The sequence below is a fragment of the Lichenostomus cassidix genome, chromosome 8 (assembly GCF_008360975.1).
Source record: "Lichenostomus cassidix isolate B80296 chromosome 8, HeHo_3.0, whole genome shotgun sequence".
Classification (NCBI taxonomy): domain Eukaryota; kingdom Metazoa; phylum Chordata; class Aves; order Passeriformes; family Meliphagidae; genus Lichenostomus; species Lichenostomus cassidix.
Window position 1 is genome coordinate 17,210,109 of NC_139489.1, and position 72,089 is coordinate 17,282,197.

The 72,089-nt window shown below is 37.0% G+C and overlaps 1 protein-coding gene across 7 annotated transcripts; it reads left to right on the forward strand.

Annotated features, from left to right (window-relative positions):
- The first annotated feature begins 5,306 nt into the window (after window positions 1-5,306).
- On the forward strand, window positions 5,307-50,961 carry PTBP2 (polypyrimidine tract binding protein 2). 7 transcript variants are annotated; one of them, XM_085068138.1, is made up of 14 exons: window positions 5,307-5,479; window positions 7,048-7,078; window positions 19,070-19,145; window positions 30,195-30,367; window positions 30,771-30,914; window positions 34,274-34,438; window positions 34,515-34,625; window positions 41,435-41,630; window positions 45,148-45,302; window positions 46,753-46,786; window positions 47,233-47,325; window positions 47,706-47,922; window positions 48,025-48,102; window positions 48,239-50,961. In XM_085068138.1, the coding sequence occupies exons 1-14, from the start codon at window positions 5,322-5,324 to the stop codon at window positions 48,369-48,371; spliced, it is 1,764 nt and encodes a 587-aa protein (XP_084924264.1). In that variant the 5' UTR covers window positions 5,307-5,321; the 3' UTR covers window positions 48,372-50,961. The 7 variants fall into 7 exon arrangements, with proteins under 7 accessions (XP_084924264.1, XP_084924265.1, XP_084924266.1 ...); XM_085068139.1 differs by having other exon boundaries at window positions 48,242-50,961; XM_085068140.1 differs by having other exon boundaries at window positions 45,163-45,302.
- Window positions 50,962-72,089: the final 21,128 nt, after the last annotated feature.

The following is a 72,089-nucleotide window of genomic DNA, read 5'->3' on the forward strand; positions in this document are numbered from 1 at the left end:
GACTAAATTGCTTCACTAATGCACTTGGAGAACAGTTATAGTTTTGGCATCAGAATATATCACCTGTGTCTTGTAGAGAGCCAGCACTTAGACACCTGTTTGTGACAACAGAAAGATCTTTACATTGTTTTAGATCAAGAAGCAGAGAACTTCTACCCTTTGTTTTATAACATCATCAGACACCTTTGCATTAAAAAAAAAAAAGAAAAATATTCATTTCACTTTCGCCTGACAGAAAACAGCTGCAGCCATGGCTGTACATGACCCAGAACATGATCTTTACTCCACCACAACTTAAAGACAAAAACGAAGAAACCCTATGCAATGAAAGAAGTTTGCAATCACCACTGGCATATATTGCTTGTAATAAAAAGTAAAACCGGTCTCCAGTCCTGAAGAAAGTAAATGTACATGGTTTTTAATCACAGTGATGGAAAATGGTGAAATTTGCTGTGGAAAATAAATTTCCAGGTGGATATAGGAGAAGCGAGAGAGGGAAAGTGAGCAGAGAGATACTAATCTGGTAGTCAAGAACAGACACTTGGACCCATACGAATGTTCAGTGAAGTACAGGATGAGCTATGTCACATGTTTCAGTGTTTGAAATGGTAGAGAGCAGTAACACTCCCAGCCTGCCCAAGATAAGATGTCTTTCTAGCAAGGATGCTAGAAATAAAATTTGTAGCATGGGATTCAGGCCAGCAAGACGAGTTCTGACCTGAACTTGAAAAAAAGACATTTATTTAGGGCACTGTGCTTGTAAGAGCTGCACAATAGCTTCAAAACTTAGTTTAAGAAAACAAAGTAAATCAACATAGACTGCTGGAAAGAAATGTTGATTAAGGACATTGTTTACAGGAGCACAGAAAGATGAATAGCTACTAATAAATGTTGGGACTTGCTCAAAGGCATCTGGGGAATTTATGAAGATGATAAGGACTGGCTTAAGATAGAATAATGTGGTTTAATATAACAAAGACTGGTGAACCAAATGATCAACCTTTCCCATAATATCCCGAGGATCTGTTGTTCTAAGCAACACCATTTAATGACACTATTGAGGAAATAGGACAACAATTTGAGGAAACTAGAGGGATGGAGCTGTTTGGACATAAGGACAAATGAAGAGCTGTTACTCTGTAAGTGTATCTAATAGCAAAAAGCATCATATTCTTTGAAGGAGTCACTAAGTTTGAGTTTTAGCATAGTCTGATTGAAACAACATGATAAAATTTTAAAAAAAGGATTTGATTTGTTGAAATTCTCTGCCCTAAGCTCTTGTGAGAAACTAATTTGACATAGGATTAATAGGTACATTCTTTGATATGTTAATAAATTGTTCATTATTAGTTATTAATACTAGATTAATAAAAGATACTAAATGAAGGGCAAGTAAAAGGGTCTATTTTTCTACAGTACAGGGAGGTTAATGGTAGTGTACCACAGGGACCTGCGTTGTTCAGCATATTCTTAAATGATCTGGAAAAAAGAGTGATTATCGAGGTGACCAAGTTTGCTGATGATGCTGAATTATTCATGGTAATAAAAACAAAAGCTGACCGTGAAGTATTGTGGAAAGCTCTCATGATACTGTGCAACTGAATGATAAAATGGCAAGTTAAATTCTGTGCTGATAAATGGAAGTAATATGTGTGAGAGAAAATAAGCCAAAATATACGTGCAAAATCCTGGAAATCCAAATAAATGGCATTCACACAGGAAAGCGTGCTTGAGCTGTGGGGGCTCTGTGAAAACACCAGCTCATGGCTCAGTAGGATTCAAACATGCAAATGAGATTGGTATTATAAGAAAAGAAAAATAATATAAAACCAGAAAGCATTTATTATGCCACCTATATAAAGCCATTGGATGTGTAACTTGAATAATGAAGACCATTATGGTCTTCTAGAATAGGATTATGAAAGGTGTAAAAAAAGCGAAACAAATTACTGAAAACAGGGAATGACTTCTAATAGAGGAAACATTAAATTTACTAGAACTCCTGAAAGAGAACTGAAGACAATATGATGGAGGTATATGCATTCAAGAACAGCATGTGTAAGTACCCAGGGAAAATGACCCACCTATATATATATTTTATTTTTTTAAAGATCTAATGGACATCAAAGGAAATTATCACACGGTGAGTTTGACACAAGCAAAAGAAAATATTTTCCACACAGTGATTTCCTCAATTGCAAGACTTATCCTAGAAAGCTGCGGATGTCAAAAAGTGCTCAGGCAAATTCTTGGACAAGCTGTTCTCTGACAGTGTGGCTGCTGTTTTTTCCCCAGCCACTCCAGAGACTGACTCTGGGAAAATGTACAGCAGAAAACATCTTTATGTGCTTTCTAATTCCTACAATATTTCACCAAGCAAACATCATTAACTACTCATATTGCTACTGAACTACACAGATGATTATTTATTAGCTATTCTTGCAATAAAATGGAAATAACAAATTGAAGTGAAACATCTAAGTGTATCAATGATCAAAAGAAATTATTTTGGAAAAAAATATTGCTGCAGCAGTAAGATTACTATGCTTTTAAAAGTATGGAACTTTTGAACAGCTAAATTTTGTTTAGAATAAAATGGATAGAGGATATAAGCCCTTGTGTTTTGTAATTTAACAACTGAATGCGGAGGGCTTTGCTCAAGGAATTTTACTTAATGGTTGTCTCTTACTGGATGCTCCAGCTGCCTTCTGAAACATATGATGCAGGACTTCAGCAAAAAGCTGACAGGTCCTAAGGACAAGAGGGTGTTTCTTGGCAACAATTTTTTTTTCTGACCTTCTGAAACACGAGAAAGACAAAGCAAAGACGTACACTAGGAACAGAGAAAACAATGACCAGATAAACAGATGATGCTACCACAGTGTTCCAAATATGGCAGACTTTTCACAAGGCATCCAAAAGTATACTAAAAATGATCTAATAGTATAAAATGCAAAGCTACGTGAAGGGGAAAGGTGGAACACCGCACTGCATGAACAACTGATCAAGAGAGTGCTATGGTATTTTCCTAGAAACACACTGAATGCTGGTATCTTTTTTTTTTTCCCCTTCTAAAATTAAATGCTCTAGGTAAAATCCTGATTGATTATCACTTTTCTTGATGGTTTTTGGGGGACCAGAGTTTTGCTCTATAAAGTCACATCCCTTATTTCAACCAGGTTTGCAAATTCAGTTCCAGTGTCTTTTCTACTATAAATACTCAACAGGTGCTTCTCAGCCTCCCTCATATGGAAGAACAGCTAACTCAGAGGATAAACTGAATGAGTATAAGCTCACTTAACTAGATAGATTTTGGTAGGTGTCATGAAAGAAGGAGAAAAAAAAAATATTGCAGAAGAGAAAAACGGGTTTGGAGATGGCATTACTATAAATGCAAAGAAGGTAAGTCAGGCAGTGAGACAGAGAAATCAGATGGAAATCAGATTTTCTACTAATTGCTAAGAAGTAGTAGGATTAGTACCTCTACCAACACAAAACTGCATAAGAGGTATTTATTATTTATAAGGGGGGGGAAAGACAAAAAAATCCCCAGTACAATGTGGCAACAAACAGGATTGAAGGCAATGCAAAGTGAGAGAAACCAAGTATAAACCCAACCTCCAATGGCAGAAAGCTTATTAAGCATGCCAGAATCTACAGGAATTATAAATAAATAAATAAATAAATGAGTGTAAATACATAAAAATGCTCTAGATTTATCGAGATTGTTATATGCGCTTCTATGTCTCTGATGTTTTCAATGTTACTTTTGATCTTAGTACTTTATCACATGTAATAAGTAAAGAATGCTACAACTGCAGACTTTTTTTAAAAAACACCCAAACAAAACATAACAATGTGGAAGGCAAAATCCTAAAACATGACATTTGGCACGATGAGCTTTATATACAATTTAAGCAAATGAAATATTTAAGAGGGATTTTCTAAGAAAGTGAACAATAAGTAATTTAGTCTAGTGGTCAGTGATGGGTGCTGAAGACAATTTCTTAAAGAGAAGCAGTTGCAGATAGCCAAGTGATTATGGCATTTAGGAGAAGCATTATCAGTAAACTGCTGCAGAGAATCAGAGTGCCTTTTACAGAACAGAACAACAAGAAGTCAGAGAGTAGAATGAGAATTTGTACATACTCCTAATTGTTAATTCAGTTACTGAGCTCTTTGTAGGGTCAGTTAGAGGAGAAGGATACTGGTGTATTAAAGTATACTGAAAATTTTCTATTTATGGACATATGCATATTGTTTTTGTTCCTAAATTCTTTATCAGGCTTCATTGCAATAGTTTTGGTGGCAGACTCCAAGGAATTTACACTAACCTGAATAAATTAAAGTGCAATCAAGTAATGGGCTACCTACTCTAAACATAGTTTTGAAAACAGTATTGCTAGATGAAAATGTAGAAATCACAGAAGACATTTTGAATACTTTTTAACATTCTTCTGGGTTTGGGATCTTACGGGAACATTTGGATCACGTTTTCAAGTCTTCTCTCATACATATAAAATCTTTAGTTTGACTTTTTGTTTGAATGCAAGCCGGGATTTTCTCATGCACAGCTGTGTCTTTTTGAAAATCTGTTTAAAAAATCTAAAGATGTGTGATGAAATACTGAGATCTGGCCAAAAAAAAAAAAAAAGAAAACGCCACGTATTTTGTACTCTGACGTGATAGTTTACAGAGAACCACGGAGACACTGATTTCTGTGAAGAAACAACCCAAGTCACTGCAGTATTTCCTTCGCACGCTCATCTTTATTATTCCTAAATAGTGTTAGTGACCAGTTATATAGTCAACAGGTTCTTTTCTGGAAGTGACTGAGTAGCCGAGGGCAGCGAGCGATGGGAGCAGGCTGGACCCGGCGGGCGGGCTGAGCAGGGCTGCCCGGGCCCGTCTGAGCGCTCTCCCTGGGGAGAAGGGATGTTCCCGGCGCTGGGAAGCGCTGGCGCCAAGAGCGGAAACTCTCTCCCTTCAACAAGTGGGGTCCGGCGGCTCAGCCGGCGGGGCGGCAGGGAACGCCGGCGGGCTGAGGAGCCCCCGCTGCCGGTGTGCCCCCGCGGTCCCCAGCTGCCCGGGCGCTGCCGTGTGCCCGCCCGCCGCGCAGTCCCGCAGCGGCTCCGGAGCTGGAGGAGCAGAGGGTCGGTATCGCGTATCGGGGATCGGCCCCGGGCCGCGTGTGGGTGAGGCGCCGCCGTTCCCGCCCTCCGCCCCGGGCGGGGCACGCTCGCGCCGCCTCACGAGCCGGCCCGGGCCGGGCAGATGAGGGCAAGAGCTTCACCGGCGCGCGCGGCGCATGCGCACGTGACATGCGCGTGCGCGGTGGCGGAGGGGGACGCGGAGCGGAGCCCGGCACTCGGCAACGCTCGGCGGTTTCCGTGCAGGCCAGGCCGCCATTTTCTCTCAGCGTCCCCGTGCGCGGCTCCTGTCCTGCTGCCCGCGCTCTGTCCTGCTCGGCGATGGACGGGTGAGTGGGCACCGGGGCGCTGGCAGCGAGCGCACCGCCGCGCCCGTGCTGCCGGTCGGTGGTGGGACCCGTCCCGGTGCCGGGCGCTCGCTGGCTGTCGGCGAGCGTCTCCGAGGGTGTGGGGAGCGGTGAGCTTCCCGCCGCAGGACAGCTGAAGCCTGAGGTCCCGCCCGAGCTGGGAGCGGGGCAGGAGGGGGCTCAGGCTCTCTGTAACGCGGGCCCCTCTGTCGGGTTTCCCGTTCAAATCGCCGAGGGCTTTGGGCCGCCCCGTACTCAAGTGTACTGCCCGAGACACCGCGTCTCGATGTGGAGAAGCAGCGCGATCTACCCTCACCTGTCCCCCTCCAGAGCCTCTCGCTCTCCCCTTCTCCCCCGCCTTTGGCATCTCTTCCCCGGCCGTGGGGTGAGGAGGGGCGCGCTGGCAAGAGCTCGGGTTTGTTTTGGAGCTGGCTGGAGGGGAGGAGCGATGCCAGCAGGAGCCAGATGTCGAGCTCTTTTGTTTTCAGAAACTGCCTAATAAGCCCTTCGGCTTCCCCCCTCCCCAGGTGGAAAGATGCCTTTGTAAATGCAGTAGAGTGGCGGTAAAACCCGAAGAAGGGAAGGTTGGAAGGAGTGGGCCATGTGGGACCGTGAGGGCTGGGATGGGCAGGCACTACACGCCAGGCCTGCTTTTTGTTGGACCTGGAAAATGGGGCTGCTGGCTGGGGACTTCGGCAGTGTAAATACAGCAGCTTTCAGCTTCCACATTTCCCATTAGATTGTTTACTCTGCTTTAAACGGAGAAGCCATCTCTTTGGTATGCTTTGAGCATATAACCTTTCAACTGTGAGAGTTCCAAAGGCTTTTTATGGTTCTGATTATAATGGTAGGAGTTGCAAATCCTGTTTGAGAAGTCTTGTCACTAATGAGTACTACATTGTGGAATGCTCTCACACATTCTTTTTTTTTGTATGTGCTTGTGTGGACTAAGGTTTCTTTTCGGATTGTGGTATTACACTGTGATGATGTCACAGCCTCTAAGAAAAAGATGTACCTCGACATACCTGTTGCAGAGTTTTGCATATGTGTACCTCATTAAATTCCATATAGGTGTAGCTGCCAATGCATTGGGGTTTTTTTTTTTCCCCCAGATAATTAAAAAATTTCATTGCTTTCTGCTGTTCAAAGAGTAGGCCATGTTACTGTGTTGCTGAACTAACTGCTTAGTTAACAGAGGTGTGTGAGGAGTTCTGTATTTACTTTTAAATTACTCTGTTTCCAGCGTGTAATCTCGTGTAGTCCAGAAACCCGTGTTTTCCCAAATAAATTTCCTGGCAGTGCTGCATTGGAGTAACATTTACTTGAAACTTTGTACTCTTTTGAAAAGCCTATAAGCTAGGGGAGCTCGGTGGTTTTTTAACGTTTCTTTTGTACTTCAGTCCTGCATGTTCTTTGAACATAGTTTCTTGCTCAGGGAAATTGTTGCCTGTTTGTTTTCTCATTATTTTGTCATTGCAATACATTGAAAAGTTTGGTTTATGAGGATAAATTGGTTGACTTGTGTTTTTGTTTGTTTTCTCTTTTTACAGCATTGTCACTGATGTTGCAGTTGGTGTGAAGGTAGGATGTACACTTAACAAATAAGGGGGTAGACTTCTGAAACAAAATTAACTGCTTTGATCATCAGTAATTGCATGGTGGAAGATTTTAACTGGTCATTGTGAGCTGATACCTAGTCAGCTGTATATACTTTATTAAACAAAAATCCCTAGAGGTAAATTGGAGGCTCTACACAAAAGACTTTTCTAGGCACTGAACTGTAAGCAGTGGTTCTGGATTAATGTGGTGTCAGCTTCTTATTTTAAAACTTGATTTTGCATATTTTTTTCAAAACAACACTCTTGCTTTGTTGCACGGACTGTAAAAGTCATGCTTTCTTCTGTCCCTCCCCCTCCTTTTTTCAAAACAGTTCCCACTGAAAGTTAAAAATAAGTGGCTATCTGTAATAGGACACAAAAAATGGGAGCTAGAGTTTATGTAGACACAGAAGTGGGTGTTTGCTTTGCTGTACTTTTTATTTCTCAAGTTCAGTTATGAATTTATCATATTTTTATTAAAAGGGCTTCCAAATGGCTGTTAATTTACTATTCATTTCACTTTTTTATTCAAATCTGTTACAGGAATAAGATCAGCACTACATAGTAGCAGAGTGAGAAATGCTGTTAATGCAGAGATATATGGGACAAGAGAACTTTAATGAATGCATGTGAGCAATTCTATTTCAGTAGTAGAAACAGAAGCTTTCTGGTGCATACAGTTAACTCTTCACGTTTGTTCAGGGACTTTGTTGCTTGTGCTACATACCTGCCTTTTCACCTGAAGCTGATCTGTGTTAACTGCTTGCTAAGCCCAGCTTTTTCTAGTAAGGCCCAGTTGCTCAGATGTCAATACAATTGGTTCTGCTGGGTTTGGTCTAGTTCTTATATAAAACAGCCAGTCAGTAGATACAGCAGCTGTTCTGTCAGATGTACCTGTATAATGTTTCTGGGTAAGCTTGCTTCTAGGAAGAGTTATAAGAAGTCAGTTACATAGATTCTGGACCCCTCTGGCTCCATATGCTTGTGCAGTATTAGAGACAAGCTTAAAATCATGCTCTGAATTGTGAGTAAAGTGTACTTATCAAAGTATTTTGTGGGAGCTAATCACAAAAAAAAATGAACTGGCATAATTGTTTCTCTGTTGCCTGGGAAGACAAAGTGTTAACTCATTAAAACTTAGCAATGTATCTAGTAGTTTGGAGGAAAACTTAAGGAAGTTCCAAGTCTTTCAGCAGTAAACTCCTCCATGTGCACAGCTTTGGGATAAAAAATAAAATCATAAATTGCCCTTAGTCATGTCTAGCAAAGAAGCAGTTTCAGATAGACATGTATTACCTGGATCTTGAATTCTGACATTAATAGCTTGAAGAGAAGTAAATGGATTAGTTTTTTTTTCCCAGTCTTCAGCTGTGAGCAACTTCAATCTATGAGAATTTGAGTGTTATGAAATGTGTCCTAAGTGTGTAGTGCAGTTTTGGAACCGAATTTTAGGACACAAGACAGACAGTGTAATAAAGATGCTTCAGATAACATAACCACTTCTTTCTGTTGATTGTAGAAGTTACATTTTGAATATAAGAAAGAAGGCAAGACAGGTGTATTGGAGGCAGTGAGTAAAACAAATACAAGAGGCTCAGAAGAATCAAGAAGTTGTGCTCTTTGCCTTGTAAAAATGGGCTTGCTGTCTGGTTTTTAAAAGAAAACAATCTGTGTGTGGAAGTAGTGCAAATAAATAAGGGTGATGATATCCTGAGGAAAGCTGTTAAATATGGCAGAAACAAACTGGATCGTATTCTGGAGCTTCTGTAATTATCTCAAGATACTAGTAAGAATGGAAAACGGGATTTTTCTCTAAATGATACATATAGTGTGGGTAGTAGTGTAATGCCAGCTTCACTTGTGTTTTGTGGAAGGACATTTGTCCTCATGTTCTCTGGTGACTCTTCATTGCTCTTGATGGACTGATGTTTTAAAGTTGAGGAATGCTTTGCTTATGAAGTGTATATAAACAATTGGGATCATTCATATGGCCTTCCCTTGGCTGTCAGCTTTTTCATGGGGTGCTATGGGAATGTGTAGGGAGTAAGTTTTGAATCCAAGGAGTTGCATTAGCAGTTTTAATGCTCTTCCAATGCTGCTTTTGTTGTGACTGGATAGTCATTGGATGTGGGCAGGGATTTACCTGTGAGAAATCACCTTATCCAGGATATTTTTTTTTTACTCTATGCTTTCTTGTGATTTTTCACCCACAGTGTATATGCTGTTCACCTGCAAAACATGTTTGTGATACATTCAAGTATACTTGGAGAAACAGATTGTGAGATATGACTCTTCTGTTTGGAAAATTTGCTTTATTTTATCATCCTCAGTCATGTCAATACAAATTTGAAAGTTACGTTGACTGTTGTCTGTCTGGTTGTTCTCTTAAACAGAAAAATGAACGTGTTGGATTTTTAAACCCATTCATGAAAGAGTAAAAGAAGTTACTGTAGTCTGGGTGTTGTCTTTCAATTAAAAGAGGGCTTTTGAGCTTAAGGACTGCATGTGGTGAAGGCAAGTATAAAGTAAAAGGAATGCTTGCTTATAATGCTTTGTTAGTAGTTTTATCATCTGAGTTACCTGAAAATTAGGGATAAATTTGGAACAATTACCATTTATTTGTATTGTACACATGATTTGATTTAAAACATTTTTTTCATCTGATGTACAGTCTTCATTTTATTTACATGTTGAGTCACCAGAAATTAATACCAGAAACCCATACAAAACATAAAAATTAAAATGGAGGTAGAAAAAAATGACAAATACAATTTGAAAACTTGGTTTACACAGAGTAAATGTGGGGATTTGTGCAACTTAAAATATGCAGTGGGATCACTCTTCCTAGCTAAAATCTGTCAGAGGAGCAGTGTGCTTTAATTTCTGAAAACATTAGAACATGTCACAACCCAATCATCTTGTAAGTACATAAGAAAAATCTCATACTTGATTTGGTCTGTAATGTTGTGTTTTGCTTACCTATGATTCATGGAGGCAGGGAAATGTCACTGCACACAGTTCACCCCTTACATTACAATTTGCAAAATAATGCAGAAAGAATGAGCTTTAGCTCTGTGTATGATGCCAGTTTGTGAACTTGCATTGTATACGAGCAGTTCGTGTAAATTATGCTTGAATAGAAAAGAGTTAAGGAGTCCAGTAATGTTAGTATTTACATAGTTCATCAATTTTTTAAAAAAGTTTCAGTCCCTTGAAGAAATGCTATACATTTTATAGTTTTATTTATATATAGTTTTAAAAAATTGTCATATTGTATAAAATATGTGCTTTTTCATTTCAAAAAATTACATTACAGTTGCTCTGTTCTTATTATATCAGGTCCTTAGTCTCTGGCTATATAGTTTTGCGCATCAGCATCTAATAACTACTTTGAATTGCTCTCTTGTGTTCTCTTTACAATTACAATGCTTTAATCTTAATAACTAATTTGGCACTTGGTGTGATAGAGCCTTTTTCAGCCATTTAAATGTATGAAGTATATAATGTATCTTTTCTCTGGAGTAATTAAAAGAATCTTTGGAGGGATATAAAATGTGATGTAAAGAATATATGTCACACAGGTGTAGGGAATAACTTAGGTGAACTTTGGGTGCATATTGTGGGTGATCTCTCCTACCATATTTCAGTGTGTGCCACTTCAGTCTAATAGATGGTCTTTCCCCTGGATGGGATGGGTAGCTGTGCAGTAAATGGGGCCTGAACAATCGAGTGACTCATTTTGTATCTGTGCCTTGCATGTTTCAGAATGATGAGGTGTACTTCTCTCTGACAGGAGAAAAGAACCAGTCATTTCTTCTTGGATGGATTATTTGGTACATAGCATTTGGGAATTATTGACCTTCATGACAGTGTTTTGGACACTGGCCAAAAACCACGCTTCAGCTGCCACGTGTAGACAGCCCCAGTTATAGCTAGATGGGGAAACTCACACCTCTAAACACAGTTTGTAATGTTTAAAGATGTGGGGATGGCCTTCTTTCCCCTGAAGCCAGGGCTTCAGCCTTTACAGTGCACTTGAAGCGGTGGTGTGTATTTAGTTGGTTATGTGTGGGATGGGTAGGAGGTGCCAAGAAACGCTCTCCTAGTGCTTTCTGTGTTTTCCAAACGATAAAGTATTACAAAGTCCCTCTTTTTCCTGGTTGCTGAAACTTAACATGGAGGAATATAGTAGTATGTGGGAAGGACAGTAGCTAAAAACTGACGGAGATAGGAACTGATGGAGAAAAGGCAGAGAGCACAAAGTAGCAGTCTGTAAGTACTCTTGAGGCATTGTCCACTTTGGTTTTTTAACTCAGGCTCTGGGGAGTAATTTTTCTCGTACAAAATTATAAAACTCTGAACATTTTTTGCTAGTAATAACTGAGAATTTCTTCATGGTGGAAACAAGTAGATACTGTAGATATGCTGTGACTGTTTATTTCAGCTGTACAGTGTATAATGAAAATAGTATTTAAAAGTCAAATTCTAGCAAGTTGTCAGAAGATAAATTTTCCCACTTCTGAAACTTTGTCTAAACTTATTTCTGAAGCCTGTTCCTTTTTTTTTCCTCTCTCAGAATTTTTTTGCCTTCACTGTTGTAATTTTGGGCACTTAAAGAAGGGAGTGGTAGGATAAAGAATTGATTCATACATACAGACAAATGCCATGTGATGGTCTGTTTTATTGTATTTAAAGTGTTAGCATTTGAATTTTGAGCTAACCTTGCATGTCTAATATAATTACTAGTAGGTTAGACAAGGAGGCAGTCATATGAGAAGAATGGGTTGCTTGTGAATTGAAAGTGTTTTAATCTTAGGTTAGCTATGATAATGTTTTTAGACAGCCTTTGTATTCAGTAATAGTTCTGATAGCACCAGTAAACAACAAAAAAATGTGTGGAACATTATAGCAGTGAAGTAAGACTGAAGTAAGATCACGTTCAGAAGTCTAGAGCTGGTGTCTGGATTTGTCTTTTCAGCAGTGGTGTGGGGAACATAGTGACAGAAAATAACTTCTTACAATGAAAGATATCTGCTAACAGTAAGGATATCTGATAACAGTAACTTCTATAAATTGACTCTGTTTGAAATGGCTTTCATACTTATTCTCAGAATAGCTGACTCGAGTTTTTTTCTTTGTACCTTTGGTTTTTTTTTTGTAATGCTCATTCTGCCACTGTAATATATGTGAAAAAGCATGGAAAGATGAAAATTGAACGAAAGGAAGCATGTTGAAAATTAGTTTGCTCTCTGTAGTAAGGAAGCTTTAGTATACCTGTTTGATATGTTTTGATGTGTTTCACTTATTGGAAATCAGCTAGTTTTCATTCATAACAGAGCGCTTAGATTTGCATCTTAATTGAGGGATTGTACAAAGAGAAATGCAATCACCTGCGCCATCTCTGAAAATATGCGCTAATACCAGCATGGAAATACCTTTCCCATTTCCTAGAGCTTTAGGCCATGTTTTCACAAGGAAATCAAGCTGCATTCCATATTTTTCTGTCACTGTAATACTTGTGCAACAGATGTCTAGGTAGCCAATTCACAAACCTCTCTTGGGAACTTAACCAGGATAAAGCTAAGCTGACACAACAGTGAGCTACGTCTTTTTACTCAGATTTGTACCAAAGCATGTGGTTGCGTAAGTGCTTGTAGCAATATAGAATTAGGAAGGACAGAATAGGAACAAGTTGCTGGGGTCAGGGAGAAGGTAGGATTCTTGCTTTTGGTGGTAGTTGATTCAAATGAGGTTGTGGTTTCACAAGCTGTTATTGTGACTGTGATGTTGGATTTAGGGGTTTGGTTTTTTTTTTATAGCTGCAAGTCCACATAGCTGTGTTTGCCTTTTCATAAAATCAGTTTTTCTGTGAATGTGTAACATGAATATTGAGTTACAGACAAAATAGCATTAGCACTTTTAACTTATTAGTTAAAAATAGGAGATAATTGACTAGAAAATACCTTCCATGTGGACTGCATTTCAAGGTGTAGAAACTGCTGCTGAAGGACCAGATCTTTATATTAAGGTACCATGCTTCTCTGGAAGGCAAAGAACACATCCAGGTGGTAGCTTTAGTTAGTTGTTCTCACGTATTTTAATTTTAATAATATACAATAATGTACCAGTAATGTATAGATGTTTGAGAGTAGCACTTTTGTTCCTGGTAAAAGTGGAGTCAAAAGTCTGAAATGCTGGAATAAATTATCTTGTTAATGTACTTCTCTTGGATGTTTGAAGCAATGACATATTAGAAGAGAATCTTGCCTCCAGTCTTTCATTACAATTACAAGTTTGGAAGTTTCCAAATGAGGCTGTGTGACATGGTGTAAATTGAGATTTGATTCTTTACTCTTTGGGTTTTTGGTTTAATAGTCCATCTTGATCTTTTGGTGCTTTGAGAAATTTGTCTCTTTTCAACCTTGTGTTTTGGGAACCTGGAGATTTTTGAGGGAAATTGAGTTTTGTTGCCTGTCAATCTTAAAGACTTTTCAAATTCCCTTGATTGCTCTCTCTCTCACTTTCTACAAAATTTGTGTGTTTTTATTAATGTTCTATTAATTTTCTCCTAGAAGCTTTCTTACTGAAAAATTGGGAGTGTTAAAATGGCAAAGTTAGTTATTAGGCTATATAAGCAATGTATGCATCACTGAGGAGAATATGAAAATAATTGAAGCAAGGTAAAAAAAGAAAATAAAATATGGAAAGGTGCTCATATTGTATACAGTTGACTTGAAACTGAATGAAAAACAAGTGATGTTATAAGTGACTTGTTAAGCACTCATGGAGGTCATGACCTTAATTGATAAACTTTCATGCTAATATAGTTAAATAGTGTATTCTTTGAAAAATTTCAAGTAGGTGTTCTTGCATGTAAGGTTCTGGTGAAGCGATAGCAAGCTTATAGTTAAACTGTATGCTTTGTAAGATGCTTGTGAACCTGCATGGAGTTTGTTCTGGGCTGTATATATGGGCTTGGCTTGTCCTGTCCTGAATGGGTCTTGTGTGATCCTGTACATATGAGAAGTGTAACAAATTCCTCAGGGTAGTTTGGATTATGTGTTTTGACAGTTGAGTGTGTAATCAGAGCGTAAGGCAGATCAAGCGTTTTTTCTTCATGAAAGATTATGTGAGGGTGTATTTGTGCCGTGTTTCATATAATTCATCATGTTAAAAATGAAGCATCCTTTGAATTCTGATCCCTCACCTGTAAACTGAACATAAGTTTATAAATGCTGTGTTTGGGGGTTCAAAGTGTGTTGTTCTGTTGTTTCAAACATGCAGTCCCCAAAGTTACTTCAGATATTGAAGCAGTGTGTTTACGGTGTGTAACTGTTAGAGGGGAATGTTTAATGTCTGGGTTGAAACTGACACATGCTTATTCCTCTCCCATACCATCAGGTTTCTGGCTTTTTCTTTTAAATTGTTCCCAGATGTTGTTAGAAATAAAGTGTTTTACAATGCTGTTGGATTAAATCCAACATTAAATCCAACTGTTAAATCATGAGATCTGTCTCCTGGCTTGTCATACCCCTTGGGAAATTCATGCCTGTAGGCTGAGAATGACTGTGGTAAATGTGCAGTGCAACTGAAGTTCTCTTACTTGTCTTTTATTTGGGGGGAAGGGAGAAGACAGGGAAATGGGGAGGGCAGAAGCATCCTGTTTTTGAGAGAGATTTGTAATATCAGGAAATGTAAATACCACAAATCAGAGGATTTGTAAGAAAATGTATTTTTCAATATCTTTGAGTGTCTTCTTTTTAATTTCTAATGGGAATTTAAGAAATTATTTTAGATGGTGCTGTTGACTTTAACAAAGTACAGTTCTGTCACTGGTTTACTGTTTCTAGGAATATTGTAGTGCTTCTAATAAGCTCTCTGTAACACTTTAGGTTAGTTTTAGCCTTAACTTGTGATCAGTCTCCATAGCCCTGAATTATTGGGAAAAAAGCTGGTGTGTCTCTGATGTAAATAATTGTCAAAAAGTCTTTTGATGCATAAAGGACTGCATCACTTTGGTAACTCTCAAGCCAAAGTTGTTACTGTCTGGTTGTACTGTGGATGTAATAAAAACTGGGGAATGTGTGAAGTATTTAAAGCCTGATTGGGAATGTGAGGACAGTAGTTGGCAAAGACTTCTAAATAGTATATTTTTGATTAGCCTAGAAGGATAGTATGATTGCAATGACTTCCTGAAATTACACAGCTACATAATATAACCTGTGATAGCATGAAGCTTTTTAGTAGTCTCTTATGGGGGGAAAAAAATCTCTGAAATTCTGCTATGTGAATCCAGCTTGTGTAGTGACGGATTTTGAGTTAGCTGTAACTTAAAGCAAGGACCTAGGACGTTAATTTGCTGAGCTAGGGGCTTCTTCTTTCTCTTTATATACTTGTTTTTGTGAATTGTAGAAGTGGCAGTATATGAAATAACTATTCACTTAGGGAAATCAGCTAAAATATCAAAGTGATGTCTTTAAATTACAGTATACAAAATAATTTTTGTATATATAATTCTGACTTTTCACTTAAGTATATATGTTAAATATATATATCTATATATAATATAAATATATGTTAAAAATCTGAGTTGGTATATTTTTTGTCTTTTTTTGAAAGTGGTCCTATATGTCAGTTTTACATAAATCCATTGATTGAAGCTATACATTAAACATGATGTTTTCCCACCATGGATGGAAATGGTCTCATGGGGTCATGGGGGTGATAACACAGGTTTCAGTGAAAGGGTGGTATTGACTCTGTGACAAATCCAAGGTTCACTCACTGCAAGATGCTAGTTTGGCAATTCCCTTGGTTGTTTTGTGTACTGCTATTTTGGCAGATGCTGATTTCATAGATAAATGGTCTAGATAGCTCTGATCTGAGTAGTTAGTTGTTAGTTTTTGTGGAAGATTAATGTAGATTAACTTCTTGACATTGGTAGGAATAGAAATATGGCATTGAAAGCTTGTGCTCTTGAGACCTAGATGTTAAAAGATGACCTATTAATAGAATAACAGCAGTTTGTACTTCTTATTTTATTCTTATTAATCTTCTTGCCTCATGCTAAAACAGATTCAATTAGTCTCTACCATGTTGCTATTACAGTAACTTTCCTTTGTAGTTTATGGTGAAATAAAATCATAGCGGTGGCTTTCTAGTTGTTATTTTAACTTAGATGTGAATGTTTCTGCCATCTCTGTATTTGCAATCTTCAATATTGTTATACAATCTCAAACTGCTTTGATTCTTTAGAACATAGTGATTTGCAAGACCAGGAAAAGAGTTAAGTGAACATTGCTTTTGGGTCTTCCTTTCTTGAGTCTGATTCTCTGTACTCTTCAAAAATCTGAGTTTGGTTTCCTTAGCTGTGAAACACTCAATACAATTACCTCATTTAGGTTAAAGGTTTGTTTTGTACCATTCAACTGGCAGAACTTCTGTGCTTGAGAATAAGGTAAATGAAATATTCAAGATGTTTGGAAAATTGGTTATGATTTTGAAATTCGTGTGTGACACATAGCAGAGTGATAAAAAGCTTTGCTCTTGGAGCAAGATGTCAGTCCTTTTTGGCTTAGCACCCTCTAAAAGAAGATGCACATAAAACCAAAGTCAAGCACCCCAAACCACAAATTGAATAAAGTCTCATCTCTGCTGAATAAATGTAAGTGAAATAAGTATTTATGTCTGTGTAATTCAGGAGTTGGCTGTGTCACACCGTAGTGCCAGCATCTTCAGATAACCCTTTTGAAGTAAATCACAATAACCAGGCAGGTACTGTACTGCTTTTGATTTTGTAATTTAACACTCTGTGTCCAAGTCCATCATGTCTTTTGCTGCATAGGTGGTGTTAAAGTTACATTCTGAATTGAAGTACAGAAGGGTCTAGGCTGCTTGATAACCAGTTAGGAAAAATAATTATGTATGTCTACTAAGATCATTACTCACACGGTAAGAGAGATCTTTGTCTTTGACCAAAAGCTTGGGAAATATATATGGGAGTGAGTTAGTAGAGGTTTGCTATACATTTATGATTTCATGGAGGAATTGGAAAAACATGTCACGCATGAACCTGTACGTCTGTGAATCAGACTTTTGAACACTAATTTATGTGAATAAGACAAGTGTAGAATTTATGATAGAGGCCAGTGTAAGAAATTCACATTTAATTGTTCTTCTGAAGCAAAAATGTTAAAACTTTCAAGTGCAACAACAGAATCTTGACTGACTATGAAGGTATTCATGAAACATAAAATATGTTTGAAAATGAAGCGAGAACTGTTCATGAAACACAAATATAGGAACTGAATATCCGCTCTGAGTAATTTGTGCTTCTTTTGGATTTTTCTGCTGTGGATTAAGAAATTAACAGCTTTTTGAAAGCCTGATTTACTAGGAACCAGGAGTTTATGTAATCACTCTTGTATTCTTTCTCACAGCAGTTGCTGTTGTAAGTAACTTTTTGAAGCTAAAGGCATCTCAAATTTGAGATATTTCAGAATAATAAAGTTCCTGCAGGTTTTGAGAAGAGCATTTATTTGGTACTGGGGTTGCTTCAGCTGTGTATGTAGTAACTGCTGAACCATTGCAAATTGATGCATGTCATATTAATGGGAAAAAAATGCTGCTGAATTATCTTAATCAGTCAGACTATGAACAGATTCAGTCTCTGCTGCTACTTCTGCCTCTTCAGTTGAGCTGTCCAGGCTGCAGATAGGGGCTCTCATGCAAAGCTAAGTGGATAGCTGCAAGCAGAAAACACTGCAGTTATCACTGAGTAACCTAATGCTGCTAGTAATCTTGAGCTTTGCAACGTTCTGCCCTTGTTGATATGATGTTAAAAAAATGTTTTATGTTCCATCTTATACTGAGTACCTGGTATTATATTTATAGTAGAAAGCAATGTAGTTTGAATAACAGAGTTTCTATAACTTGTTTATCTTGTTTTTCAGTTTTATCTAGCTAAATTTTTTCTTAGTTATATCTGATTAGAAATGGCATCCTTACATTGAAAAGGGCAAGACATGATCCTTCTCATGGTCCTACGTAATCTTAGTATTAGGCATAAGGCAGTTTTAAAGGAACTCTGCTGATTTGATAGGCACAGCTTGTTGCTTCCTATGTACCCTTACAAGCTTAGAGCATTCAATAAACTGTATAAAGATTCTTCAGAGCTGATATTGAAAACAAAGTAAACTTTTATGGCTCTATGTGTGCATATGCCTATAAAGTTTATACTTCATTATACTATTCTGTATGTGGACACAGATATAGTGCAGTACGATGAAAAGGTAAAGAAAGAAAGAGCAAGGTATGAAAAGAAGTGTACGTCTCTTCAGCTGCGTCAAATGCCCATCTTACAAATAATTTGTGGAAAGGATTATCTTGTATGTTTTCAATATAAACTCTCTGACTTTTGCTGCCCACTTTTAAGTCATTCATTAAATATTTGTCATGTTTTAGGAATTACGATGAAGATGTAATTCCCTACCCTAAATTGTGTTTTGCAGAATATATGGATGTCCCCAAAATGAAAAATTATAATTTCCTGAGAATGCTAAGTCTTTTTTTTTTTTTAAATAGGGGTGTTAAAATTGAGGTAAACTCTGTACTTCTATTTGCATAGATTTCCCTTGTAGTTTCAGCTAGATATATTAATTTAATGTGTATTAAAATATTAAAACTTAAGGTTAATTTAAATGTTATTGAAATAGAATAACTATATTTAATTATATTTTAATTTGAAATGCTGGACAAAGTTATTGTTCAGCAGTTCTCATTGTGTCCAGAGATGGCTTCATTACAGTGGTGGGTTAAACAACTATGCTTAAGCTGCTCTCATTTCAGATTGCCATGTAAATATACCGCTTTACTTAGATTTCAAGTTGTTGCACTTATCTGAAAAGAGGAAGTATCATCTTTAAAAATCACAAAATAGAGGAAAAAAAATCTCTTACTGTCTCTTTCTTTTTAGAGAGGATCTGACGAACTTCTTTCAGGCAGTGTACTCAATAGCCCGAACTCTAACATGAGCAGCATGGTAGTTACTGGTAAGTGATGCCCTTTAAAAGGAGAAATCTATAATTTATACTTGGACTCATTTCCTGTTTACGAGGGGAGAACACCAGAACAAGAAACTCTTGTGCTATAGAGGGATAAACGGTTGGCTTGTATTAGAGTATAGTGACCTTGTATATACTCACAAACTTTGGGTGTCTGAGAAGAATAATCCCGTAAAACAATAGACAACTTTCAGATATCTGCACACTAAATTGTTGGGTGATGGGATGAAAAATTACAGTTGTCTTGTACAGATACCTTTAAAGTAAACAATCTCAACTGCCAAGCAAAGGTAAACAGCTGAAATCCTGTGTGACATCAACTTTTTTACATATGGACATCTGCAAGTCTGGACAGTACAGGGAAGAACACTGTGCCAGTTTCATCATACAGCATGGATTCAGGAAGACAGAGTTCTGGTTGAGTGGTAAAGCAGGAAGCTTCACTTTGCTCCTTCAGTTTGAGATTGCAGTAGTAGAATCTCAGAATATCAGTGCAAAGTGAGTGTGGTTGTTTTTGAATCAATTTTCTGTTGATGCTAGATAGAAAGATTTTTCATGGCACATACTAAAAGGCTTTCTATTGCAATTATGCATCTATATGTTGAATGTGCATTGAGTTCTCTTGGAAGGCTTATTTCAGAGGTCTTGCTTTTTCTCTTTTCTTTTTTTTCTCTCTACCGTACTTTTTTTTTTTGGTGGGTTTTTTATTTTTTTTTTTCCTTTTGGCTTAGAGTTGTGGAGTAGTTAGTTCATGGCATCAGAGTGTTGCTGGGCTTTCCAGTCTGTTGCCTGGTTCACTATTTTACTGTGCCTGATTTTCTCTATTTATGGGCTGAGCAGTATAATCACTGATATTAGTAGCAAACTCTTTCCATTTTAATTTGTTAGTAAGGGATTGAGATTCAGGGTACAATTTCATGTTACAATTAGGGTGCTATGGTGACAGCTGTTGCCAGAATGTGTAGCTCTGTGCTTTCATCTTTAGCATAAGCAGAAAAAAACTCCAAATCCACGTTTCTGCTACACTCTTCTACTGGAGTGCTCATGCACTTGCAGAATAAGTTAATGCAGCATTAAATGATTCTAACAAAAAAAAATAGTTTTTCTTTGGAGCAACTTACTGATCAGCCGTATGATTGCACAGTTGTAGGCAGAGTGTGGTGTTGAGTGGAGGAGTATAGCAACAGAAGAGAACCACTTCCACTGGCAGTTCTGTAACTAAAGGTGAAGAGGTGGTCATACTTTGGAATAGGTCAGAAATGCAGTGTAGTGCATTCAGAGCCATTTTGGAACCCCAGAACATTTGTTTATCTTCCCTGTTTTTCTTATTTCCTTCTGGTTCTGAAGGAGGTCTCTCTTGGTCTCATTTTCTTGATGTCCTCTTCAGTCCTGAATATTAATTAGTGCTTCATCAGTTTGCTTTACTTAAAGGAGAAACTAGTATGAAAAGGACTTTGAGTGGTGTGCGTGAGGATTTGGGTATGGGCAGTGGACATTAGGACAGGATGAAGTTCTAAATGTTACCAAATTTTCCATGTATTTTTAGATACTTTTATTTTTGGGAAATTAAATGCAAGTTAATTTATCAAAGGAAAAAATAGGTAAAGGAAAAAAAATTGAAATAAGAATTCCAGTTTTGAGTTTTCAGAAGAAAAAATACCGAAGCTTGTCTAAGCAGCCTTTACACAGAAATTCTTCCTGAAAAGTTCTGAAAATGGAAAAACGTGTTCTGATCCCATTAGGTTGATGTATTGGATGGGACTTTGATGTATTTAACAAACAGAGATGCTGCTTCCCATCTTGTTTTTATTTCCACCCTCTTTAATCTGATTAAGGTTTTGGGTTTTACTCTTGGGAGTTTCTTTGTTTTGTGTGTGGGGTTTTTTGGTGTGGGTGGGAGTTTTTTGTTTGTTCTTTTTTAAATTTTTTTTGCAACCAGAACCATAAATGACAACTCAAGAAACTATCTTATTAGCAGTAGTGGTCTGCCTCCTGTACTATCGGTTTCCTTTTATAAAAATTAAATTTAAATTTTAAACTGTGTAATATGTAAAGAAGGTTGGTTGGGAAATAATCCCAAACAAACAGAACCCCACAATCTGAATGCAGTGCTATAATTCAAGTAATTCTCTATAGAAGTCAGGGGAAAGGGGGCTAGTTTGTTTGGAGATTTTATTTTTTAAAGAGTTTTGGGGTACTGTATTCAAATTTCATTATGCCCGCTTTTTTTAAGTAGCACAAACAACCCCTGTAGGGTAGGATAGATCCACTGTTCAGTATTGCTTCTGAATATATTCTCCCATAGCTGTCTTGTTTGCTGTGGACCAGGAAGTACTTTTTCCAGACTTGTACAGTTCAAAAGTTCATATTGTAAATTCAGAAATAATTAGATGTGAAATGGAAGCCTGTGTATTAATTTTTCTGTAACCATCTCCTGAAGCCAAATGTTTTCAAGTATTCTTCATGTCTGAATTGGTGTCCTCCTTTTCTTCAGTTCTGCTTTTGCTTTTTCTCTTCAGAAGAATATAAAACTTCTGTAAACAATTTTTTTTTGCTGTAGCCAAGGCATAGTAGTGATGAATCTTTCCCAAATTTTCTAGAGCTTCAAGGAACCTCTGATCATTTATTAAGTCCCTTGTAAATGAGATGTGATGTAGGAATCTGCCTGTGTAAAGCTAATATTTGTTCTTGCCCTTTCATTCTTAGAGTTGGGAAGTGTCATGATATTATGAGACTTAGCCATTGTTTTCAGGCAAATATAGAAACTTACTGTGGTTTTGACCGTGATATTTCCAATATCTGATCCCGTGATATTTTTCTAAGTAGATAGCTAGGTGAACAGAAGAAAGAGATGGTTTGTCTTTGTAATCCTCTGAGCCTTTTATTGGTGAAAGTGTACACAGTCAAAAAAACAGTTGTCAATAGCAGTGCCTTAGCAGGCCTAAACTTAGAGGAAAACCTTGTCAATCACAGCCTCATTTCTTTCTTTGCTATAGAAATATTAACCTAAACCAAAATGCCTAAGTTGTCAAAAAAACTACTTTTTCTTGGAAGGGGTTGGTTTTGGTAGAAGTGAGGGCTGTGTCGTTATGGGTGAGACTGAAGATGATTTTTTAAAAAATGAACATACTAACTTTTTATCATGGTAACAGTTCCATTTTTTTTTTTGTTTTGTATTCAGCTGCCATTCAGTGAGAATACTGTACTACTTTAATGCTTTTATGAATACTCTTGCTCTAATCTCTCCTAGTGAAAGGCATGAAAGAGGAATGGTTTCTCTGCCCTAAAGGGAGTCTTACAGACTAATCCTTTCCTGGTTTTTTGTGAAAGAAACTTGTGAAATTGGTGAACAAATGTTTGATTTGTAGTAAGATTTGCATTCTTACTGATAATTTGATAATTTGAACCACTGGTAATCCTATAAAAAAGGCTAGCATGTTGGACATGGCTCAAAATACAAGGCCTGATCCTTGGGCATTTTCTAAGCAGTTTTGTCATCCATATCCATCTTCCAGACTGAGGTGAGAGGAAGTTGACAGTGTGGTTACATTAACGTTCACTACAAGTGAAGTTACTGTTTTAGGTATTTTCTGGGTCTTTTACAAAAACAGCAGTCTTAACAGAAAGTTAGACTTGTATAAAGATGTCTTCTACCTCTTAATTCTGAACCCTTGTATCCCCTGTTTTGGACAAATTTAATTACTGTCATTGTTGAGGAACTTAATTTCAGTTAAGCATTTATATTTAAACATACAAGATTTATTTTTCTTCCTGAGCTAGGCTGGACATTATGGCAGAACATCATTCTGTAAATATTGAGGGAAGGATCCCATCCCCTAGATTAGAATTTGTAGCAAGGGAGGACAGCTTGTAAAGTATAAGATCAGCAAATATATAAGCTTTTCTAGGAAGCTTTTTTTTTATGTTACATGTGTAAGTTTCTGACATTTTTAACACCAGCTGTCATGAATATGTTAAAGTTGTGTTATCAGAACCACAAGCCTTTTACTACTGCTTGAGCTATGACTAGTTTTCCTTTAGTTTTTCTGAAAATATTGTCAAAAATCTATTCTTATTTTCTACCATAATCTTGCTTGATTCTGATTTCTTTGGAGAGCATAATCTTCTCATAAAGATCTGGAGATGTTTTTTGTTTTTTTTGTATTGGTGCACAATGACTAGAAAGGCTCTTTAGGTAAGCTAAAATATGATTTGTAACAGGATTCTAAGAATCCAGAGATGAAACCAGGATGTTTAAACAAGTATTTTTGACTCTGGATGTTTCTGAAGACATTAGTAACGCACATTGCAAATGATTGTATGTAAATTTTTTTTTACCTTTCAATGCTGTATGTTTAGTAATTACACAGCTGCAGTTGTTCATTCTGCAGATTCTAAATGCAAGAAAGAAGTCCCTTCTCTTTAAAAACTGGGAAGAGTGTTTCTTGTGTAGGGGGTTACTTCTTGTGAGGCTTTTGCTGTTCAGATGGAAGACTGCTTAATGGAAGTTGTAGGAAGAGTTACCTGTATGAAGATGCTCATGCCGTGAACTGTATTGCTGAAACCCACACCAAAAAAAAAAGTAAAATTAAGGGATGTAGTCAAAAACTGAAAGATGTTGATTAAATTTTTATGGAAGTTGGTTTATCAAAGACAAGGGGTTGAAGCAGAAGAATTGGCAGGTTTTCTTGTTACAGCTGCCATCAATTTCATTGTTCGCATTTATGTGTTTTAGGTAGATCATTAGAAACATTCCAAAATCATTTTGCAGCTGGGCTTACCAAACTCCTGGAGCTTTGAATGATACTGTTAATCTTGATCTTGTTTTTACATAATTAGCAGGGAATGTTAGCAGTGACTTTGATAGGTGATTCATTGTATTAACAGAATACTTAGCACTTAGGCATTCAAGGTAATATTTCAAGTGCTGTGTTTAACTTTGGGAAAAAACATAGATGTGCCATAGATGTGCCATTTTTTGATAGTGCATTAAGTAAAATTGGTTATTAGTTAAAATTAATGATGCCTAAACATAGGCAATTTACTTCTGAAGTTGGCAAATTGATTACAATTAATAATAATTTGAAAGATTTTAAGAAGTACATTACCTGTGATTGGAAAGTATAATAATTTAATAATAAAGTATACTTTACATATTTCTACAGATATGCAGATTAAGAAACTTATAAAAATAAAAATACACAGGATGGGAGAAATAAAATGTGGCTATTATTATTAATTTAGGTAATTTCTTTCTGCATCTCTATGCCATGGTAACTCATTGTTGTTCTACTTCAGTTGGGTTTCACTCTATCTGTGCTATTTTTACTTATTTTTAAGGACTAAATTGAGGTGCATTAATTTTAGAATGTGCAGCATTGAACGGCCATGATACCATATTGTAAATGTGTTATCATAGTTGCTTAGAAAAGTCAGTGCTTGGTGCATTTTGAAACAGAGGTGTAGCCTATGTGCAGATGTGCCAATTAAAAGTCGTGTAGTTAAATTTTTTTGCTTCACCATGTTTACTTATTTAAGGTCAAATTCCTGTTAAGCAATAATCTTTGTACTGTAAGATAGGTTTAATATTGATTGGTCAAGATTTTCATGTGCACATGGCCCATGTCTGAGATAAACAACAAAAAGCCGTATCAACCGAGCAAGCATCATTAACACTGAGCATGTAACCTTTAACATCAGGGTTAACAAATGTGGACTTCAGACAACTTCATATTCTATATGTTTTTATCTTATATTTGAGTGTAATATTTCCTTTATTTGTTCTTTCAAACGTTTTGAATTCCCAGTTTTATCTTTAAGTTGAACTTTGAAGACTTACATACTAAAACAAAAGTCCTGTTTATTTTCTTTTGGGAACCTGTTGGCACTTGTGGAGAAGTCACTGGATCAGACAGAGCTCTCTTCCTGCATTCTGTCAGTTACATCAGGAAAATATATATATAGGGAACATATAGGAAGACTTTCATTGAGGAAAGAACCTTTCAGAAACAAAACCACAATGCTCTCTATTTTATGCTCCCAATTTATGATTGTCTGCAGTTTGGGTAGCTGGTTGTTTGAGGCAGATGATTGTATTCAGTAGCCACTGCAACATTTTAGTGTTTGTCTGGTCATAATCTGTAACCGTAAACTAGGTATCTTCAATTGCATTGCCTTGCTCTTAGTCACTTATTTCCTGTCAGGATATGTGTCCCATGTTCTACTTGTTGATAACATTAAATGACATATATTTAGCCAAGGTAAAACAAGAAGTACTTTCTAAATAGCAACAGCAACGAATACCATTGCTATTGAGCTTCTTGTCTTTAGTGTGTACAAACTGAAAGTTTCTTTTTTTTTTGTTGGTTGTTGGTATGCACTGACAGTTGTGAAACAGAGAGTGATTGCTGCAGAAGGATGTTTATTTATATATTATTTCACTACTGTAGATATGCAGGAATGTATAACCAGTGTCTTGTGGTAATTTTTACTTTTTTTTCCCCTTCTTTCAGGAACTAATGGGTGAAAGCAACTTTTTATTGTATCCAAAATTTTTTGCCTATAGCCGCAGAGTTACATTTGTATATTAAGAGACTGTGTGCTTATGAAAAAAGTTTATCGTACAGGAAAATTATGCATCTAAAATAAAGGCCTCAGAACTCTTAGGTCATATTTATGTATTTCTCAAAAACCAAAAAAAAGTGCAGAAAAAAGCTCCTCTAGGATGAAATTTTATTAAAATATGTTTTCAAAAAGTTATTATCAGGAAGTGAGCTACTCATTCTTTGCTAGGAGTTATGCTGAACTTGAAGATCCATTTTTCTGCAAAAACTACTTGGTTGCATTGAATATTCATAGCTTGAATGGCTTGAATGATTGAATGACTTAGACTTACAATATGCCTTGTGTATATTGCAGATAATTTTGTTGCTTTTTTATATAGGTTCCTATTTCTGTGTTTAATAAAACAGGAGTTTCTAACTGAAAATGGCCATTTAAAGGCTTTGTCAACCTGTAAGCATTCAATTTCAACAAGTTGATTTATGCTGAATTGAAGGAACTCTGTGCAACAGGGATGTGGCTTATGTATGAATTATATTTAAATTGTAGTATCTTACTTAGATGTGAGAATAATGCTTTGAGTAGCATTAGTAAAGATGAGATCCTGTTTAGAAATAGTTGCCTGATATCACATGGAAACTGACTTTTTCATCTCCTTGGTGGAGAGATGCAGAGGCCTTAGATTAGTGCTATGTATGGTTGTTACAGAGCATGAAGTTTTTTGGTAGTCTGGACTGAATATAACCATTGTTGTATTCTGTGGAACTTGGCAGTGCAGGGTTAATGGTTGGACTAGATGATCTTAAAGGTCTTCTCCAACCTAAATGTTTCTATGATGCAGAGCTAGGTTTCTGATTATTTTTGGTTTTATATTTTTAAACTATATATTTAAGGCAATAACTTGATTTGTAAGTGAACTAATACTAACAGTGTTTTAGTTATTTTCCCAGTGTTTTTTAAAACTTTTTTCCCCCGATGTAAATGTACTATGCTGTTTTCAGTGCATTTTGCATCAGGATTTTCAAGTCTAGTGAAAGCCAAACTAGCTCATGAAATAGCTACTTGCCAATAAACCCCCAGTTTAACAGCAGTTTCTGAGCAGTAGTTATTAGTCAGCTTGTGAGGTCTCCTCCTCCAACATCCCTTGACCCCCCCACAGTTTTCAGCAATTTTAAGTGCTATATAGGGAAGGATCTTTCAGGTTGTTGCTGTTGTTCCTCCTCCTTCGTAGGCCACGTAAATAGACTGTTTCTATCAAAAGACCACGTTATTCCTCCAGTACCTTGCTTCCCTTGACTTAGCTTTTAACCCTTATGGACACTGATTCTGCTAATGAAATTTGTTAGAAAATGAAGTAGTTGTTTTACAGTAGTTAAATTCACCTTTCAATGGCTCTGAACAAGTTGTGTTCCCATGTTGTATGTGTGGTTTTCTATTTCCAAGTGCAGTTTAATGATGCGTCTTCAGCTGAGAAGTACCATTTATAATGACAAATAAGAGACTATAGCTGAAGAGAGAGGTTTCATACAGTGCCAAAATCTCTCAATAACTCTTCTAAAATCTAAATCTAATTTGTTCCACAAATGTCTTGAAAAGTTCATTTGTGTATTTGCATGCATATTTAGTGTATGATACACACTTCATTACTGCCATTACTGAAACAGTAAATTAGTGTTAGGCTATGCTGAATGGATAATCAAAAGTAGAAAAAGTACATATTCTCTTTGCTTTCAACATAAGTTCTTAATTTCTTCCATCTTCCAAAATCCACTGTTAAATGTTTTGGCACATATTATAGTTTAAAAAGGTGGGCTTTTTTTAAAACAAATGTTACTAGTTCAGCTTTCATTGTACAAGACATGTTTCTGCCAATAAGTAATAAACAGCTTTTGTAGTGGTCACTTGCCCTAGTGCTAGAAACTTTTTTTGGGCAATTACAGAATTATTGTGAATGCTTCTTGCCAGTCCCCCTATCCTGTCCTTCTTGCCCCCCATTTTTCTGATTGTCATGCATTCTTTGGTGCCTAATTCTGTACTGTAATATATATATATCTGCTTTTTTACATGTTTTTGCACAAGCACTTGCCAACATAGCTTTTTTTTACAGTAAGTAAGAAAGGTTTAATGAATAGTGTAGCAGATATTTAAGACAGTGTAAAAAAACAGAATTGTGTGAGAGACTTGTAAACATGAGTTAACACTGTTAATTGCTCTTCAGGAAAAGATATATATATATTTAGCACAACAAAATATTTCTTTTAAGCTTGTTCTTTAAACCTGCTGCAGCAACAGTTGAAAAACTGTAAAATGCCAATATAAGGTAGCAATGCTAATAGATGCAAAATCAATTGGGTAATACAGTATTATTAAATTATTGTGATTAATAATTTTTAAAGGAGCATTTACTTTCATTTACATATCATTAATCATGTGAGTGATTATATACTGGCCAGTGATACTTTTACTAGAAATGCTCAGATTGCCTAAGGCTAATTCAAACAAGGACTTCAGTTTAAAAAAAAGTAAATTCTTGGACATTATGCTGTGGAAAAGTTAATATGTCAAAATTTTCAGTTGAAAACCACACAAAAGACAAAACAGCTCTGTCAGTACTGATCTGAGCAGTCATGGTGTATATTTTTCTGGTGATAAAACAAGAGGTTTCTTAATCAAATTCAGGAAATTCTTTAGGTTAAAAACTTGATTTTCACTTTCTTGTTTCTTATTGCTAATGTTTCATATTTTTTGAAGCTTGTAATGAAGGGCATTGGACATGTAGTTTCAGTATCACCATAATTCTTTTATCCTTTGCAGGTTTGTTTTGAATATTTTGTTTATGTTGCATTGCCCAGCCTATCACACTTCACCTTGTTTCTTTTTTTTTGTAGAAATTTAAATTGAGAGCTAGGAGAGACTCTTGTGTGATGAGCTTCAGGTGAAAAGTAAAAGTACTTTTTCACAAACTTTGACTGTCTATCTCTTTGTGATAGAATTATATTGTATATTTTGAACAGGAGGAGTCTGGCTACCTGAAAGCTCAATCTCACCATGTTTGCCAAAATGGTACAGGTTAGAGGCCTGTGTAGATTTCAGATCCTAGTTTAAGTGTGTATTTTTAAAATTTTGCTCTTCTATGTTCCACCAAAATTTGTCTTTCTGTGCAGCAGATGGAAATAAAATACATACTATTGCATGGATTCTAGCGTTGTCAGTTGGAGATACTCATAGCTGAGTTTTGACCAGTTTCAAGTGTTGATAGGTTTTTGTTGTTTTCTCTGCTGTAGTAAGGTGGAAAATACAGTGCAAGAAGTTTTAAAAAACTTCGTAGTGGGAATTTTTTTTGGATTAGGGGTGATAGTGGTGGTACTGTGTGTAGGTATCGAATTACTGCATGATGTACTCTAAGGTTTGCTGTTTTTAACTAATAGAATATTTCAAATTTTATATTTAGATAAATCTAAATAACTTGTATTTTTTTATAGAAAAAAGAAAGTCTTATCACTTCTTTCACTAATATCTAAATGCATGCTGATTTGCAGCACTGATTAATTCATTAATACCAATATCTTATGACGCTTGCTTGTTAGCTCTTGTTAACTTGTTCGTAAACTCTAATGTTTACTCCACGGACCAAAGAAAATAACATTTTCTGGACTTCTTTCAAGCACAAGACTTCTTCCATCCAACTGGCTAGCTGCGTATTAAGCAAAAGGAGTTCAAGTTGGAATTTTGCCTGAATTCTGTACAAGAACTCTGGATAATATTCTAAATAGTGGCTTTCTGGTGCTTTGTACTTTGATGTTAATGCTTCCCTGATTCTATTAGGGAAATTTGTGTGGCTCTTCCCCCACCCCCCATCTGTGTTGGCTGCATCATGGTAATTAGTTGGTTTTTCCTTTTCTGTGAGCAAGCTCGTAGTTCATAACGGACATTTTTCTACTTTATCCTTAAATGGTTGGTTTCATCAGCCTTTTGTGATGTCAGTCCTCTGGGTCATCCCGTTTCTCCACTCTGATCTTTCCCAGCATTAATGATGCTTCCTGTCTTGCTTTGTTACTCTTCTACTTTTTGTGTCCAATTCCTTAGTGCAAGCAGTTCTTAAAAAGACTTTGGGATCTATTAAGGGTTCACCACTGTTTTATTTCTTAAAAGAAATTCTGAGTAACCAGTAATTGTTCTTTTTTAAAGTATGTTTGAGTTCTTATGTGAGCCCTTGCTCAACATAATTAATATTCTTACATGGTATTATGTGAGATGCTTCACTGAGGTTTTTGTCAGAGGACAATGTTAGTCTTGAACAGTCCATCTTTCATGAAACTAATATTTGTCTCTGTAGAATTTGTTCTGAACCCTTGAATATGATTTAAACCAAATGAGATGACTCACTTAAAATCATGTTTATAATTAAAAACATTTTTAATAAAGCACTAATAATATCAGTAAACTTTTCAAATAGAGTCTGAATATGTCTTTCAGCCAATGGTAATGACAACAAGAAATTCAAAGGTGATGATAAAATGGATGGGGCTCCTTCTCGTGTTCTTCATATCAGGAAATTGCCTGGGGAAGTGACAGAAACAGAAGTTATTGCTTTAGGTTTACCTTTTGGTAAAGTAACCAACATCCTGATGCTGAAAGGGAAAAACCAGGTAATTTGTTGCTTTCCATTTTTTAATATGCTTACTGTCTGATTTCAAAATATGTTGTTAAAATGCTATTGAAGTAAGTAATAAAGCAGTAAGTAGAAAAGAAAAAAGCTTTTGTTCCTTGATTTTTTAAAAATTAATTAACACCATCTTTTAGTAAATTTTGGGGGAAACGGGATGGTTGGCGGCTACATAATGCAAGAAGTTAGCTGTAGTCCTGCATCTTCACAGATGAATTTTTGGAGATGAAGTAGCTTAGCAAATAAAGTTGGTATGTGTAGAATGACATTTTTTCAAGACTGATATTTGTTAAAATGTGTTATCAAACCCTTTGTTTTTTGTATATGATGCTAAGATCAAGATTATCTGCATTGTAAATACTGAAAATTAACTGTTTTAATTACAGGCGTTTTTGGAACTTGCTACAGAAGAAGCAGCTATCACTATGGTTAATTACTACTCTGCTGTGACACCTCATCTTCGTAACCAACCCATTTATATCCAGTATTCCAATCATAAAGAACTAAAGACTGATAACACACTGAATCAGGTATATTTACTGTTCAGTAGCATTACAAATGCAGACAGTAGAAGATGAGGCATGGCATGTGTTCTTGGCTCATGTGCCATGTGTTTGAATCATTTGGTTTTGTGCACATTCTAACACTACTGTAGTCTTACCTATGATCGTTCCATTTTGTGACTGTGGAAGGGATTGGCTTTCTGTGTGATCTTTCCATTATGGTAAATTTTCTTAATGTTTCCTTAAAGTCAAAAGGAAAAGATTCTGAAGTATGTTTTTAATAGTTATTTAAAAGTTTTAAATAACTTTAAAGTTGTTGTCTTAGTTTATAGACTGTAGGATGATAAAATTAACTTTCTTGTTCTGACACCTGAGATTCCAATTCCGATTTGACTTTTCCTAGTGGTAATAGGTAATGCCAATGCCTATGTTTCAGTACTTTAAATGATCACTCCAGTAGCACTGGTGACCTCAGCTTATGTGATCTGCTTTTTCTGGAGAATAAAACCATAATGATCACTCTAGAGACAAATGTACTTAATAGCAAAAAACCGTCTTGCTCTTCCCTCTCCTGACCTATTTCACAAAAAATACAGATAGCTATGTCTGTTTTTAGTAGAACAGAGTAATTAGCAAAAGTAACATGGTGACCAATTCATACAAACTATAGAGAGATAAGAGACTCAATCTACCTCAAGTCTGATGATTGTTTTAAGACTAATTTCTTACATTGCATTTTTGATGATGCAAAAACCAGCATAAGTGCCAAGTTAATTTCTATTAATTGTGTCCTCTCGTAGGACATGCAAATAGTAACGTTACAGCTGTTGCATTTGAAAGCAATCACAGGGTAATAAGTGTTGTCTTTCATTATCCTCTGGTTTCTCTGCTGATAATGATTTTGTTTCACATGTTCACCTTTTCAACCTATAGGATGTGCTGGCTTTTCAGCAGCTTTTATGCCACTGTCCATATTAATATCCCATCTTAACTGATATTCCAAGTCTTTCAGAACTTAATTTTAATTTAATTTAGAGCTAAATAATATAAGTAGGTACTAGGCAGTAAGTATTCCGTAAATACTGTCCTACGAGGCATGCTATAAAACAAAGATTGTTGGATATTCTTTTTAGTGTAAGAAAAAATAAAGATAGTGCAGGTATTGCTTGTAGTCTGGCATTTTTTTGGATACTCAAAACTTAGTTTTCAAATCAGATTAAAATTTTTTCTCATCATCCCAAATTCATTCGAAATTGTCTTTTTTAGATGTTCAGTCAGGAAGATGTGGAGATATTAAAATGTTACTATGTGTAACTAGAAAGATAGGATAAAAAATTGGAGAAATGTGCAAGTATCTTAGTTATAAGGAAGATGGGAAAAAATTATTTAACCAAGGGGTACTTTCAACAGCCAGGCCTTGGCTGGAAAGGTTCCATTAAGCTGTGTCATTTTGAACTGCTCGGTAATAGTCGCTTCAGAGATTATTTTTACTTATATGCTCGGGACGAGCAGATTGGAAATAGACCATTTTAAAGTTTTCATTTCAGTTTTATAATTCTATGAAAATCCTTTTCCTGTGAGACATGAAAACACTGAGAGGAGCATTTAAACTCTGATATAAAACAAATATCTCTTACTTTGTTTAGAGCATTATCAAGATTCAAGAGATTTGAGAATAGAATGACATCTAACTGTGGTTCTTTTTATTCATCAGCCTGTCATAAATGCATGGGTTTAGTCCTTCTGCGCAGACACCGGAACATTTAGAAATAAAAGTACTTTGGGTGGCATATCTGATCTTTTGAAGTTAGTTTCAATTTTGCAAAAATAAGAAAAGTGTTACATACTACTTAAATGTCTTCAAATTGGGTACTTATATATGATGCTAGATGTTATTTTGAACTTGTTTGACAAAATACTCATAAGAATTTTAATATTTACCATTGTTTAGTCCTGTATTCGTTCATGTATTGACACTAATTTTAATGGAATGAAATATGATATATAAGGATAGATAGATAGTGCTGACAAGGGTCATATGTTAAAATTGACTTCACAAGTCATAGTTCATTGTTTAAACTTTAGTAGCAGTTCATACAGTTTAAACAGTTCATACAGTTTAAACTTTTCCAGTCACTTTAAGGACTGACTTTTAATTGGTATGTGCTTCTTCTGTGCTTATAGAAAGAGTAGGAAATAATTATGCAACTCAGCCAAATATCTGGCCATCTTGAAAGTTGTGTGTTCATGCATTAGGGAAAAGAAGTGTAATCAAAAGACACTTTTACAGAGTTACAGTAGTTAATGTGAAATGTAGAGGTAAATTTTGTTCTCCCAACTGGTGTTCACCAGGTCTTTTTTTTTTCCCCCACTTTCCTTATTTATTGATTCGTTTCAGTATGAGGAGTGTCATGTAAGTTGTGAGACATGAAATTGTGTAGTAGCTCTAATACCTTTAAAATATGAAGTATGCACTAATATGGTGATTATTATTTTTACCTGGCATGCTCACTTGTCTCTCTTGTTTTTGTATTGTTTTGCTTCATAAGGCCACTGTAATGAAAGTATTAAATGGAACCCCTTTTTTCTGCACTTTTTCTTTCTCAGAAAAAGACATCTAATCTTTCTGATACTGTCAGTTTTGGCAGTGGAAGTAGTTACATAGATGTGTGTTCTTGTGGTATTATCATGTGGTTACCTTTGAATTTCTAAAATCCTGCTTGTGTTTAAAAACAGAAAAATCCCCATATATTGAGGGGATTTTGTTTTTCTTTTTACAAAAGAGGGTGGATAACAGACACCAGTTTGATTACCTCTCTGGATACTACTTACTGACATTTGTTAGTCTTGTGTATTTTTTCATTGTATTAAAACTGAGAAGTTTGGAAGTGTTAGTTTAGAATTTTCCCTTCCTATCAGAGCCTTTTACATAATGAAAATGGCAGTGAAATGTTAACTGAGATACAGTCTTACGATCAGTAAAGATAAATACTTCTGGTTTCTGAAGGGTTGGGCATTCTTGTTGGTTGGTTTGTCTGTCTAGTTTTATTTCCTGTAAAGGAAAGAGTCTTGAAACCTACAAAATCCTCACTTTCTTTATCCTTACTAGTAGAACAATAAGCTTGCTACTAGAAAGATTGATATTGGTGCCGTTTGAAGCCCCTCCTTAATGTGACATAAGGATTAATTGATGTTTTCATTTTTGTTGTCTCTTCTCACAGAGTCAGACTGCATTGCACTTAATGTTGTGTTATGTCTGTAGCTCTGAGTTTTAAATAAGTGGACTATTTTGTGTTTCTGGAGTTAACTATATTAATATTTTTAATCAATTTCAAGCCATTATCTTGAAATATTAAGAAAATCCCTCTTCTGTAATTTTTTTTAAGCGGGCCCAAGCTGTTCTTCAGGCAGTGACGGCTGTGCAGGCAACAAACGCTCCCATTAGTGGGACCACTGTTAGTGAGAGTGCAGTGACTCCAGCTCAGAGTCCAGTACTTAGAATAATTATTGACAACATGTACTATCCAGTAACCCTGGATGTTCTTCATCAGGTGAGTGAAATTTCATTTTAACTTGGGCTGTGATTGAGAGAAACAGATGTGTTAAACTTTACAATATTTTTGGCAGATATTCTCTAAATTTGGTGCTGTATTGAAGATAATCACATTCACAAAGAATAACCAGTTCCAAGCTTTACTCCAGTTTGGTGATCCAGTAAACGCACAGCAAGCAAAACAAGTAAGTATAGTTCTCTTTTAAGGTTAGAGATCTTCCTGTATTCTCAACATTTGTAAAATGTTAATCTAACAGAGTATTGCTGTAACAGTGTGTCATACTCCTCCACCACTTGTGTGAATTTCTCAAGATTTAAAAAAAAAAAAAGTGGAAGTTATTATATAATATGTTATGCCATGTGAAATCGGTATTTAATGGTTGTACGTTTACGGATACTGTGTCTAAACTATTTTAGACATTTTTGTATGAACAAATATTATAAGAAGATTGCAGAGAGATGAAATAATATGTAATACTGCAATAGTAAAAATATCAACCAGAAGTAAGAATGTAGGATGTTGTGGTGATGCATAATTAGTTCACCATAAGCAGCAAATTTAGTAACCCTGTTGGATTGTTGTTGGCAGGTACTTTTAAGCATCCATACAAAGATGTGATTTGTGGAGTAGTTACAGATTTGTGAAAGTACCTAATTACAGCATCCTAGAAAAAAACAAAACTAAACTTACTTGTAACTATAAAAGCCCAGAAGAGAGAGTACAGTTTACTCATTTGACCAGACTGTGAAGAAGCTTTGCAGTAGTGATGGGTTAGCAGGATCTTGCTTTTGTCTTGTAGGACACTCTCCTATCCTGGGTAGGAGAGGCAAGAACAGGTAACTGGTTTTATTCATTATAGCAGGAGAAAGCCTATGGATAAATTGTGGCAAAGATCAACAACATGTCATCTAGACCAGATGGTTTGAATTAATTGAATGGGATGTATTCACATTTGTGGCAGTAGGAAAGTTGAACCAAAGGGGAAGGTGAGATTTTTATTATTATTATTATTAATAGTATAATTTTCAAGAGATAAATGGAATTAATTTATATTTTCAAACCTTCACATGCAGTTGGGGTTTGAGGAAGGCTGATTAAACTTGATGTGCTGGTTTAGAGTTGCTTGCAGCATAGAAAGTGCTTATTGCCTGAATATGACAGACTAGCTAAGAACTTCACCAAAGTGAAAAGCTCACACCTCAGCCTATGTTGGCAAATTTTCCTCTTAGTAGAGGAAGGACAAAAATGGGCTTAATTTTCTGTTTTAAAGAATGAGGATTGTATTGAAATAAAGACTTCATTAAGCGGTGGAGGATGGTCATTTTTGTCCTTATCACCAAATGAAATATTGGGCATTGAGTAAAAAACAGTGAGATGATCAAGATGGGCAATCACAAAAAATGAGACATGTTTTCAAAAAGCAGAGTGTAAGTTTTCATGCTGTTGAGGAAAACAAAGAAGAGAGAAGAGAAGAGACAGGATGATTTGCAGCTTGATTTATGGTGGTCCACTTGAAGATAATCTACTCCTGAAAAGCAGTCTGGAAATACTTGTAGACCTGGTGCACAATTTAAATTAGGGATGTTCTTTTTGAAGTTGAATATTTGACACTTGAAACAGTGTCAAATATTAGATTATGCCTCAGAGTAAAGAGAGATGCAGATATATCACTGTATTACATAGGAATTGGTATGGATGGGATGCACCTTTCAGGTTTAAAATAGTAGTACAGAAACTAGATCTTAACCTACAAGTGCTGCAGAAATCAGTTGTAGACATTCTACATTGTAGATTTTTATCTGAAATATTTTATAAATAGTTGGATGCTGAGTGTGGTTGTTACAGAAGATTGTAGTTCAGGCTTGATTTGGGTTCAGAAAGCTATTTTTTTTAGTAATAGATGTTACTGCTACTTTTAAAGTGCATTTCTGACACAAAATATGATATCAAGTGATAAATCTTTTGACCTCATTTTTTAAGTAGTGTATTATTAGAAAACTTAATGGAAAGATGACGTCTGTGAAATGGACTGTAGTTATGTGAAAATTACCAATGTATTTCTAGGAATATTTTATAATGAAGTTACAAATGAAAGGATGAGGTATGTCAAAGTATGAAAGAAGTCCAAGAATCTCTTGCTGTTGTTGACTTCAGACAAACTGATACTAGCTTGTGGGATACTGTATTGGTCTTTAAAAAACACCAACATGTATTTGTTTCTCCAGTTTTGCATGTTTTGATTACAGTGCCTGTTCACTAGTAGTAGCTCTTGTGAGAATGACTAAACTCCATTGAGTGAGTGACTTCTATATATACACTCATTGTCAGAGTGGTCTTGGGGCCTTAATGTCAAATTGAAATGGTCTTAGGTTTATAGTTTCATATTTTTCCCAATCTATGCATAAATACACAAAATGTTAATAGTACCAGCTGTAATTAGTGAAGGTTACTAAATTGGAAGGTTTGATTTCCCCACTATCCTCAGAAACTAAATAGAGTAAAATACAGTTTTTATGGTTGAGTTGCTGTCCTAACACATGAAGTGCCACCAGAACAAAAATACCTGAAGAAGTAGTCAGGTGACAGGAAAAAAACCCCTTCAGTTTAAATGTATCTGGAAGTAGAAGCAAGATGATGTGGTGGCTACAATTAAGTTGCATGGAGTTCAAGATCAAACACATGGTAAAACAGTAACATTTTCAATTTGTTTTCCATCCTTGTTACTGTAGAAGATAATGGGGAAATTTAATTTTCCGGTAGCCCTCTTCACAGGAAATCAGAATGTGTCCTTAATAGAAATTGAAGACTTATTAAGGAAGTTAAAGAGCAATTTGAAAAACTCAAGTGATGTAAGTACCAAGGAGAGATGCTATGCATTTGAAGGTTCTGAGAAAGCAGTGACACTGACAAGAATGTACAATATGAAGCCTCCAGCCCTGTGGGATCACCGTTGCTATTTGAATGAGCAACTAGTGAAAAATCTCATTCCTGCTCCACTTGTTTTGTAAGAAACTCATTTCCTGTAAAAGTAGATAGTGGCTACACCGATACTTGTTTCATCAGCACCCTCAGGTTGGATCATTATAGGTTCCTTATGCTGGCAAGTAAGGGTGAAGAGTGGGAACTTTAGGTTCTGTATAAAGCAGCAGTCTAGCCGAGGTGGAGACAGTAACTGAGAATGGGCAAGAGTGGAGCACATTGAACTGCCATGCTTCTGGTAATGAAGAAGGTTTTGTCTGGAGATACCTGTATGCATATGCACATATTCTAAGTGTTTAAAATAGCTCATTTTCATTGTAAATGATGAGTACTCTTAGCATAAGCAGCAGACTTAAATATTTGAACACCAGTAGTTTTGTATATCATGGAGAGATGAGATTGCTGGTGTTTCTGTCTGAGAAGCTGGCTAATTCAGTGTCACCTTTGTGCAAATGTACTGGAAGTATTCTTGCCATATCATGGATATTGACAGCTATGAAAGACTCATCTAAGACAATTAACTGAGGCTCATACTTAGTGCCTGTCAGTCATCTTGACTCAACACAGCTTAAAAATATCACTTAAGGTTCTGTTACAGTTGGCCAGTTGATCCTTCCTTGGCCCTCTGATGATTCAGAGATTCCAGTGAGGTTTGACTCTGCACTCAAGGTATCTTCTTTCCAGTTGTTTAGACTCACAAATTCAGGGTAGCTCTGCACTGGTAACAGTCTGCAAAAGATCTCTGCTAGTCTGCATTGCCCTAAAATCTATAATAGGAACTTCAGGTAGTCATTGCAGAATGGAAGAAAGGACATCTCCAGATGGGATACTGAGCTTCAGGGCTATTATCCACTATTATTGTATTATGCGTTTTTGGACATCTTTAATTCTGAAGAGCACACTTTGGTGCTGAGAAATGGTAAGTAGTGTTCAGGTAAACAGAAGCGTGCTGGATTGCATTGTATCAGAAAGCCCAGGAAATGCAACAACAGGTCCTTTGCACATAAAATATGTTAATTTTTGAGAATGGAAGGTATTTACTTACACTTTGTAGTCACAGAAACTTCTTGTATCCAAGAAGTATCTTGTCTCAAAAGAAATTAGTTTCAGTGAGATGCATATCTGTATGATGCACTTGGGACACATCTCTCCCAAGAGATATTAACCAGACCTTCAGTTACTTTGAGGTACTTATTTGAGCTCAAGAATGTTTTGTAATTATTGCTTCCTTGGGTTTTGGGATTTTTTTATGCCTTTAGCTCTTACACTCTTCTAAAGGTCTTGTTTTAGTTTTTTGGGTTTGCTGGCACAGGCAAGATGAAGAATTGTCTAAGGGTCTCATGATACTCAATCTCCTTGGTTTGGCCTTGTGTGTGGTGTGGTATGCTATCACGTGTGAATGTATGTGTAAATACTCAAAACAGAAGTTTCTTAACAGTTACTAGCGTTCTTGGAGATGTTGGTGTGTATGTTCACTAGCAGTATGGCTGGTCTCATTTTTTTCAGGATGTCTGTGGGAGTAACAGAGTTTGAGGGTTTGTTGCACATTCTTTTTGTCTGCCGGAAGGTGCTCAGGACACACATTCACAGTTGTGACTTTACATGTGAACAATTAATCTTGAAAAAAATGCTAGTTGGTGAGAATCTTTCTTGCATTATTAGTGGTGTATGATGCTGCTGGTAGAGGTGGTTGGGGTGAGGTTTTTTTGGTTTTGGTGCTTGATGCCTTTCCTAGAGTTTGACTACAGTGCTCATTAGGAGTGCATCTCCTTCCTTTCTGGTTCAGGATGTTCTTTCAGTCTATGTGTGTCCCAGCTACAAGGAATTTCTCTTCTTCAGAACCTTTTATTGTACTTTTGGTCACTTTGAGTTTATCAGAAAGAGGAGTTTTTGCTGTTTCAGTAAAAGTTTTAGTTACTTATATATCTCCTTTTAAACATTGACTACTCTGGAAACTACAAACACAGATATAACTTATTTTGCTGCTTTTAAGTCTAAAATATTTTCATCAACTTAACAGCCTTCTGCCAGCCACAAGTCAGTATATTTTCAGACTCCACACAGAGCTGTAGTGTCAATTGTGATGGGCCCTGGGATTCAGACAAAGCTAAAGAAAGCAGTCTTTCAGTCTCATTTGTACCTGTTTTCTTCATGATGTGGATGGGTATTCCCTTGATAGGTAGTGGCATTGTACTTGACAACAAGTGAGCTCTGGCTGTGTAAGTTGGACCTCCCTCTAATCCATATCTTAGTGGATTTTTAGAAGGTAGGAAATCTTCTAAAAGTGATGGCTGATTCTCAGTATAAACTTTTTTAGGTGTAAGTGTTCAAGTGATATTCTTTTCCCAAATACCAACATTAGGAGTCTTGGATTCTTCTTTGTCACCATGTATAAAAGAGCTAGCAAATTTTGTATGCTGTAGTGGTGGTGTCCACCACCACCCCAACAGTACAGAATTCATCCTCAGCTTGTGTTTTATGAATAAGGACAGTAGATTTTGCTTTGCTAGCATTGTATAAAGTATTTTTAAGATGAGTTTTAAGCATAGGAGTTTCTCTTTAATTGCTAAGTTTTTGTTGACACAGTGTCTAGATTTTCCAGTTTCTGTAGGGTTTTTTTTTTCTGTATGTTTTTAGAACTTCTAAGCTATGACAAAATAATCATGTTGACTTACATATTCTTTTACATTGACTGCTAATTGTGCTAGTTCTTCTAAGTGATTTCATGAGCCCTGGAGATGTCAGCTGTGCTAATACATTTTGTAGGGACAGCCTTGCTAGGCCAGGCCTAGCAGAGGGGTGTCTGCAAGATATTCTGTTTCCAGATGCATCACTGTATGAAAATAGCTGTGTTTCCTCCATAGCCAGCAGGCACACAAGGTTTGTGGAGTGCTTAGCTCAAAATAGTAAGCCATACCAGAACCTGAATGTGTTGGAAAGTGCACTGCAGATGTAGCCCAGCTGACTGCAACAGCTTGCTCATGTCTAGAAGTGTACCAGAAGTGGTACATTTCAGTCCAGCATTTCAGTCCAAACATTGAAATTAAAAAATCTGATGTTTATATTTGAAAATGGGGTTTATTAATTTTTTTCAGCATGTATGTACATAAGATAGTTTTATATTATGACTTGATTGGGCACTAGTTTTTAAGATGAGCTGTATCTTCACTTGCTAGCATTCCTCAAAGCATTCTGTCTTTGTTACAGAAGTTTCCGTATTTTTAAGTCTCTCATATTTAACTGTTAGTGCTTTGAGTGAAAGGAAGATATGCCCAAAATGTAAATGGACTCAAATCCAGGTATATCAACTTGCCTAGTAGATAATGAGGATGGAGAAAATATATATGTAAATATACGCTGGCCTTTTTTAACTGTTTTCATAGAGTACTAAGTGGCGTCATGTTAACAGGCATTCTTTCAGAAGTACCAATTAATTGTGAAAATGGGGTTTCTAAAGAAGAGTATTAGTAACATCAGGTTAGCAGTTAAAAAGTTGCTTTTCTTTCAGTTTTGGCACCAAGTACCTCTAAGGGGAGAAGGAAAACATGCAGGAACAATGAATATATTATGCCTTTACAGATGGCTGTCTAATATGGTAGTAAAGTCTAGATTTTATTTCTTCCTCAGTCGATTTTCCATGTAAAAGCATACTTGTGAGATTCTTGAATTTTTTTCTTTGAGAAATCTACTTGCCATTTTGTCTGAATTTAAGCTGTGCTGTGGAATACAGGTTAATTAGCTGTCTTCAACAGACAAAATTTAAGTTTGACAATGTTAAAATATCTCTTCCTACTTTGATGCATAAAAACAGTTTCTAGGTAAAAGAAGGGAACATCGAGCTTCCTGGAATCGTGTTGAGAGGTTAATGCATTTTAATTGGTTTTAAGCTAGACAGTAAGGTGGATAAATATGTTCTGACCTTGTTTAAAAAAAAACCAAACAAAAAACCCAAATACCCAACTTTGTGCAACCAACCTGTATTGTGTGTCATTTAAATTGTGATTTCTTTTGCAGGCCTTAGATGGTCAAAATATTTATAATGCTTGCTGTACCCTACGAATTGATTTTTCTAAATTGGTGAATTTGAATGTCAAGTACAACAACGATAAAAGCAGGGACTACACTCGTCCTGACCTTCCATCTGGTGATGGACAGCCAACACTGGACCCAGCTATTGCTGCAGCATTTGCAAAGGAGACATCCCTTCTAGGTATGATGTTGACTTTCTTCTTGTGTATTGCAAAGCCGCTTCATGAAAATATTCATTAGTCCTTCTAACAACTTCAATTGCAGTAGTGTCCAAAGGCCCATTTTGGGTTCATTCTATATTGTGATCTGAATTGTAGTAACATAACTATATTGTCTTTAGAAGTACTGCAAGAAATGAATGAAAACATGCATGACAAAATGACAAATGCACGAAGTGTTAGAAAAAGTCAAGTTAGTTCAGCTTTTTATCCTGTCTTTCCCTTTTTCATATGTTCATGTCTGTGGCCACCTTGCCCACCTTCCCACCAAGTTCGTAAGAGAGACTTAACATGATTTGAATGATTTCTTCATGCTATTATTTATTTGTAATATCGGATTATGAAAATAACATTTTGCTGATTTCCTTCAAGGAGGAAAGATTATGCTCTTGGCTTAAAAACCCCAAACCCTATGGTGCTAGTCTGTAATCTCTGTGAATAAAAGAAAGAAAATTTGTAGCTGCACTTCTAGTGCTATGGTATATGAGTTCTTAATATCTTGTCAGCCTTTGAGTTCATCAGAAATTGGTGAAATGCTCTGAGAAGGGTACAGATATATCTATCTTCTGACTATTACCAAAATAATCAATGCATACTCCTACTCCTGTCAAATTGTTTTTTGGTGAGAACACCTTTCACTCTTTAAAATGCAATAGCACTCAGATATAAAAGCTGATTTATTATGTTGTGATCATTGTTCTTCCCACTTGGTCTTTCTTATTTTTTTTTTCTTTCATAATTTCCCATTCTTGTTCTGAAGAAAACATAAAAACATCATAGATTACATCTACAGTCTGGGCCAAATTGAAGTAAGTTCTTGAGTTAATGTAGGAAAGAGGGGCCTTTTCTCTCTGTTACGAAAGAAGGCACTTAGTGAATGATGCGAGCCCAGGAAAAGGTGAATATTGTAGCTAGGGCTACTGAATGTTGTGCTGTATTTGCCCCTTTTCTGAAATCAGGTTACTTGAAGGATACATTTTCTATCTGGCTGTAAAGGACACACAAACCAAATTCCCCCAAATTCCAGAGTGCTTGACCTCACATCTTCAGTAGGACTTGCAAAATTATGTATTATTTGCAGCTACAGCAAAAGTTTTGGGAAGTAAAAAAATACTGTTAGGAACCTGAAATCTCAGAAAAAAACCTGTAGCTAAAGTTTTTCTTTCTCTTTTAACTTCCCATAATTTAAAAATTGAAATCTCTCATTTCATGCTTCGATTGGAAAGGTGGATGAGTGTTTGTGGAGAAGTTTGACACTGTAGAGATGAGTGCTGTAGAAACACCCTTGAGGCAATTAGTAATTCTTTTGTCAGCCCGCAATGACTAGAACATAGACATGGGGCTGCAGTATGAGTAGTAAGTAGACAAAAGCAAAGTAAAGCTGCTTATTAATGAGACCCAATATTAGGTATTGTAAGGCAGGGATTTAGGAGAGGGAAGAGTAAAGATTCATGAGTTATAAAACTGCCAAATGCAGCACTACTTATGTAACTCTAATTCTGACATTTTCCTGAATCCTGAGAAGTTGGTTTCTAGTCTCAGGCTTTACTAATGTATTTCCTTGTATATAATACTTAGAGTATGCATCAAATTAACAGATCCAATTTGCTTGGCGTGTTGAAATCACACTCTATGGATGCTTGGATCATTGCATTACTATGGATATCTTTAATTGGGGTTACTGTACTGTCTGCTGTTATCCAAGGTGACTTTAGTGGACTTTATGATCTAGTGCTTTAGGCCTGAAAGTCACTTAGGTACTCTTGATTTTTGTCTGCAAAAGTACATAAGTTTTCTGACATTTGATTTTAATTACTTATTCTTTTGTTTATATTACAAATAATTTCTAAAAAAATTGTGGAGATGACAGTCACAATAGCTAATTAAATATTTAAATTCATACTCCTTGGATGGACCTCCTTACATGAACTTCTTTTCCAAGCAGTATAAAAATAAAAGGTACACAACCTGAGTGACTTTCATTGCAGCCATGAAGCATTTTCAGAGAATCAGTGCAGTCAGTCATGTTTATTTTGATAAATAATGGAGATATTATGTTGTGTTGGCTTTTTCTTCTGTAAAAACATTCATTGTTTCAAATGGGACTTAAGGGAGCTGGGTATATTTTCTAACTCTTCTTGTGAAGAGTTAGAAATGTGGTATATGGTAACCTTGGTGTATGGTTAACAATCTGTCAAATGGGGATGGTTGGTACAGGGTTTTTTTTGTTGTTATTGTTAATTTTTTTCTAGATGACTTTTTACTGTTTTTACAGAATTTAAGCTCTACAGCCGAAAACCTTTAAAAAAAAAAAAAAGACTTCATAGTACTGTTGGTGCCTTAGTCTTTAGGATAATCATAAAAATGGTAATGGTGCTTGTTTGAATATGGAAGAACAGGATTCTCATCCTGGGCTGCTTACTATGTAAAAAGGCACAAAATATAAATGATGTAAATAAGTGGACAAAGGATCGAAGAATATAAAATGCTGGACTGGCTTAAAGTTTCTAAGGTTAGGGAGAGGTGTCTAGACCTACTAAAAGACTGGATATGGTCTAGTAAGACCTGGTAGCGTGTAATTTTCTAAAACTTAAATGATTTCGATTGACCTAGTATAAAATAAGTTGTATTTCCTTCTGGTGGACATCTGTCATATTTTACCGTCCTGGAAAAGTATTTTGATACTCTTTTACTGAACCCTGCATAATTTGCAAATACAGTGTTCATCAAATAAGATAAGGCTGTTCCTATATAAACTACATATAGTGCATATGTATGACAAGAACCTTTCATGAGCTCTGGCAGTAGCACACTCATCTCATGGCCCAGTGACTTGACCAGACAAAGCCAACATGTCTCTGCAGGGTCCGAGTTTCCTTGGAAGAAGAAAACATAAAAGCACAACTGAAGCTTTAGCGAAGGGTAACATGCTTCTTCAGAGAATTGGATTACAAAAGGCACAAAGCATGTTGACCTTGAATTTACAAGTTTGCCTGCCCGCCTCATGCTAAGGCTGTGGGAGATCTGTAAACCTCTTCACATGACCAGCTCCACGGCTGGATGTTTAGTCAGGCATCAAGTTGAAGTGAGGAATGTCTCTCAAATGATGGAAAATAAGGATGTAATGATGCAGGGAGCACAATTAATGTTTATTCTTACTGATTTAATCCACATTTACTTCAGACTATTTTGGTAAACTACACGCTTCAATCATTTTGGAGTGCAGTGAAAACAGTTTTGGTGTACAATAATGGTTATTTGAATAGAAAGTATTTTCTCATAGCTTTGCAGACTTGATCTGAAAAAAGTTTTCTACATTTCTCGTGTTAATTTGGGAACTCATTTCACAACCCTTTCAATGACTTTTAGTGGGATGTTCTGCTATGTAGAGTGGGTATGCAGCACTAGTAACTGATATAGGAAACTTTTTTTTTGACGACTTGTGTGTGTTTCGTAAAATATGCTTTATTTTAAAATTAGGGCTTCCTGTTGCAGCTGTTCCAGGAGCTCTGAGTCCTTTGGCTATTCCAAATGCTGCTGCTGCAGCTGCAGCTGCTGCTGCTGGCCGTGTGGGAATGCCTGGAGTTTCAGCTGGTGGCAATACCGTCCTCCTGGTTAGCAATTTAAATGAAGAGGTCAGTGAAACAATTTTACTTTTTTTACCCCCTCTTTAGTCATACTTCATTTGTCAGTATTTTATAATTTCTTTGCATTTGGTCTCTTACGTTTGGATTTTAAGCTCAAAGTATTTTTGCAGTTTTTTCTTTAATAATTCCCAGAGCTTGTTTTAAAGCCATTATTGTTAAATACATTTATTTTCCTAGGTAGCTAACTACTTAAAATATCCTTTGACAGTCAGCTACCTAGTTTTTTTTTTAAGAAAAATTTGGTAGCTACTACATGTTTGCCATTTTAATTGAAAGCTTTATTTTTACAAAATACCAGCTATTCTTTCCTTTGTAATTATAATCTTGTAAACTAGAATTTCTGTTTTGTTTCTAATTGTTTGCTGTTTCATTTCATGCTTGTATCTCACATTTTTGAGTCTTAATTTATGTGAACTACTCTAACACATTTTTCTTTGAAGGTTCTCCCAAAGACCTTGACGAGGCACTCTTCCAGTCTCTCTTAGTAATTTTTTTTTCTTTGCAGTTACTCATTTGTCTTAAAAAAAAAAAGTGGTGGCAAAGCATTTTCACCTTAACTGTATCTTTCTTGCTAACTCTGAAACTTAAAGGGATTAATTTAGTTTTGCATTTTTACTGTCCTTTACATTTATTTTGATGGCTGTGAAAGCTGGTATGAAATGTGGGAAGTTTGTATCAGTCTAGCTGTTCCATTTTTAACTGGCCTCTGTCACTGTAAATCATTAAGCTTTTTTTACCATCTAGTACTATTTTGTCATCCACAGTCTTGCATGTTAAAATGTTTTAGAGCAGAGTGCCATTTTGAAAGATATTTTGCCTGCATTTCATAACCAGCCATGCTTACGCAGTTAAAGTTTAAATTTTAAAATTTCTATTGCATGCTTTTTTTAATTTATTTTCATGTTGAGATGAAATGCTGTAGTTTACTCTTAATATGAATGTACTTTACCCATATTTGTCTTGGGTGACTACATTTTACTCAGTTTTTCTTGTACAGTACATAAACCAACCATTTTCTGACCAAATTCCTGCATTTCCTATGTACTGACCTATATTTTATTTTTTTTTTGTTCCCCACTTCCTTATTTTTTTTTTCTTCTGCATTGCTGTATTCCCTCCCCCATTTCATCCTTTTCCCTTTGTGTTCAACTTCCCTTTCCTTGTCTTTACCCAAATTCCCATGCCCTTCCCTGTCTTACCCTTCTCCTTGTCTTTGTCTACGTTCCCTGTCTCCATTCCCTATGTTCATGCTTCTGTGCTTGAACAAAATGTTCCTCGGACCAACTTGCCCCAATTAACCGCCTTGAAACCATGATCCATGACCACCTCACCATTCTGCGGGAACCACCCTTCGTTATGGATGATCTGTTCATCTCCGCTCTTCCTCGACTCTTCTCTCTTCTTGTCTTACGCTGCTTGCTCTTCTCTCCTTCTAAAGATGGTTACGCCCCAAAGTCTGTTTACCCTCTTCGGTATGTTATTGTTAGCACTATACTTTTATTATTGATTTGATTTTGTTTTTATGGTTTTTGTTTGGTTGTTTTTTGGTTTTTTTTGTTTCACCTTAATTCTTATTTGTAGCTAGCACTTTGGCTTAAAGTTGAATAGTAAATCTTTTGCTATTTTTCTTTTGCTGTTTAAATCTCTCCATAGACACAGATTTTCTTTTAATGCATGCTAATATATTTTGCATGGTCTTTAATTTTATATCATTCACATAGCTTTGAGGGTTTATCAGAAATTATTCTTTTCAAAATTCACTATTCAAAATCTTTATCTCCTTTATTCATTTGTGTGTGAGTTTGAGTGAGTGATCTTGTTGCTGTCTGAATGTTCCATTGATATGTCAAAATATATTACTTAGGTGACTGGCTTTAAAATGAACTTTTTCTTTTGGGTTACTTTTGACTTTGAAAAGGTGTTTATGGTGATGTGCAGCGTGTGAAGATTTTATACAATAAGAAAGATAGTGCTCTTATACAGATGGCTGATGGAAACCAGTCACAGCTGGGTAAGATTAGTTTTCTGTTTATATTCCCATTAGTCTAAGTGCTTGGAAATTAGGCTGTGTAAGATCAGGTGAACTAAGCGTGTTTATATTTGTCAGTCCGTCTCTTATCCTGGTTACCCACCAGATCCAAAATCTTTTTGTATGCACTTGTTTTCCAGAAGGTCTGCACAATATCCTAAATGAATTCAACAGCTGAATCATATGTGATGTTCCTTAAATAAAATGAGATACTCATAAAGAGTCTGCAGACCTAGTTTTTGATTCCAGTCTTTTAGCACACTGACTCTTTGATTTACTTGGGTGTTTTTCTTCTTTGCTTCTGTGACGTACCACAAGCTATTGAAAAGTAACACTCAATTGAGTTAACTTGTCTTTTTCAGCCATGAGCCATCTTAATGGACAAAAAATGTATGGAAAGATTATTCGGGTTACCCTTTCTAAACATCAGACAGTACAACTACCTCGAGAGGGACTTGATGACCAAGGGCTGACTAAAGATTTTGGTAATTCACCTTTGCACCGCTTCAAGAAACCCGGTTCAAAAAACTTTCAAAATATATTCCCTCCTTCTGCAACACTTCATCTGTCCAATATTCCGTAAGTTTTCGCTGTCAGTAAGCCAGTAATATTTATGTGAATCACAACACACCAAATTGACTAATGATTTCCTGCTTATGCTTATTTTCTTTCTGTCTGTAGACCATCAGTAGCAGAAGAGGATCTACGCACATTGTTTGCTAACACTGGAGGCACTGTGAAAGCATTTAAATTTTTTCAGTAAGTAGCTTTTCTGCACATAGCTCTAAAAAAAGAGTTTTTGCAGCACATCTTAAAAAGAAGTACATATCAGATAGCAAATGTTAGGAGCAACCACTGTTGTGTTACAGTTCCTAATTCCATTATTTTGTTTCAGAAGAGATCACAAGATGGCACTTCTTCAGATGTCAACAGTAGAAGAAGCTATTCAGGCTTTGATTGATCTTCACAACTACAATCTGGGAGAAAGTCACCATCTGAGAGTTTCTTTCTCTAAGTCAACTATTTAAAAAGGCAGATAGAGAATGAAGGTGTATTGCATTGTTTGGTGTTGTCACCTTTTGACTGTTCAGGAAAGTGGGGACCAGAGTTTGTCTTCTTTTTTTTAATTTTTTTTCATGCTGTTATCATTCCTCGATTGTTTAAAAAAAAAGGCAGTGATATTAACTGCTTTTCAACTGTTCAACTGTTGTTTAGATAAACCATTGTTTTGTTTAAAAGATTTCAAGTTAATACCACATTTTTTCAACTTAGTTAACGTACGTGCCTTAAAAAGGAAAATTAGTACTGCTGGAATTGCATAACTAGTAAAAAGCAAATTTGGTTGTCTGGGGCACATTGTTACATGATAATTTAAATATGTTTAGGCAGGGGTGTGTAAAAAGGTTAAGTTTTTTTTTTTCTCCTGCTTGATAGATTTCTTTATATGCTGGCTTGTCACTTATTTTTCTTTTTAATTGGATAAGATGCATTATGCTGAAAGAGAAAAATGACATTATTTGATTTTTGCTACTTTTTGCTTTGTGTTCTTTTTAAAAAAAGGCCTTTTGTATTTCATTGTTCTGGTCTAGATTCAGTTATGAATGTAGGCATTAGTTCAAATTAACAAGGTACAGAATATTAATTTCTTAAAGGACAAAAAGTGACTTCTGTGACTTTGAGCCCTACGTGAAAAGCATTGTGGAATCTTAACCTTTTTGTACACACTCTTGTGGGATGTATCATATAAATGTCAGCACTAAGTAATGTCTTGTTTGTGGCTGAATATTTTTCGTAGATGTTTTTGGAGTTGACATGACTTATGTGCATTTCAATATATATTGCCATCTTTAGTTTGTAATTAAGATATGGAATATGGTTGTGGATTTCTGAGCATGTACAGACTGGTCAAGCTAGTTCAGGAAATGGTGCATGTATTTTTCAATGAAGAAGAAAGTTTGCTGCAAATGCTTGCAGGAAATTTTGTGGCAGTTTCCTAAAACTGACAACCAGGTGGGACCAAAGTTTATGTGCCTTTAGTCTTAATTTACCTTGCATTGTAATATTCAGTTTTAATAAATCTCTTCAAAATATTTTGTATTTAGAAATTGATCTGACTTTACTATAAACATGGCTCAGAATCTGCAGATCCAGTTAATTTGAAAAACAGTTCACTGACAGTCTGAACTGTTACCTTGATTCTGTTTAAATGACCAATACTTTTTGAAATTGATGTACTTAGTTTCAAGATTCATAGATTCTGTTATCTATGTAGAAAAAAAAGGTCATGTATATTTTCTATTAGTTGAGTTTTTACATCTTTAGAATTGTAAAATTCAGTATAGTTTGAAAGTGGCACAATTAAAAATTAATTTTCTAACAAAGTTGGGAGGTTTGATGGTTGTTTAATTTCATTTTGTGTGTACTCTGCTTACCTCTGTAGCATGCTCAATAAACACTTCTGTAGCTCTGTATTCACCTTTTCTGTCTTTCTCTGCTGCTTTCTATCTCTCCTCTTCTTTGTTTTTCACTTCTACTGTGCTTCTAAATTCATGTTTATTCTCTGCCAGGGTGGGAAAAGGATAATACTAAAAACTACTATTTATGGCTTTTTACCATTAATCTGATGCTGTGAAAAATACCAACTCTTTATTTTCAGATAGTGACCCCTTTGCAGGCATATGTGCAAATTAAACATTTCCCACCCTGTTATAACTTACTGCTTCAAAGACATAACTTTTATTGTAGTTTGTTAGCTCTCTCTTCTATCTTTTTAGTTTTAAGCAGATTTATGCACTAAACGATCTCTCAGGTTTGCCATGCTCTCTTGCTGCAAGTTTCATCTTTCATTTTTTTGTGTCTGCTAAAGATTTTCTACTAATCATACAGTATACTCATGGGTGAAAGTAAGATTTAACATGAGATTTGTGGACAATACATGTTTGAGAACAGGATATTTCACCTTTTCAGAGTCATGGGTTCAAATGAATAATTAAATAGTTTGGACACTTCAGTAGTGTTTCTTTATATTACTTTGAACTGATTGTTGTGGGGGTTTTTTTCCCTTTGATTAGAAATAGGATTTTACACACTTGCCATTTAAATGTAACTGAATGATCCTGGAGCATTCAGTAAAAGCTGTGGGTGTTCAAATCAGAGCATTTTTCTGTCACTTTTCCCGTGCAGCCACTGTAGACACATTGATGTCAGAATACTTTGTGAACTGATGCCTTCCTTTGGGTTGGCTTTCAAATCAGTAAATAGCTTTCAGCTTTTAAAGGTTGTGGTACAATGTAGGGGACTTGCATTAATCTTAATACATTAAATAAAATGCATTTTATCGGAAGTACATCCAATATATGACTTAAGTTATACTCCAGGTATTTCAGTGATCACCCAGTCTGGTAGACTGGTATGAATGCTGGTAGAATCCTATTAATCCATACACAAAACTTGTGAATCAGCATCTTTTTAGAATTCAAGCACCCAAATGCATAGATGTGACTATTTCCAGTTGATTTAAGCAGTAGTTAAGGGTCTGACTGAGCTGATCTTTTACATTTTTCATCTGTACAATATGATGTCCCATATTTTTCTAAAATAAAGGTGTGTCAGATTTCCTTTTGTGTATCAGAATGTGCTTGTGTGTTTCAACGAGAAATGTGAATTGAAATTTGCCATTCCGTGAGTTCAGCTTGTGCTGAATCATTTCCACTCTAAAACGTGTATCAGATAGCATACAGTGATTGCCATATGTATCATTTTGAAATAAATGTAACATCTGCGCTGTTTGTGTACAAATGTAGGGGTTTATAGAAGGGTAACTTACCTATTTCTTGCCAGGCTTATTTCCTTAAAAAGAAGTTTCTATACTTTTCTCATTTTGAAAATTTCTGTGGCAAAAACCTCAAGGGAAAAAAGTATATATTGGCTTTGACTTGTTATAAATTCAGCAGCTTTTATTATGAGGTTATATTTGTATCAGCTAAAATTAAAAGTAATGACAGTAATAATTTTCATGAAAGCATTTTTTATTAATCTGAAGAAAATCACTGTTCAGTTATTGATACTTAGTCTTTAAAGTGGTATCTCTTCAGAAAATGCAGACTTAGTAATATCTTAACTCCTAGAACTTTGAAAAACTTGTTTTTCATGAGATGGTACTGCATTTTGTATAGTAATTTGTACATTTTTGTTGTTATAAAATGTAAATAAGTTTCTGTATTTTAGCTTTTCAGAATGTGAAAATGCAAAGCATCACTTTTATTAAAATTTTACTAAAAATAAGATTTCATTAATAACTTCTTACACTCCATGGAATTTTGAGTTTTCAGGGTGTTAGTAAAACTTTACCATAGGCATGGTGATTCTCCAAATGCAATTTTAGATTTTTAAAATAATTCTGCTATTTTGTCAGAGGGCAGTTGCTAATTTTTTTTTCTTTGTGAATTGTTACATTTTTCTCTGGTGGAGCAATGAAATCGGTTGGAGAAGTCCAAAAATAATTCTTTGATCAGGTAATGACCACTAGGAAATACAGTATGTAAATTAAACAAACCAAAACCTGATAGCATTCTAACTAGAAATTGTGGGAAAACCTCAGAGCGAAGTAAATACACTTAGAAATGTTTCTGTATATTGTGATTTAACATGTTATGGAAGGCACCTTTGCCCTGCAGGAATAACAGCTCATACGACTATTTGTTGCTTGCTATTTTTAGTGTTTTGCATTAATAATCAGTTTTATAAGCCATCTTACAAAACCAGTTTCTTTGATTCATTTTAAGTTTCCTTATGTTTTATAGTGTCTTACAGCGTGACAGGATCAATCAGATCTTGCTATCTGCAAGAATTAAGGCAGTGTGATTTCAAACTCTAGTTTACTCCAGATAATTTGTGTAATTCTGTGCTTAGATAATATGTAGTTCTGTTGAAACATTAGAAAAAAGAAATATGTTTTTCTCTGCCAACAGGAATATAAATTCACTAGTCCTGCTCAAGAAATGGTTTTCCCAGTATCAAATGTGTTTCAGTGAGGAAGGCTGCTCAAAGGGTTTGATTGCATTAGGTAGGGATGAGGCTGAAGTCCTTGTTCTGTTCCAGACCCTGAGACAACCTGACATTCAGAGTTTTGCTAAGGTGAACAAATCTAATAAATCACTAGGCAGAATGCCCCATGTCTCCTTGTCCTGGTGTGTGTAGAAAGGGCTATACATGTATGGTGACATCTGCAATATTTCTTACCTTCCAGGTTTATTGGGAAGCTGAGCAGCTGCAGCTTGCTAGTGTGGTTCCATCCATACAGAGGATAAGGAGAAAGAACTTTTTCTGAAATGATGGGATTGGGCATGGTATTTTCTACTTAATGGGCCTTTATAAAGTTAGTAGACTGCAGTAATCTTAGCTGTAGAGAATGATAACCTATTAAGAGTTATTCTGTAAATCCATTGGTATGGTAGAGCCAGTGACAAAGTTCCTGCACTGCTGAGGCATTATAGGCCACAATAATGAATCTTTAAAGAACTTCTTTACCTTGTTTTTCCCTTTAATGCAAGAATTTAGTATTATGTAATCTGAGTATCTTGAGCTTTGAAATTCTCTCCAGTGCACGTTTGGTCTTCAGGATAGTTAACAAAATAAGATTGGTGAGTTCCTGCTTCACCCTTAAAAAATTATGGAGTTTGCTGTATCGTCATTGTTGTTTTCTCAGTTTATTGAATTTTCCCCTGATCAACAAACTAAATTTGGGAGAGGGTTGTGTTGCTTTTTTTCCCTTTCAAAGTTTACAGCATTTCCCTTTCAAAGTTTACAGCGATGTTTAGAATCTGTTCTTTCTTGATTAGTTCTGCAGGCAGGCAGCAAAGGAAAAGTGAAGAACTTTTCTCCTTGGGAAAATGTGAACTAAATGCAGATTTACTTAAATGTCTCAAAAAACCATAGCTGGAAATAGCACTCCTATTATTGAAGAGTTCTGCATGTTTTATGAGTTTTATCCCAGTTTCATAAGGAGATGAGGCATGTGCAATTGCACCCTCTTCATGTGAATGTGCTGTTCCTGAGATAACCCCTGTCTCTTCCTTGTCACTCCTGTACCCTTTGGTTGGCTTCCTGTCAGACAGGGGATGAAAGTCCTCAGCAGTAAGGTATTTCTGTTTCTATCCTCCTGATTAGTTGGCTTGCTAGGTCAAAGTCCTTACTTTCAGTGCTATGGGTGAGAGAAGGCAAAGATCTTCTGTCTTGTCTTTTGTTGGGAGTTCTCAGACATGGACATGGTTCTCTCACTAACAGGCAGCAGCTTGTGAGGTAGCAAACGAGGTGGGGCCTGGGGGTACTGGGTACAGGACACCAGAAGTTGAAAGGGAAGGGATATTTTGCAGTCAGAGCAGAGTATTGGACAGAGGAGCATTAAGGGTGTTTTAGTAGTTTGCTTTCAGTTGTTTTCATGCATAGATGAGAAAAGTTGTTAACAAGGTGAGACATGTCAGCTGAATAATTTTGTAGGGGTATTTTACAAACAAGTCTGGACAAAATTAGTCCCGCTTGTGAGGTAAATGTGATGTATTTTCACTTCAGCTCAGCAGGTACAGGGGTGTCAGAGCTTAGCAATTGCATGCAGACTGCTGTGGAAGCTGGTTTTCCTAGGATGAGTACTTGTCATCCCTGGAAGCCAGCAAGACTGAAAGCCTGAAGCCTCTAGCCCTAGGATAGGCTACATGTCAGGGTAGTTTAGGATGATTGACACTGATGGCTTGCCAAAGAGCTAGATAAAGTGAGATAGTGGGATCCAGGAAGAGATTTGTTAGAGGAGTCATCAAGTGACACATGTGGGGACTGGCATTTTTTGATGAAAAATACAAACTGTAAAATTTCTGACCGTCTGCATTTGATGGAAGGGTACACCAGTATCCTTTGGGCTAACCCTGTCTCCCCTAGTTCCTTAATGCCCTAGGCTTATCTCCGACAGCATCTATGTCCTTTGAAGATTTCAGTTGTACAGCTGAAATCATGCTGGACTAGTCTTTCTGAAGCAAGAAAAGTTTCTTGGTAGCTGCATCTGACAAGCACCAGTGACTTGCTGCATGTGGTGGGACGCTGGCCTTTCCAGTTTAAAACACTGGCAATTGTCAGTAAAGCATCCTGGTGCTGTGTCAACAAAATACTCCTTTCATCATGCTGTGCTTTATTGTCTAAACATTACCCTTCAAGTATTGATTTTGATAATTTGAGTAAATTTTTTGTGAACAAGGTTTGTCTTTTGAAATGAGGGGGCTTTTCCTTTTTTCCTCTCTTTTTAGAGAGAAAGAGATTTTACTGTTGATTATAGAAAATAAACTAGAGGCTGCCATTTTCCAGTTCTTAAGCAAATTTTGGTTGACCTTAAACGTTTTGATAAGACGTGTGTCTAACTTGTTTAAACTCTGATGGCAGAAGTCACATAACTTCCTTAGTCAGTCTGTATCACTGCTTTGCTGTGCTTACGCCTAGACTTTAGGGAAAAAATAATTTTGACCTAAATCTTTTGCTGCAATTTAATTTCAGTTGGGTTTTTTTTCCACTTTAGTTTTTAGAAAGTGGTCATTTTCAAGCTCCTCTTAGATGGAAGATGGCTCTAAACCTCATCCTCTTTCAAGTGTGGTTACATTAAAATACATTGTTAATAGTAGATGATCTGTTTCTATTGGTGGCTCTGCACTCAAAATAGTTCTTATAAACAGAGGTGTTTGTGGTGCCATCCTATTACACAGAGCTATATGTACTTCAAATAAATTGTTCATTTAATTAGAGAATGGGTAACACCAACCACTTTGGCATTGCTGTGGGTGAATTCTAAATAATTTTTTTCCTGCAGGTGGCATAACTTGTTTCAGTGTGTGTGCAGCACATTTTGGTCCACTGAGGGATGTGCTCTCAATTGTGGCAATGGAAGAATTGCCACATCATCACTCACAAGTGACTGGAGTTGCTCAGTAAAACTGAAGTCTGTAGAATGCAAGTGGTCTTGCTAACACACCAATAGTAACGTTTATTTGCAGTTTTCTTAGGGATACCTGGAAATCTTTAAAAGTAGTTCACTTTTCAAAGCAAACATGTTAAAGTACCAGAACTTTTTTCACAGGAGTGTAGACTGTTGGTTTGTATAGGCTATGATCTGTAGGCTCTACACAGGTCTTCTGAATAGGTTGCCCTAAAAAAAGGGATTCCTCATTTCATTTCATTTCTAGTGCCAGTTGTTGCAAGTTTTGAGTAGTTGGAAGCTTGGATTTTTGCTTATGTGAAATAATATACCCTTTCATACATGTCCTTTTTCAGTCCACAGCAGCTTCCTCAATTTCCAAAAATGGGAATTCTGTAAAACTTAACTTTGTTTCAAGGCGATTTCAAGCAACATATTACATATTTCTGCGTAGCTAAAGAAAGGCAGAGTTCCTTCCTATGTTGGGAGCAGTTATCCAGCTGCCTTCTGGGCTTAGAACTGCTTGGTAAGCTTCCAGACAGATTTACAGGAAAATAAATATATAGTGTTTGGTGTACCTGGACAGTATTATAAACCCTAAACTTTCCTCAGGGAGCCATCACACTTGAAGCAAAACCTGGTTATCTGCTGCAGCTGTTAGGTTCCTAGGAATTCAAGCCTTGCAGATTCCGTGCTTACAGGACTCTTCAGCACTTCTGAGTTCCTTCAGTAACCATAGCAAGTTGCATCCATGATTTCAGAATTTTTGGGGTATGTGCCATAGAGTGAAATTATCTGCACTTAAGGCTCTTGGTTTGAGACACTGAGTAGCCCTAGAAAAATCTGCCTGTTTTGAGACAATTCCCTCGTAAAAAATCATTGGATCTTGAAAGTTGTATTGATTTCAGCTTGAGTTAGTATTTAGCAACCTGCTTGGATCCTGAGTATCCACCATCCTTGTTACACTCAGAAAGAACTTAAAATGCTTCATGTTTTTTGAAGTGGTTTCAGAACTTAATGTTATACTCTGAATAATGCTTTTGTAATATTTTTTAAAAAGTTATACTTGTCAGTGCCCAACTTCATATTTTATTTGTTATGTCTGTAGTAAATATGACTAAAAGTTATGTTAATAGAACTTTATAGTCAATTTAGAAGTTGGTGAACTTGCAGGAGGATTACCACTTGGAACAATAGGCATTAGTTTTCTGTGCTGGAAGAAATGAGCCAAGGCTTCTGGCACTTAGAAGGTGGTATCTAGGCAACTGCTACTGAATGCCAAGTTCCTTTCTTTTGCAGACATCTGCCCTGCCAAAACCATGTTCCTAGGGAGAAGAGAAAGTTCATCCAGATGTAGTGACTGAGTATGCAAAGAAAATGAAACTGAGGGAAAATGCTGTAAATACTGAATTGCTACACAAGAACTTCAGCTCCCCAGAGATAAGTAGCCGAGAGCTTCCCTGCACATCCTGGGTAAAAGGTGGCTACTGCAGGGCACATGACCTGAAGCTGTACCCTCTCTCAGTCAGTTTCAGCCTATGTCCTTGCACTCCTTTTTATAAGAACGCTTTTTCTTCCTTTTCCAATTTCAAAAATGAATTTGCAAGTTTTTATTTTGCAATGTTTTAAGGTTTTTTAAATTGGTCAAACAGCACTATGGAGATGAGCTGTGTGTCACTGTGAGGCCAGGTGTGATTCACTTAAAACTGGGAATAATCTAAGACACTGAATCTAGCTGAGACTTCACAGACATGATTTTATTCAAGTCTTTTACGGATTAATAATTGTCACAAATAGAACAATGATCTTTGGGCTGCCTTAATCTTTAGTACAAAATCTCCCATTGAGTAAGTATGTGTACCTCAAGTTGCCTTTTTCTGTCAGACAACAGAATGCCTATTTGCCACCATTCTATTGTTCAGAGACAGTAACAACTCCTTCCACTGATAAAGAGCTGATGTTTTAAACTGGTTGATTTATATGAGTTACCAGGTTTGTTACAGACTTCCTTATTCTTCTCCTGTGTTTGGCAGTTTTAGAAGTGTTGAAGTGTCAAAATACCTTACACTTGTTAACGTTTAAGCACCTTCTTTTGCATCATTTCAAGCAGTAAGGAAGATGGAACAGTTACAAGTTTCAAATATTCTGGATGTCAGCTTTGTTCCAAATTTGATTTTAAGATACTTAATACTTGTCAAATTGCAACTGGATTTTTAAAGTCTGACATGTACAACTGCCTGATTCATTGTACAAAATGCCTTGAAAGATTTAGCTACACACAATAGGTGCTTTAAATATATTGGTACTAATAATGTAACCTATTTCTCTTTCCTATCCCTTTGTTAACATGGCACTCAAGGATGGGAACTGTTCCAAATGCGTCTCTTGCACTGCAAGAAGTAGCCAGGAATCATTGAGGAGGTGCTTGCACTTTACAGTTGGGCTGTTCTTAAGGCTTGCTGCTATTCAAGGGATTAGTTCTGCTTCTGCCATTCTTGGTTGGGATCTGATGCCTGTCTTCTTGCCCTTCATCTGCATGATTCAGCCTGCTAAACTGACAGCATCCCTACCAAAAAAGTCAAACTTCTCCCTTGTCTTCTCCCTCTCCCCTTTTTGGTGTTAGATTTTGCTCTTTAGTGGGCTGAATCTGGTTACTGAATGGTTAGAGAAATACTAAAGGAGGTGGAGCATACTGCTGGGAGGAGGGGGGAAAACAACACTGCCTGCTTCAACAGAAGTCAAATATCAGCCAAAACGTGACAGAATCTAATATTTAAAATACTTTATGCTGATATAGTTGTTCTGGCCCTGAAGGGTGGAAATGTCACGGATTTTAGGTGCAGGTGGAAATACTGAGTAGCTCTGGGACTTGAGCTAATACACACCGTGATGTTTATTGACCTAAATGCCCATATGAATCTTTTTAGTTTCTACACATTATTAATTACTAAAATGCTGCATATTACACAGAGTTGTAACATAAATTAACATAATAAACACATCACTTTACAACAGCATTTTATGAAATGGTCTGCCACACACTGCCAATTAAGTGGATTACATCAGCTTCAATGGGCTATATGAAATGTTTTGCTTAAGTAATATTATTTAAATTCTTAATGTTTTTCCTTCAGTGAGGCAGGAAAAAATACTTCTAATTACGGATTAATAATCTCTGGGATGCTGTTTATTTTGCATGGGTTTTTTTTTTTGGGGGGGGGGTTTGTGCTTTTTCCCCCCTACCTTTTGCATGTCATGCCGCTTTTGTTGTGTTTTGGTCATTGCTGCTTTAGGTCCAAGGAGGATTCTTCAGGCACAGCTCTTTTAAATTCTCTGGTTATTATCTGGGTTGGATTTTCCTGTTCTGTTTCCAGACATGCTCTTTTGAAACAATGTGTTGGTCCCTTGTTAATCATGCTAAGAATGATGTTTGCTTTTACTTGGTGGAGTTGGGCTGACATTTATGCCATAAGTTTCTTAAAGCAAAGGCTCTCTTTGAGGTGTCAGACATGTTGTAAAGACCATAAGAATTCTCAAAGAAACACTTCTGAATTTTACCCCATCACTGTAGTATAAGAGGAGAAAGGCAAAAAAATGGTGCTTCATGAGCCAGGGTTTTACTGCTTTATGGTGACAGATAATGGTAATATTTACTACTTATGAGCCATGCACATAAATCTACATATTTATGTAGTAATGAATACAGTAAAATATTGTGGCATTTCTACTTAGAACATAATTGCCATGTATATTAACACAGATCTGGATGTCATAGAAAGTGAGCCAAAAATAAAGCTGTTTTACCAAATTGATTCAGTACTATGGGAATATTTTAAGAAGCTGTAATAAGGGAGGTTCTTGAGAAATAGACTGAAATGTTTCTGTTTATATGTAATGACAATGTAAAGGTGATAAGCAGTGTCATTCTTGCAGCTGATTACATGCTGCAAAGGTAGACTAGTTCTTGTACTAAATTTCTGAAGTGTATTAATAGCTCTGTTCTTTACAGTCAAAGTAGACTGAACATTGACTTAAAAAAAGAAAAATTTCTGCTAGACTTGGTTTACTTTTTTCTGAAACTTTGCACCTCTTTTCTCCCTTGCTCTGTCATGTGTCCTTTTCCATTTCTCATTTATTTCAGCCTAGATACACCAAACCATAAATGAAATTCAAGTTTTTCTCTTCTCTGTCTTAACACCTGCCTGTCATCACACCACCTGCCCCAAGTTTGGAGCATTTACATTGTTTACATTGAATGATTTTGAAAGCTGCTCTCTTGATCTGTTCTCCATCCAGCATTGCATCTTTGTACCTTATTCCCCTGAAGCTGCTGCCTCCCTGTCCTCCGTGCACCACCCCTTCCCCTGTGAATGATCCCTTTTCACAGCTCTTGCTTTGGGCTCCCTTTGCTTGTCTTTGGAGGTGTAATGGTGCTGTGGCAAACCCAGCATCCAAATGCTGTTGTTGGCCCTCTGCAGGTGTGAGCACACTGGAACTCTTGGGTTTGGGAGCAGTTTCAGGAACTGCTTGTCTTCTCCAGCCAAAACTGACCTTGGGAGGACTTAATGATCCTAAACCTGAGAACAGACATTGCTGCCTTGTGGTGTACCACCTTTATCCTTCACATCCTGTTTATGGAGTACTGGCCCAGGAGACCTCACCTACAAGTGCATCAGAAATGTGCAGTGTCGGACTTGAGCGAGACCTGTTGTCTATTTGGAACATCACAAGATTTACCAACAAGATGTCCAGGTAATGGTGATGGTCTCGATGCTGAAAGGAGGGGTGGGAATGCTTAAGGATGTGTTTTTAATGGATAAATGTAGGCTAGAATCAGACTTTAAATCTTGCTGGATAGTTAAAATGGTGGTAGCAGCACTTCTAAACACACTCCAGAGCTTTCAGTTTTATTGATGTGCAAAGCCAAAATGAGGTTTATTTTGAAGTTCTGACCCAGTCCCTTCCCATCTGCCTGCGCCTGTTTCTCAGGCGAGATACCTGTGGGATATGGCAGAATTGCTAGTTAGTTTGGGTTTTTTAGATCACAAAATCTACTGATATACTAAAGGAAGGGCTAGTAATGAGAAAGGATCAATTGACAGGAAAGAGGGTGATTGCTAGTGTTGAGCAGGGAAGATGTACGTGCTGCTCTCAGGGTTTTCTTAAAACAGTTTCTTTCAGCATGTTCTCTAATGACCTTGAAGGTGAGGTTAATTTGATATTGATCAGATTAACAAATGTAAAATCTGGTAAATAAAAGCAATTAATTGAAAATAGTGAGGAGGTTGAATAAAAGTAAGGGGAGCTTTAACATTTGGAAGAACAAGAGGCTACAGAACTGCTGATGTTCCTGAAGTTATGCACAAACTTGTTATTTGCTAGAGACAACTTTGATTTGAGGGGTCTCTTGTGCTTCAGCATTTGATGTTGTTCGCACTGAACTAACCACTGAAGCTTAGCAGAAAATAAGGTCTCGTCTCCCAGGATTTCTAGTTGGATTGCGAGCACCCAGACTTTCTTTACAGGTTTTTATTTAATTAGTCCTAATATGGCCCACAAAAGCAGAGGAGATTTGAGCTCTGTGTCTATGTTACGTTAAAGTACTGTGCTGCTGTGTCATGTTTATGTTATTGAAAGAGGTAGAATGATATTGGGATTTAATGGATCTGTTTCTGAGCCTTGGCTGCAAACTGGAGGGGTCAGACATGTGTCCCTATGTTTAATAGAAGTGTTGGTCCTTCTCTCTGACCTTCATGGCAAATATTCTACCTTCTTGCTGAAGATGTGCAGTGTGAGTGCAGGATATGGGACACCTGTGCATTCTCATTTCCTTGGCTCATGCAAATCCTGATTCATTCCTGATGAATGCATTTCTCCACAGATGCTATGACAGGTCATGAGAGTAAACCTAGCAGCACACCCCATGTGCCCAGAAGTTGTGATCCTTCTCTCTTCCAAAGCAAACCCTGTAGTCTGTTCTTTAAAGCACATTGGGTTCTGGGAGCTGCTGGGGTTTATGGGAAGTTTCACAGTCCTAACAGGGGAACTCCAGTTTGCATTGTGCACTAACATCCTGAGAGGCAGATGCTATTTCCTACTGTTGGTACTTATTCTGTCCTTTACATATAAATGAGAAGACGTGAGAAAATCAGCAAGTGAACCCAGGCCGTTTGCATTCATGCAGTGGGCAGAGAGGGAAAATGAAGTATTGTTAACTGCCTACCTCACTGCCTCCTTCAGTCCATTCTCATCCCACGAGTCCACTGAAAGGCCTTTCACATTTCTGTACCAGAAATAACATTAGCAGGGAAAAAAAACCCAACCACACTCCACTCCACAGATTGCAGCTGTATCATCTTTTCCCAGGTGCCCATGTTGCTTTTAAGAAAAATGATAATAGAAACACTAGTGGGGAAAGACAGAGCACAAACAATTCCCACTCTTCCCTTTGAAGTGAGCAGTTTAAAAATGGGCTTATTTTGTTGGAATTCAGGGTAAATGCTTTTCAATAGACGAGAGATACTTTTGCTCAGTTCCAATGGACTCAGCCAAATCAACCTCCCACTCAATTCAATTAATTCCCTCCCCCCTGTGTGTAAGGAACAAGGTTTGGATATAAAAACACTAAATGTAAGATTAAAATGTCTACAGAGATGATCAGAAGGGAGTCTATTTTAATAACCCGCTCAGATTGCTGTGCATGAGATGTGGAAATAGGAGGTTTAATCTCAGTGCAGTGCCTTTACAATTATAATCAGAATTGAGCTGAGTATTGGTCAATAGGAAATTTGCTCCTCAGGGTAGGAGAGGACTGTAACAAGAATTAAGTCTCAGGATGTTAGTGAAGGAAACCATTTGAAAAGAATAATCAACTGCAGTGGTATGGATCTCAGGTTCACAGAAAGAATTGTTCAAAATTAAACAAAAACCTAGAGCAAGAAACAGTAGAAAATTTGCAGAGACTTAGATGATCATTGTGCAAGCAAGAAAGCAACACAGGGTGCAAGTGCATGAAGCTTTCCTTTGGTGAATTTTTGCTTTAGGATATTTACAGCTGGTGTCAATGTAAAAGGAAGAAGTTATTCACTCTTTCCTTACGTCCAGGATAGGTTCCTATAAATCAGTGCAGGGTGTATGAAAGTTGTCATTACTATTAGGCAGGTCATGGGCTGGGAAATGTAAAAGGTGCCAATTGAAAATACCATTCTGCAGACTGTTTTTCCTTCTTAGTGTCTCAGGCTAAAGGTTTGCTGAGTTTCCCTTTTGTAACATGGTGCATGTCTAGTGTCTCTTAAATTAACGTTGGGCTGCTGGTTGGGCACTGGGTTATTTCATGGAAGCCAAGCTTCAGACCCATCATTATAAAGGTTTTGATTCCTTGCCCTATTTTCCTGCTCACATCTATTCTGTGCATTATTTGGGATCAGAGATTAAATGTGATTAGCATGAGTTCATTAGCCCTACTTAATACAATTGTGCTTTGTGATGAGGAACTTTTATCTTTTAAAATTCTTGGAAGACTGAGGTAAGATGTAACTATAGAAGGTTCTGTAACTCTCTGCTCCACAATGTCACTGGCTGAAGACACACACTCAAATTCAAATGGAACTATCAGTTCTGAAGTCATCAGAGAGAATTGGAAAACTCAGCAGTGGAAGAGGAGTATTTGCAATTTTATATCTTCTATTTAAATATATTAGATTAAAACAGAACCAAACATTAAAATAAGGAATATAATCCCTGCATATTCTTAATCTTATAATGGAGTATAGGCTTTTCAGGAATGATCTTATTGGACCCCTTGGACATCCCAAATGTCTGATGAAAGGTATATGTACATAAGGTGTGAAGAGGAAAACTGTGGGTGCCCACCTCTTTATTTGCAATTTATCTGGATTTTTTGCCACCCTCTCAGTAAGGTCTATACTCAAAGGAAAGATGTTCATTATACAATTACGAGTTTTAGCAAAAGGCACTTGGGTTTGTTCTTTTTTCATGGGTTTTGCAGGTCTCCATCCTTGGCCTTGTGCTCTTCAACATCTTCATTAATGACCTGGACACAGGACTGGAAGGGACACTGAGCACACAGTTCTGTTCACAGATGATACAAAACTGGGAGGAGCTGTTGACTCCTTTGAAGGCAGGGAGGCCCTGCAGAGAGACCTTGATAAATTAGGGGCCTGGGCAATCTCCAACAGTATGAAATTCAACAATGAAAAGGTACTGGATTCTGCATCTGGGAGAGGGTAATCCTGGATGTATGGACAGACTGGGGAAAGAGAGGCTGGAAAGCAGTGCCACAGAAAGGGTCCTGGGGGGCCTGGTGGATGGCAAGTTGAACTGTGCCCTGGCAGCCAGGAAGGCCACCTGTGTTGTGGGGACATCAGGCACAGCACTGCAAGCCAGGCAAGGGAGGGGATTGTCCTGCTCTGCTCTGCTCTGCACTGGGGCAGCCTCACCTCGAGTCCTGGGGCAGTTTTGGGTGCTACGATACAAAAAAGACATTGAACTGTTAGAGAGTGTCCAAAGGAGGGCCATGAGGATGGTGAAGGCTCTGGACAGGAAGCCCTATGAGGAGTGGCTGAGATCACTTGGTCTGTTCAGCCTAGAAAGGAGGAGACTGAGGGGAGACCTCATCTCAGTTACAATTTCCTTGTGAGGGGAAGAAGAGGGGCAGACACTGATCTCTGCTCTGTAGTGACCAGGGACAGGACCTGAGGGAATAGCCTGAAGCTGAGTCAGGTGAGGTTTAGGTTGGATATCAGGAAAAGTTTTGTCGCCCAGAGAGTGATTTCGCACTGGAACAGGCTCTGCAGGGATGTGGTCACAGCACCAGCCTGGCAGAGTTCAAGAAGTACTTGGACAAAGCTCTCAGGTACATGGTGTGACTCTTGGGGATGGTGCTGTGCAGAGCCAGCAGTTGGACTCTATGGGTCCCTTCCAATTCAGCATATTCTGTGATTCGTACTCAAAAGAGGAAATGGTTTTAGCAAAAGTCACTTGACAAAAAACCTGGAATTATAGCACACATTCATAAAAATGTTTGCATTTCTGCAGAGTCTGACCATCTATAGTATTTAGCATTTCAAACTTTCCCATCAATGTGTAAATACTAACAAGCCAGGATGCTTTTTATGCCAAGGCAGTTTGCTGTGGGGGTAAGCTATTGCCTTAATGATTTTTAAAGCTGAAGATTTTCTAGTATCAGTCACTAATCACGATTGTTAGTCTTCCAAGATTTAAATAGTGCAATAGGGGTGTTCATTTCTTATGCAGAAGTAGAATGTACTGTGTGGAGTTTCCTTCAGTCAAACCCTAGTCACATGATGCTTGAAATTACCACTTCAATTTGAAAGTGAATATTTTTTCAAAGAGCTGACAGTTACGATGTCTTTTCAATATATTTATCACTGCTTCTGAATAATGAAATTACTTACAGGACACAAGGAATTGGGATCAGGCCTCATCTTTTAAAACTATCTCTGCTGGGGAACAGTCTGGCAAGGCCAACAGCAGCCAGGTAACCCCGTCAGTCATAGCACATCAGGCTGGGATTGCCTAGGAAAATATGTCAGAAATATCAGCCTAGGGCACAGAAATCAGCAAAACTGGCACCAGTGAGGGAAAAAGTCATTGGAGGCAGGTTGTTTATTTTGAGGGAGGGTGAGACAGAGAAAACAGGGTCAAATAATGAGAAGAGGCGTGGTAAGTTATGCAAAACTCTCTATTTTACTGCCAACTGTGGGAATTACCTCCAAATGTAACAGCTGCAAGATATTGTAAAAAAACTTGCGAAGCTGAATGTAAAATTTATATTCTGGAGTGAAAGTAATCAATTATTTGGGAGTTCAGATGTAGGTGATACTAGTTCTGCTCAAAAATAGCACTGATGCTCTGGAAATCTTGAAGACACTATTAAGGAATTACCATATTATTGGCAAATGTGTTTTTCTTAACTTTGCTTCCAGTGCAAAGGCATATGGTGCCGCTATGTCTCAAGCAATAAATAAGCAGATGTCAGAAATGTAGCCTGTGCTCGACGCTGCCTGAGCTGCCTGTGCTTCCCCAGAGCCTGAAGCTGCAGCACGTTTCGTGGTGCCTGCCAGAGTCAGAGCAGCAGCTTGAAACGCCACTGAGAGGCTGGGGAGTGTCAGAGAGCTGCAATGCCATGGGCCTCATCCCTGTGTCCACCAGAACTTATCTGCCCTCTTGGTAATGAAGCTTTCCCTTCTTCAGACAAGAGATCAGACCTGGGCAGTGCTCCTGAGAGGCAGGAAGGGCCTGAGCTATACTTTCAGTCATTCTGACTGTCCCAAGTGGATTATTTGGATGATTGCAGGATCATTTGGTGGCTTTCTCTCATAAGGCATCTTTGAACCTAGCCTGCCTTAATCTAGTCCTGAATAGAAGTTAATTTAGAGCTATTCAGAAGCTAATTTAGAGAGGTTTACTGAGCTCTCTTCAAGGGAGAAGTCTTTTAGGATTCCATTTCTGAATCGTGATTTTTCTTTTTACTGTGGTTTCCAGGCTCTGCGTCAGAGAAAAATATCTTGGTTACTATTGTAGGACATGAGATGGTGGTTAATGGTGGTTACTTTATCTTTTAAGCAGGGCTGAATTCTTCTTGAAACACTGATGCTACCTTTGCACAGCATGGGGAGAATCTACCTGTGGCACATCTGTGTGGCCCTTAACCCCAGCAGAACAGGCAGAGACACCAAGGCAGCTGGCAGCAAGTGACTCCTGGATGGCAGCAAACACCCAGGCTGCTGTGTTCACCTGCAGTGAGTGCCTCAGTTGGGAGTATGGTACAGAACATGAGGCTGAGGTTATCCTGACCCCATGCACCTGGGCACACTGTCTTGCAGGAGTTTAAGATTTTCCTGGAGTGTCAGGTGGGAGTATGGGTCTTGTTTTCAGAGAGAACTTTCGAAAAAATTGTGGTCGGTAGAGAAGTTAACTCTGGCTGAGATGTTTTCTTCTTCTGTTACTCCTTCCAGTCAGATAACTAAATTGATTAAAAAGCTGTTTTTAAAACAGAGGATTACTCAGTCTTTTGTAGTCCCTTTTACAAGAAAAACGTGCTCAATAGAAATGAGCCTAAGGTTTGCAGTACAAAGAGATAGCCCTGTAATCTTTGTGTCTATGTGTGGGAAGTACTTGAAAATTGCCTCCTACGGACAGATTAGTGAATTGTTGGTAGAGGAAAGTTTCTTAAAAATTACGCTTTGCATAAACTTTAAATTGCAGAAAACATCTACGTTCTTGTTATCTGCATTATTTAGGTACTATCTGAAAAAAATGTCAGGCTGACACCTCACAAATTGTTTGCTACTGATTCTCCAATTACTTTACAGATGTTTCCAAAAGTTTTCACACCAGCTTCTCAAAAAATATCTAAAGATGAGGGCAGGTTTCCTTCTGTAGCATCATTGTTTTCGCAGGTATGAAGAAAGTTGAGTGGGCTGATCACGTGCTTCCCATCTGTCAGCTCATCACTGTTAATAGGTGCTTGAAGGAAAATTGCAGTTATTTCACACAGCACTGGAAGCTGAAAGTTCATATGTCAAGAAAAGATGGACATGGAAATAACAGACTTTTTTATCTACAAAAGACATCCCTGTGCTGCCCTGTTGGGGGTAGTTATCTTTTGTGCATGTGTGAATTTGGACTTGCTGATGCTTGCTGAAAAGGACATTACACTCAGTCTGGGCCTGTCTTCCTCGAGACATTGAAATGCAGAGCAGGATTTTTTTGCAGTAGTGCAGAAGTCCCCCTAAAGGCTGACAGAGTACTACAGTGCACAGGTTTTCCTGCTTTTCTGGAGCTGTAGCTCATTCCTGAATGCCAGCTATTGACACCTCTCTCTCAGCTGCTGTGTATATTGCAGTTTCTTATCCACAGAGGTGAGGTACAACAGTTTCACAGGAACAGGTCTGTATATCCACCACGGATAAAAGTTCCTCCAAATGCAGGTTGGACTCTACACCTTAAGTGGTTCTAATGACTAAACCATAAAATTTCCTTCTCTTACTTGTCTGAAAGCCATTCTAACAACCCAGTCAAACTGCCCACTTCCTTGGCTTCCTGGGCTGCAATTTATCTCAGATGATAAATACAGAAAGCTGTGCTTAACCCGGATTAGGGGCATCCTGCCGTGCTGGAAACAGCTCAGTGCTTGCAGGTTTTGGTACAACATGTTACAGCGTGACAGTAGCATGGCTGAGTTGTTAAAATGGCCACTTTGCCATTCGTAGTGCACCAGTCCAATAAAACTTGTCTTGCTATTGATTGTTAACAGCAGCTAAGCAAGCCCTTCGGTGTGATTCATCTCCCCTAAATTTAGCTGCCTAAATATTAGATATCTCATCTGAACCAGTCATCTACTGTAGTCTCAAAATTAGTCATCAGAGATAAGCAGCTCAACACTACCTGTGTCAAGAGAGGTTTCTGGCAGAGATAGGGGGTTAAGTCATCTCTGGAGGTAACTCTTTTCCCCCACTGTTTCTGACTTAATTTAGTGACTTTTGACAGCAAGGCAAGGGAAGCTCTATTCTTTGCTCTGTTTTCCAAAAGTATCTTTTCCATTTCAGCTATCAATATTCTTCCTTTTAATTATGAAGAAATGTCTTTGTGTGTGAAACACCAAGCTGGATTTGCTACCATGATTTTAAATTTTTGCCCCTTTTTTTCTTATTGTTTCTCCTGATTGTGAATTAGAATAATTTCCAAGGTTGGGTGAAGAAGAAATGTTCTTTATTCTTTATTTAAACATGTTTTTTCCAGTAATCAATAGCAAAACTGGAACTCTGGGTTTCAATGCTTTCTCCTGAAAAACATGGATGAGAGTATTGTGAAACCATACATCTTCCCTGTCAAACATTTAATTTATTGTGCTGTTCATTTATAGCTTGAGACTAGAGAACTATTGGTTGACAAAAGAGGATGGATGACTCTTTTATTGAGTCCTAATACAGCTGGCAGAAGATAGCAAATGGAGGAAGGAGATGTGCAGCACTCATTTCCAAACTTCTAATAAATCGTGGATGGATCACGAGGGATTTATGCTAACTGAAATAACTTTCCAAAGGATCAGGGCTTGACAATCATTTGTCTCCTTCACCGTGGTTAAACTTGAGCATCAGAAAGCAGGTTAAAAAGAAACTTGTATAGTGGTACACAAGAGCTAATGTTGTGGATGAAGACAAATAAACAGCATGATCCAGTTCTAACTCAGTTATGGATATTGCTTTATCCCTCTGAACTTAAAGCAGTATTAGCATTCAAATAAACTAATTCGTGTTTAGTGTTCTTTATCCCATTATACCTCAGGGCTCCTTTTCAAGTCAGTGTTTTAGGGCAGAGGCACAGTGATTTCAGTGCTTGTCTGGGGCTCAGTTTGTTGGGTGTGTGTGCCCAGGAGGGTTCTGCTCTGGGAGTGCTCTGGAGACCCAGTGCTGCTGCTGCTGCCTCAGGACTTCTTCTGGTTATGGGGCACAGGGCATCCCTGAGCCTCCACTCCTGCAATTCCCTTCCTTTGATCATTTTGATGTACACAAAAAATATGACCATGGCAGAAAAATGCAGAAGCTTATTGGTTTCAACTAATAATTTCCTGGGTTTAATACTTCTCTGGTTTTTTTGCAGGATCAAGTCGTAGGTTTTATCTTCTCTTTTGGGGGTGTTTGTGACTCTGCTCCTTTGCTTTTTCTTACCATATCAACCTATCTTTCTCTGTATCTCTAATGATGTTCCAGAAGAATTATTTATTATTTCTTAACTCAGGTATTTTCTTCTTGAGGTAAGTTCTGCTATAACATTTAAAATACATCCTTTTTTTTTAATGATCTCTTGACTGCATATTATCAGTGGGTATGAGCCATGCAATCTGAACTTCAATCTGCTTTGTTATCTAGTAGCAGTAGAAGTCTTATATCCTTCCTCTCAATCACGAGAGGGGAATGAATCCTATTTAGCCACAGCAATTAAAGAGATTGTGATTAGTTTCAAGTTAGAAATACTGATGGATTGGTTGGAATAAAGAGCTGCATTCTACAGTTCTCTAACTTTCCTGAATTCCTTGTGTTTCACTTTTCTTCAATTAATCTTTTATTTAAATGTGTTAAAGTTAATATTGGAGTTTATGCATGTGTGTGTAGAAAGTGTAAAGCACTGGATAACTACTGGAAAAGAGGATTGCAGGAACCATTTTGGTCACAGAGGAGTTTCTGCCAAACAGAGGTGAATGAGTGCATTCTCTAATAATTCTCTTCAGAATTTCAAACAGTGTATATATATGAAGCAAATGCAAGGGAAGTGTTATCTGAGCTTTTTAAAATGATATGAAATCCCTGCTTGGAACATCTTAATAAACAGAAATAGGCTAAGACACATTTCTTTCATCTGCACAAAAATGAATGGCATTTCAATCAATAAACACAATGGTGAAGAGTAAGTGGTTGTAAGTATGTAGCTGCAAATGTCAAATGCAGTAAGTATTTAGAAATAAATTGAAAAAACTGGGATTAGTACTTTTTTTTTTAGCAAAATATACTTACATAGTTATCAACACTGACCATCAAATTAGCATACAGAATTAATAATATGTGATTTATTTTTGAAATAAAGAATGCTTTTATATCATAACCTCATTATGAAAGAGTCAGCCTGGTAAAATCTTACTGTCTCATAAATGGAACAGCAGAAACCAAAATAATTACCTTTACTCCTGTTAAATTCAGAAAGGTTCCTTTGTAGAATAGGTAGAAGAAAGGAAAAGGAATGCATGGATGTGATATGATGTAACAGACACTTGTATTATTCTGCATTTTATGAGATTTGGTGCACTCAACATCTTTGCAAGGAAATTTAAAAAATAACAAAGCACACCCCAGTTATTTCATACAAGCATGTTTGCACCATTTTCCCCCAATTTTTTGAGAACTGTGTTGAGATAAAAATATATGGTTGAAAGGAGATCCATTAGAATTAAACTGCAATCATTGTAAACAACAGTAAAACTTCCAGTATTCCTACTTTCCCTTTTCTGCTCCTTTTATTTTCTCAATAAATAACAGACTTGTTCAATAAGTGAAATAGACTGTTTCAGTAGTCCATCATGGATTTTATTTTGGTTGTGCTTTTTATATCATGCTAGTTTAAAAAATCCATTTTGTCAGGCTGTTTTTCATTTAAGCTTATTGCAAATTATTTGTTTGTCCCAAGTACATCTTGCATTTAGTGCAATAGATACCACTGAGCTCTTGATGGCATGGGGAGATAAAACATAGGATGGCTAGATACTCAACATCAGTTCCTGAAACTCCTGTTATATCCTTCCCCACACTGCCTCCCTTTTAGCCAGGTTTCCATGCATCTCATGTTTTTTTCTGCAAGGTAAAGTATAAAAACACTTCCCCACTCTTAAATGTCCAAAATGCACACCAGGGAAAACGCAGGAGGAAATTTTATTTAAAATAGCCTCAGCAACATCGAGGCAACTGATGTTTTATTATGTCACCTGGTGAACTCGTTGTTTATTAAATGTATCCTAACTGCAGAAAAATGCCTAAAAAAATAAGTGTTCCATGATTTACACAGAGAGAACTGATAAGGTGTTCATTACCTTTTAGTAAAGTTTCGTTGCTTATGTGTGAGCCAAAAAGACGACCTTTATGTTTCTACCTGTCTAAATCTTTCATAGGCTCTTCTGCTGTACCCTTGCTGGTTTAATTTCCAACCTCCAGTTAGCACGCAGAGCCAGGTTTTTATGAAGTTCAAGAACTTACATGTTCCTTTGGCATCACAGCCATTTTCCTGAGCAGGTGACAAAGCAGGTCCGTGTCCATACACCAGGTTCTGCACCCACCACTGAAATTTTAGTAAGGCATTTTATGGAGTCTCAAGCACAAGAAACAAAATAACCCCTACTGGAGATGTTTTATCACCAAGCCTTAATCATACAAAACAATCTTTTCATTATTCTAGCTTTTTCATTATTAATATCTGACTTTCCTACCAGATATCCACTGTGATCTTTTTTGGTAAGTCAACATATTTGTCCCTCCCCAAGCAACACAAAATAGCAATAAAATAATATTTTCTGAAGGTAAGAGGAATACTGAAGTTTGCTACACGTGTTTTAAGCTTGACTTAAATTTAAAAGCTTTGTTGAATACATTTAGAATATTCACTTTTTGTTTAAATGCTTTTAAAGTTTTAAAGGGTGAGACAGATTGCACTTTTTTCCATTGCTGTCTCTTTGGTGCATCTTCCCATAGGGATGTATTTGCCTTTTGGGAAGTTGACAGTGTAAGTGGCTGACAAACTAGCTAATAAATCTGAGGTTAATAGGGTTGTAGACAGCCAAGTACATAGGCGTAGGAAGGATCACCAGCCACAGAATGCTGCACATCTAGAAGCTGTCAATACAGAGTATGAAAAATGCAAAGGACAAAGCAAAAGTAGAAGTTCCAGCTCATTTTTCTGCTTGCTGAAGCAATCTCTCACATCAGCATATCCTAGTCCTCTAGGGAAGGCATGTATTTAGGGTTTGATCTTGCTTCTGCCCATGCCAGAAAAAATTCTCTGTTTTAACCCAAAGTGGACAGGATCAGATCACTACTGATTGTCCCCCCAGAAAATAAAACCAGAAAAAGTAAAAATGCCTCAGGTTATACCAATATGGCATGTCTCTGTAAGAAGTAGTACTCTCTACTTCTCTTGTAGAAATTAGTTTGAATTCATTTAGAGGTATTTAGAGATAGGCATTAGAGCTTTAAAGCTGATTATTCTA

Coding starts and splice junctions, on each gene's coding strand:
- PTBP2 (XM_085068138.1), top strand. CDS start 5,322: ATGCGCGTGCGCGGTGGCGGAGGGGGACGCGGAGCGGAGCCCGGCACT. Junction 30,368..30,770: donor TGCTGAAAGGGAAAAACCAG/GTAATTTGTTGC, acceptor TTTTAATTACAG/GCGTTTTTGGAACTTGCTAC. Junction 46,787..47,232: donor AAGTCTGTTTACCCTCTTCG/GTATGTTATTGT, acceptor GACTTTGAAAAG/GTGTTTATGGTGATGTGCAG.